At 39.5% G+C, this 59,123-nt stretch overlaps 1 protein-coding gene across 1 annotated transcript; it reads left to right on the plus strand.

The window, feature by feature from the left end:
• The first annotated feature begins 13,008 nt into the window (after positions 1 to 13,008).
• gna11b (guanine nucleotide binding protein (G protein), alpha 11b (Gq class)) lies at positions 13,009 to 58,390 on the plus strand. Its single transcript, XM_053486687.1, has 7 exons — positions 13,009 to 13,757; positions 46,276 to 46,460; positions 49,566 to 49,720; positions 52,934 to 53,062; positions 55,067 to 55,196; positions 57,061 to 57,214; positions 57,671 to 58,390. Exons 1-7 carry the CDS (start codon positions 13,622 to 13,624, stop codon positions 57,859 to 57,861), a joined length of 1,080 nt encoding a protein of 359 aa, XP_053342662.1. The 5' UTR covers positions 13,009 to 13,621; the 3' UTR covers positions 57,862 to 58,390.
• The last annotated feature ends 733 nt before the right edge of the window (positions 58,391 to 59,123 follow it).

Genomic DNA, 59,123 nt, shown 5'->3' on the forward strand with positions numbered 1-59,123 from the left:
TCCACTATTCTTTACAGATTTTCTCTAAATGTTTAAAATTTCTTGCCTGTTGCTTGGCAACTCGAAGTTACAGCTCTCTCTGTAAATTTTCTATTGGATTATGGTCTGAAGACTTGCTAGACCACTCCATGATCTTAATGTGCTTATTCTTGAGCCACTCCTTAGTTGCCTTGGCAGTATGTTTGGGGTCATTTTTATGCTGGAAGACCCATCCACAACCCATCTTCAGGAGGTTCTCGTCCAAAATTTTACAACACATGGCCTCATCCATTGGCCCCTCAGTGCAGCAAAGTCAATCTCTACCTTTAGCAGAGAAACAGCCCCAAAGCATAATGTTTCCACCTCCGTGCTTGACTGTAGGGACTGTGGTGTTCTTAGTGTCATAGTCAGCATTTTTCTTCCCCCCAAAAACAGCAAGTCGAGTTGATGACAAAGAGCTCAATTTTGGTCTCATCTGACCACAGCAGTTTATCCCAGTCTTTCTCTGTTCATTGGCAAACCTCAAACGGGTCTGTACATGTGTCAGGAGGAGAGGAAGCCTGGCTGCGCTGAAGGATTTCAACCCATGCAGGCGTATTGTGTTACCAATGGTTTATTTGGTGACTGTGCTCCCAACTGCCTTGAGATCATTCACAAGGGCCATTAATGGTTATTTTGTATTTCTTCCATTTGTAAATAATCGCTCCAGCAGTTCTCTCCTTCTCACCAGGCTTCTATCTGATGGTCTCGTAGCCCATTCCAGCCTTGTGCAGGTCCAAGATCTTGTTCCGAAATTGCTTTGACAGCTCTTTGGTCTTGCCGATGGTGGTGAGGTTTAAATGGAAGATAGAGATTCGGTGGTCAGGTGGCTTTTATACACATACCACATTGTTGTTAGGAGCTTCTCTTAAATTAATATGTGTAGCACAAGAGCACATAACCAGTCTGTGAGAGGCAGAATTATTGTTGGTTGGATTTTCCTCATTTAAATGCAACTTAATTCATAACATTTGTATCATGTGCTTTTTCTGGATTTTTGGTTGATATTCTGTCTTAATCCTTTAACATAAACCTATAATACATATTATAGACCCTTCATTTCTTTGTAAGTATTTATTGAATACTGTCTTGCTCTAGCATTGTAGTTTCCCCTCCCTGGAACTAAAAGGCACAAACCTATTCCAAAATACCATTGCCCCTGTGCATAAAGCAAGCTCCATAAAGACGTGGCTTTGGTGTAAAAGAACTCCTCCACAGAGCCCTGACCTCAGCTCTACTGAACACGTTTGGGATGAACAAGAACACTGACTGCACTCCAGGTCTTCTCACTCAACTTCAGTGCCTGACCTGACTAATGCTCTTGTGGCTGAATTCTCACAAATCTCTACACTTACAGTTTCAAAATAGCAAAGAAGGACTAAATTTGGAATGGAATGTTTAAAAAGCACATATCTGTGTGATGTTAAGGTTACTGACATATCATTGTATATCTTTTGCCTCTTAGCAGATTCTCTGTGGCTTCAGCCTAAACTAAAGGGACGAAATTCATGCCTTCAAGTTTGTATTATGCATTTTTTTTAGCTGATCTCTGTTATATTGTATTAATGAAGTCAGAGGAAACAAGAAAAACATGGTTCCTCATTATGCAGCATTGAAGCGAAGGTGCTCCAAAACATAAATAATTATCTGCCTCAAGCACTAGAAATGTCTGATGTGAAGGGAGATTTAATACCTACTGTATATGCACTTTCTCATTTCTCAAAAATTACTGAAACTCGATTCAGTGTTTATTCAACTATTTTAGTGTGGATTTAGATGTGCAAAGGTATAGAGCCACCTCTCATTTCTTTATATTTGGCATGGGGAGTGAGACAGTAGGTACAATGATTTATTGCAACATCTACAAACATGCCTATTAATACAATATACATAATACAAAGAGATTTCAATCAATCTAACATGCTTTACCTAGTCAGGACCTTTACAGATGTTTTCTGTCGAGATGATCCAACACTGCTTCAATAATGTTAAGGTCTGGGTTTTTCAGAGGCCAACCCATGATGGATGGTGTTCCGTTTTGTTTTTTGTTTTTTTCAAGGTATGCTTTGACTGCATGGGCAGTGTGTGGATGACTACATAAAACAATACAAGAAAGTCTTGCCCTTTGGAGGCAAAATATGAAAAACATGAGGGGTGCTCATGACGTGCTTCATGGCAGAGGCAGCCGAATTTCCATTCCTAAAGCCACTTGGTGTTTCATGCAGGTCGTTATGCTATGTATCCTTACAATCTTGGATGATGATGGAATCAAAATGACTCCATTATCATCCATCCACATTCAACATCAAACTTAACTGTCTTTAGCAACCTTTTCCCACACTTTAAGAGTTTGTTACCAGACCATACAGTACTTTTTTCTTTTTTTTTGTCTAAGGGACTATACTGTAGAACCTGGTTATGGTAGAATCTAGCAAACTCTATTAATCTATATGATAAGGTGAAAGAAATGACATGGAAATGGTGCACCACACACAAACACACTAACTTCTTCCTCTCTGTAGGTGCATGTTATTCACAAGTTCTGACGCGTGTCTTTAGTTACACAGTGTCACTGACGACATCAGACGTTTCGTTGATTTCTTTGTCTCTTGTTTATTTCCAACATCAAAAACAACGGTTGTTACAGTTTCTTGCATAAATCCACTGTAGTCACGACAAGTCGCTTGCTGTGTTCTGTAGCTTCGATAGATTACAGTTACAACAACTTATTTTACTGTATTCCTTTTAGCTTACTGTCTCACGTTATCACGGTCAAAAGCTTGTGTGCTCCACACCTTTCTGTATCCTTCCGTGTCTTAACAACAACTACAACTAACGTGCGTGATAGACATGGAACTGCATAACTGTGGGATGATGTCACAGAACAACACATGAAATGATGTCACAATACAAATTATGTGTATGATACTTAATGCTTAATGCTTAACTAATAAACTGAAATAAGATAAACATAACAACAAATCACAAGAATGAAATATGGCCCTTACATTTCCAGCCCCTAATTGACAGGCAGGAAGACTGACAATTACACACATTTTTTGTTTTGTTGTTTTTTTTTTTTTTACAATTGGGCCACAACATTTACTATTGGATTAAAATTTGAATTAACTTTCTTAACACTTTAGACATTTGTTAACGGTTTAACTTAAGGTATTCATATCGCTGCGTACCAAAATGAAAGGAAGATGACTACTTTATAAGGTAATTAACAGTCCATTTCACATATCAGGCACAGCTTATCGATGGGTCTTTCCAGGGTACTGGTTTTAGTTTTGACCAGTACACGTCTCACAAGTCCTTTTTTATCAGGGAACACTTTCGTGATCCGTCCGATGACCCATGAATTTCTTGGAGAAGACTCATCAATTATTAGAACTACGTCTCCAATCGAGAGGTTTTTTCTCACCTGAGACCATTTTTGGCGCTCCTGAAGCAAGGGCAAGTATTCACGCACCCATCGCTTCCAGAATAGGTCGGCAAGGTACTGAATTTGCTTCCACTTGCGACGTGCGTAAGTGTCCTCTTTTTTGAAAAGTCCAGGAGGCAAGTTTGGCTGTTTTTTCATCAGCAGCAGGTGGTTAGGTGTCAGGGGCTCCAGGTCTGTGGGATCGTCTGTAGCAGTGGTAAGGGGACGGTCATTTATTATAGCTTCCACTTCACACAGGAATGTGTGCAAGCTCTCATCGTTTAGTGTTTGTTCTTTTAGTACAGACCTCAAGATTTTTTTTACTGACCTTATCTGCCTTTCCCATATTCCACCGAAGTGAGACCCAGCAGGAGGATTAAATATCCATTGTATCCCCTTTCGCATGAGGACGCCTTCAATTTTTGACTGATTCCACTGTTGGATAGCTTTACGCAATTCAGTCTCAGCGCCTATGAAGTTTGTTCCATTATCACTTCTCATGACTGACACCTGGCCTCTTCTGCACATGAAGCGTCGAATAGCGTTTAAGCAGGAGTCTGTATCTAATGACTGCGCGACTTCAATATGCACGGCTCTTGTTGTCAGACAAGTAAACAATACGCCATATCTTTTAACATTACTTCTACCCCGTTTGACCTCGAAGGGTCCAAAATAGTCTACCCCTACGTTAGTGAACGGTGGGTGATCTGGTGTTATTCTATCGCGTGGCAGTTCTGACATTTTTTGTTCACTATTCTTCGCTCTGATCTTTCTACATGTCACACAACTGGACAGAAACTTTCTCACAAGGGAATTTGCTGTCGGAATCCAGTATTTCTGCCGCAATTTTGAAAGCATATAATTCCTTCCACAATGTCCGACCTGTTCGTGAGTGTTTCTTAAGATTAGGGTTGTAATGTGTGAGTCTTTGGGTATAATGACAGGGTGTTTTGCATGCTCAGGCATTGCAGACCTACCAAGACGTCCTCCAACTCTTAGCACTCCATCCTGCAGTACTGGATCTAGTTTGGAGAGACAACTGTTTCCTTTTACGGATGCATTACCCTTTTGTAACATGGAAATTTCGTCCTTGAATTTTTGGTTTTGAACAAACATAATGACTTCGTTTTCTGCCCTTGTTAAGTCCTTAATTGTTAGAGACTTATGGTTTTCTGTTATTGAGTTGTTTGCCTGTCCCTTTTTGTTCTCTGTTTAAGCATATCTTTAACGCAAAGAATCCAGGCAACGGATCTTTTTAATTTATACCAGTCAGAGTGATAGTTAATCAGTTTACTCACGGCATCTGTGCTCTCTGTAGTTTTTACGAGATTCGCTAAGGCTGAGTGTTTAATCTCAATGTCTTCCTCTTTCGTCGACAGATCGTGAATGTTTTCAGGCCATTTACTCTCTGGTGTTTTAAGAAAGGGGGGACCATGGATCCAATTGTTGTTTTTCATGAATTTTTCACAGGAAACTCCCCTGGAAGCAGCGTCGGCTGGGTTTTTCGAAGTGTTGACGTACCTCCACTGCTGTGGCTTGGTTGACTCTCGTATGATGGAGATTCTGTTAGCGACAAAGGTTTTGAAGCGAAGTTTTTCATTAACAATGTATCTCAAAACAGTTGTGCTGTCGGTCCAAAACACAGAGTCCAGCAGTTCTATTTCCAGTTGACCTTTCAACATTTTGTCGTTGTTTACGGCGACCACTGCCGCTGTCAATTCCATTCGGGGAATAGTAGTTTGTTTCAAGGGCGCTACGCGAGAATTCCCCATCATGAATGCACAGTGTGTAAATCCATCAGCATTTACTAACCTAATATATGAGACAACTCCATATCCCATTTCACTTGCATCTGAGAAGTGGTGAAGTTGTGCTGTATTTGTGACTCCAAAGTCAACTGGTTTTACGCATCTTGCTACACTAAACTCAGACAATTGATGCAACTCGTGTAGCCAGGCCCTCCATCGTTTTATAAATTGTTCGGGAATGTCATCGTCCCAAGCGAGTCTCTCTTTACATAACTGCTGCATTAAAATCTTAGCTGGCAGTATGACTGGTGCAAGGAAGCCTAAGGGGTCATAAATTGAACTAGTGACTGACAAGATTCCTCTTCTAGTCACAGGCCGCTCTTTTAAGCTAATCTTGAACTTGAGCGTGTCTGAATTAATACACCACAGCACCCCTAGAGCCCTCTCAACAGGGAGTACGTCTTAACTCAAATCTAAGTCCCTTATGTCTTTAATTCTCTCACCCTCAGGGATGGAAGCTAGCAATGTACGACTATTACTTGCCCACTTGGTGAGGTGAAACCCTCCACTTGCGCACAGTTTGGTGAGATTACTATATAGCGCAACTGCTTGACTATGACTAGAGACAGACTTCAAGCAGTCGTCTACATAAAAGTTTTTAAGTACTGTGTTGACTGCCTCGGCAGATGCATTGCTGCGGTTTTCTTCTGCTGTTTTCCTAAGGGCGAAGTTAGCTACACTTGGAGATGATTTTGCACCAAACAAATGAACAACCATTTTATACTCAACCAAGTCCTGACTCACGTCTCCGTTCGGCCACCACAGGAAACGCAACAAGTCTGTGTCCTTTTCCGGAACTCTGACCTGATAGTACATGGCTTCCACATCTGCCATCATGGCAACTTCTTCTTGTCTAAAGCGTGCGAGCACCCCAATGAGTGAGTTTGTCAGGTCGGGTCCCTGCAGGAGCTCGCTATTTAATGATATTCCCTGATAGCTGGCAGCACAGTCAAAGACTACCCTTAGCTTTTTCTTTTGAGGATGGTACACACCATGGTGAGGTATGTACCACACTTGCCCGTCTTGCCGACTAGGGTGGGGCGTGGGGACCTTGACTGCATGACCCTTTTCAAACATGTCGTTCATGAAGTTTAGATACTCTTTGTGAAAGGAGAGGTTATGCTTAAACTTCCGTTTGAGGTTCAGTGCGCGCTGCATGGCTGCGCTTCGGTTATTGGGCATTTTAATAGCTGCTTTCTTAAATGGGAGACCGATGTAGAAGTGATTATCGGTAAATTGCAGGGAGTTAGTTACAGAGTCTAAAAACTGATAGTCCTCTTGTGACAGCTCAGCTTTGTCATCACAGTTCCGTTCAGGAAAATCATGGTTGTACTGTTGTATCAGCATTTGTTCCACACTTTCGATGGAGACTCTGTTGACTGCAACGCTCACTTGCTCATTGTCACATGTGCCTTCCTCGACCGACTCTCGAAGAGGTCCATTTATGGTCCATCCAAGAGCAGTCTTTACTGCATATGGCCCATTGTGCCTGCTGTTAATTACTCGCCATGGTTCTAGGAGCCTGTGCTCTTTGTTACCTATGAGAATTTCAACTCCAGCATTAATGTAAGGCAGTTTTACTTCGCTGAGGTATGGCCACTTATCAATGTCGTGCTGTTGTGGAATATTTTCCACTGAGACTGGGATACTCTTTTGTGTGAACACTTTGGGGAGTTCAACAAAGGTGTTTTCTTCCAGACTGCTAACCTCTAGATCAGTAAGCACATAGCTTGTTTCTTCGCGTTCAGGGTGCTTAACATGATGTCAATTTTTTTACCTTGTACGTTTAATCGCCTTGCTAGTGACTCTGTACAAAATGTAGCAGAGCTACCTGGGTCCATAAAGGCGTATACTTTTACTGTCTTGTTGCCCTTTTTGGACTTTATTTTAACAGGTACTATGGAGAGAATACAGTCATCTCCAGCCCCGATACACGCACTCGTTTCGTGACTCGCTGTAACAGGCAATGTTTGAACTGGTTCGGTTTCGTCAGCCTTTGCGATCGCTTGAGCTGTGTCTTTTGCTGCAATGTGTAGCATGCGAGGATGTTTCTTTGAGCACAACTGACAGGTAATTTTCTTCGTGCAGTCTTTGCTTAAATGTCCTTTTACTAAACAGCCAAAGCAGAATCCATTCTTTTTTAGAAAGTCCAATTTGACCTTATATGTCTCATTGTTAAACTTGTGGCATTCGTCTAGGGTATGATCTTGCTCACAGGATGCACAAGGTTTAGTGAAGGCACTAATAACTAATGCACCACTACTCTTTACTGTGATTGAGTCTCTATGAACTTTACCAACCTGTTTTACGCCGGTCGCAAAGCTGCTGCCCCTCTTTTCTTCAGTTTTTTGCTTGAATCCTGGAGAGGATTTGCTGCTGTGTTTTTTACCACTAGTCGTTGTACCACTAGTCGAAACGTTCAGGTCTCCAAAGAGTGGGTTGGACATTACCTTTGCTTCTCGTTCTACGAATTTCATCAGCTGCACGAACTTAGCTCTTTCCTGATTGCGCTCCTCGTACTTATATACGTGGCTTCTCCATTTTTCACGCAATTTGTAGGGCAGTTTTGAGGCAACACCTCTCAAGTTGGTAGCATTGTCTAGCTCATCCATGTAATCGATGCTTGACATGGTATTGTAACATTCTACTAGGAACAGGGAGAAAGTTTTTAGCGACTTTCCGTCCTCTGACTTTATTTCCGGCCAGTTGAGTGCCTTTTGCATCAGCGTTGTAGCGATTATTTGTCTATTTCCGAAATTGTCATGTAACAGTTTCATAGCCTCTGCGTAGCCACAATGTTCTGGCATGAGCAGGCAGCTTCTCACTAGGTCCTTAGGCTGTCCTTCAGTATACTGCTCGAGATAGAACAGCCTATCATGATTGCTATCAGTGTTGGTTTCGATGGCATGTTTAAAGGCTCTTACGAAGGACGTGAACTTAAGAGGGTCACCATAGAATGGAGGAACGTTGCGCGGAGGTAAGGAATGTTGCCTCTGACTCTTTGCAAACGTTTCTGTAAGGTCTGCCTGAAGTGGCATCCTACCCTGAGGCTCCACTATGTCAGTGTTGTAAAGTGAGTGTCGTTACCTTGGGTGGGCCGTTCCATTAGGGTGCTTGACATTATGGGTTGGGCACTCACTGGCATGCTTAAGTGGGTTGCTCGGAGGCGTGATGGCAGCTCGAGGTATTCCGTTGCCGAACTGTGGTTGCAGTGGTCGTTTTGCTCTGGTTCCGGGGGGCGTGCACCACTCGTTTCGACGACCACGCTCCGTCTGGCAGGATGTTGTTTTTTGCGGTTCTGGTAAGAATTTAGTTCAGCATCGGCCATTGCAAGCGCCGTTTCCATTTCCAGCCTTTCCTTTTGTGCCTTTAATTGTGCTTGTCTAGCCTTTAGTCGTGCTTTCAATTGCTCTTCCTCAATCTTTAATTGTGCTTCCTCCAGCTCCAGCGCCTGCCGATCTCTCAAAGTTGCTGCTTTAGCCAGCAAGGCTGCTCTGTTGGCTTCTGCCTTTTTTAGTCGAGCTTCGGATGCTGCTGACGTTAAGGACCTCTTGGATGCCGCTGACGTTACGCTTCCTTGCCTTTGGGGGGCGGGCGTCTTACGCTCTGCCATTGACACACTGTCGTTTGGCGAAACTCCATCGTCAACTGTTTGAGACAACTTAAAGCGATTACTAGTGTCCGCGATCCACGACTCCACTCTTACCATGAATTCTGAGCAGCGCGTTAATCTAGGGTGAAACCGGTGGTGCTGATCGGTTTCACGCTCTTCATCCTTTACGCACGATCGCACTGTTACATTACTTTCAATAAAGTCATTTAGCAGCGCTTTATATTGGCGGCGCTTGGCTTTAACGTCATGCAAATTACAAGCATTGTCCATAAGCGCCTCCAGTTCATTGTATAATACAGTCAACTGACTCCACTTGCCTTCTCTGGCGCTCTTCAGTTCGTCGAGCACCATCACCTGCTCAGATTCGGCGATAGCGGCGTTGTCCTCGCCGTGTGACATGGTGAAGTTTAAGGCAGGCAAGTCCTCTTCTCGCTTTCGGTTTCGGTTGATGCGCGTTTTTGAAGTCGCACGCGCGCTCTTCACACTCTTAAATCACTTATCTTCATTTCTGTGGCGGAGCCAAGCTTTTGACTTTAATGTAGGTGCATGTTATTCACAAGTTCTGACGCGTGTCTTTAGTTACACAGTGTCACTGACGACATCAGACGTTTCGTTGATTTCTTTGTCTCTTGTTTATTTCCAACATCAAAAACAACGGTTGTTACAGTTTCTTGCATAAATCCACTGTAGTCACGACAAGTCGCTTGCTGTGTTCTGTAGCTTCGATAGATTACAGTTACAACAACTTATTTTACTGTATTCCTTTTAGCTTACTGTCTCACGTTATCACGGTCAAAAGCTTGTGTGCTCCACACCTTTCTGTATCCTTCCGTGTCTTAACAACAACTACAACTAACGTGCGTGATAGACATGGAACTGCATAACTGTGGGATGATGTCACAGAACAACACATGAAATGATGTCACAATACAAATTATGTGTATGATACTTAATGCTTAATGCTTAACTAATAAACTGAAATAAGATAAACATAACAACAAATCACAAGAATGAAATATGGCCCTTACACTCTCTATGTATGTCTCTGCATTATTTTTACAGTAAGGTTCATTATGGCTCCAGTTACAGTGCATCCGGAAAGTATTCACAGCGCATGTGCTTTCTTAATTCTTTTATTTTTCATAAATTTGCAAAAATCTTAAGTAAACTTTTGTGTTTTTGGGTGTTGTGTGTAGAATTCTGAGATAAAAATGAATTTAATCCATTTTAGAATAAGGCTGTGACATAACAAAATCTGAAAAAAAGTGATGTGCTCTGAATACTTTCCGGATGCACTGTATGTTTGGCTTCTTAATCATTAATGTTATTTCCCTAGTACTGAATTTAGGAAATTTGTAGTGTGTAAATTATTTTATAGGTTACTGGCTGAATTATGGAAATCAACACATTTTGGTTTTATTTCATTTGCGTGTTGTCTGATAAAATGACAAAATAAATTTTAAGTATCTTTCATTTTACTTCAGTGAAAAAAGAAGTCACTGATGACTACTTAAGGATTCGTCAATTTCTGTGTTAACTTTAAAAAGGTACAATGTGGAAAAGTAGTGGCACACTTAGATTTAGATGTTAACAGTTATGATAATGTGGCTTTTAAAAAGATAGATAGATGGATAGATAGATAGATAGATAGATAGATAGATAGATAGATAGATAGATAGATAGATAGATAGATAGATAGATAGATAGCCAATAATAGTCTGTGGCCACTAGATGTCAGCAAAGAGCTGTCGTTTTTGTCATGATTCAGTAGTAATATGAATGTCATGGCAATCTTGGGCTTGCAGTGGTTTCTGGGGCATGAACGTGGACAAAATAATTATAAAACATACATCCTTAAAACATACAATTTCCTATAATTAACACAGTATCAAAATTATACTTGAAGGGGTCAAGTACTTATGTTTGTGTGTATGCATATTTGGTTGAATACCCTATAGCAAGCTTAATCTTTAGTAGATATTTTTGACAGCCATCATGACACTTCTGGTAGAATTCTCTTTGGATATTTATCCACTTGAATTTACGAATTGATAATGTAAATTAAATAGGGTGATTTCCTGGCACAGACCCAACTTATTGTGTTTGGGGTTATGGTCCTGTTTTGTATACATTTCAGGCTTTGGAAGATGATAATTTAATGGTATGTTGAAGGATACTGAGGAATTCCTTTTGCTTTATAATTCCATTCAGAGTTCCACTGGCAGCAAACCAAATATACAGTATGATGCTACCAGCACCATGCTTAACAGCTAGTACAGTGTTCTTGAGGTTGAAGGCTTCACGTTTATTCCTCCAAACATTCCTCTAGTCAAAACATTTCTTTAGAACAGTTTTTCTTTGACCATATGGTCAGATGCGAATGTTTGGTGTCGATTTTGGAGCAGGGGCTTGTTTCTTGGATGGCAGCGTTTCAGTTTTGGCAATGTGAAACAATTTGGATGTACTTACAGACATTGGCAGAAAGTCTACAAATCCCATTATCTTTGATCTTGGCTTGAAAGACATTTTAGGCCTATTAGTACTATCATCATCATGGTTGTCTATACCACTTTATCCTGTATACAGGGTCCTGGAGCCTATCTCAGGGGACTTAGTTTACTTAGATTACTGATTATTAGAACTACATGACATTTTATTCTTAAATGTTTATACATAAATAATTTTTATTATCATGACTATTGCTATCACGCTTAGAAATATCTCTCAATTCTCTTAATATTTACATTTTAAGTTTTACAATTTTTAATTAAAGAAAATATTTTTGATCAGTTTATTATTTCATTTAATGTTTTTAAATGTCTGTATAACACCTTACTTCCTTATACTCAAGTTAGAGCAGCTATATCGCTCTTCTTTCCTCTCTGTCTTAAACAAATAATACTTAACATATTACAGAAAACAGAAAACACAATGTCGTCTGTCCTGAAGGCTCTGACTCCTTCCATAAATGTTAAATAAACATTTCTTTACATTACAAACTTTACCAAAAATGAGTTTACCATGTCAGTGATAATACATTTCCAATGTTCAGTAACCAGATCAATCAATCGATTAAACTGTTTTAAAGAGCAATTGAATTTTTTTTAAAATAATTACTAATGCAGGGGAGTCCCTAACAAAATAAATGTGTTTTAATTTAAACAATAAGACCAAATAAAATTAATACTTTTTAGTCTTAAATAAATAATGTAGGATGTACTTTACAGCAAAATTAATATAATAAAAATGGCATTAAAAAATAATACATTATTTAAAAAAATACATTATAAAAAAAATTTTTGGCCGAGGGTCGTGGGTTTGAGTCCCACCTTGGATCTGTGTGTGTATAATTTACATGCTCTTCATGTGCTTGGTGGGTTTCCTCCCACAGTCCAATGACATGCAGTTCAGGCTGCTGTTTTTGTGTGTGTGTACCCCACCTTGTGCCCTAAGTATCCTTGGATAGGCTCCAGATAAGCAGTATAAATGCTGAATGAATAAACAAATGCATGAAAAAAAGACTGTTAATTAAAGTACTTGTCAATGTAGGAAGTCATTTACTGCAAGATAAAATAAAATAAATATATATAATTAAGGCAGCAGGGTGGCATACTGGTTAACAATGTCGCCTTGCATGATGAGAGTTCGATTCCCACCTTGGATCTTTCTGCATGGAGTTTAAATGTTCATCCTGTGCTTGGTGGGTTTTCTCCCAAAATGAAAATACGTTTAGTTGAAAAAACAATGCAGCTAATGAAGCTGCAGGACTAACTGCAAAATAAAATAAAATACATTTTAGTTCAACTAATTACTAATACAGAGAGGCCTTTGCTGGAAAAAAAAATCAATAAAGTTTAATTGGTAATTTAATAAAATGACAATAATAGTAATGATTACTAATGATTATTAATATTATTAGATATTATTATTATTATTATTATTCAATTTAACATAATTACTAATGTAGACAATCATTTGCTTTCTGCAAAACAAAGTGAAAATACATTTTAGTTGGGGGAAAAAAACGTCCTAATGCAGCTGCAGAACTGGAAGGACCTGCGTGCGCGCGTGCACTCACTCCCAGTCATTTCGCGCATTAAAACGTCTTTAAACGTCTGCACGGTGAAAGTGGCGCGCGTGCCCAGTGTGGCCCTCTTTTTTTTTCAATGCGTTAATGCGCGCGCACGTTCTCCGTGTTTTTTTTTTCTTTTTCTTCTTCTTCTTCTTCTCCCTTTTTCCTGAGCGCTCGCGCCTGCAGGCTGGAGGAGTGTTCCCCGCGCGTGCGTGGCTCCGCTCCGCTCCGGGTACGGCACGGTGCTGCTTTAGGCAGCGGCAGCAGCGCTAAATCCTCAGGTCTACTCCTCCTTCTCGTCGTCGTCCTCTTCCTCTCCCTGTTTCTCCTCCTCCATCAACGCCTCCCCCCCCTCCTCCTCCTCTCCTTCCTTCCCCGGTTTTATTCCTCCGCGGTTTGAAGCCGAGGTCCGCAGCCGGGCGAGCGCACAGAGCTTTTCGGTAAGGGGACTTTACTCGAGAGCGAGGCCCCCCGGCCCCCTCCTCTTTCTTTTCCTCCTTTTCCTTCCCCCCCCTCCCTCCTTAGCTCCCTTTTTCCGTTTGGGCACTCGTTTATTATTTTTTTTATTTTTATTTATTTATTTTTATTTATATTCTACTTCGCCTGATCGTGCGATCGGATTTATTCGTTGGACTGGGGCGCTCGGGACAAGGAGGCCGCGGGCTGTGAGCGCAGGAGGGGGGATGACTTTAGAGTCTATGATGGCTTGCTGCCTGAGCGAAGAGGCGAAGGAGTCGAAACGGATCAACTCCGAAATCGACAAGCAGCTGCGCCGAGACAAGCGGGACGCCAGGCGGGAATTAAAGCTGCTTCTTCTAGGTAAGCCTCAACGTCTGTTTTATTATCTTTACTTAGTTCCTGCTCAACAATAAAAGTGAAAACGGCTCCCTGTGTCTGTGTGCGTGCACGCGCGCGCGCGCGGTTTGGATTTGGCGTGGGCTCGTAATCAGCCGCCCAACAGGTTAGACCGTGTCCAACGGTTCTTGCACGGCTAACGGCTTCAAATCAATGAACGCCAATCACCACCAAGTCATTTATTTATCTATGAAACCCTAATATGTTTATCGCTTCTGTATGAAATGAATGGCGCAGAAACGCTCTCTCTCTTTTTCTCTTCTATATAAATATATAACTCGCTCAACGTTTTTTTTTCTAAACGCGCCACTTTTATGTAGGTTAGTTAGCCTCCTAGCCGTCGTGCTAACCGATATAGATAGCCCAGCTAGCCTAGCCTCTGTGGCCCGACCTGAAACAGGTCCTGAGTGTTGTATAAGTGTTGTATAAGGAAAAAATATACCTCACACAATGAGTTTTCTACAAATATACAATTGGTTCCACGCGTTTGTCTTTAAAAAATACCTGTCTCCTACAAAATATTGATTGTTTGTATAGCTATGAGCTATCAGTGCTAGGATTCATCATATAGTTTGTTTCCATAACCAACACGCCTACTGTCAGTTTTTTGATAAATATGTCAAGTTTTAAGCAAACATGAACCTGCTAGGACTCGACACGAAACCTTTACCTGACTAGGCCTTGTGTGTTGCACAACAGTGAATCATAACACTTCAGAAACCATTAAAGGGTTGTGTTTTTCTAAAGGTTTGAAGTAATCACTTGTTGGTTTTTCGGCTGCTCCCGTCGAGGGGTCGCCACACCTGTTTTATCCGGGGTCGGGACCGCCACTGCCAGTGGCTGGGGTTTGGGAATTGGCTGGAAATTGAACCCGTGCCTTCTGTACCGCTGAGCCACCAATAGTCACTTTTGTAAATCCTTCTGGTTTAAGAGGTTATTGACGGATCTGAAGGTGAAAGTCTGCAGGTGACTTTGACCCCATATGAAGCTGTATTTGGATGGGACTGGTTTTACACAAGGTTGTGAGATAGTATATCGCTCATGTCTTGCTGGAAGGGTTATGCTATATTCTGTATTGCCCCTTTCACACATGCTGTCCTTTCCGTTAAACTGATTTCACGTGTCATTTAAAAATGTCGGCTCAGTGACTGATCTGATGTTCTGCAAAAGTTGCTAACGTTTTCAGGTCAAATTCATCACGGCACAAGTCTAAACTGCATGTGGTAAAGTTAGCAGATTGGCACCGAACAAGATGACGACGAATATTGAGATTTAACCAGCAGTCATAAGGAAAAGGAGTTTTAAACAATGCGTGAAAGTGTTAGACTGATTTTGGTGCTGATAAGATCAAATATTTATGACTTAGTGCTGATTATAATGTAGTAAGCTGCTCTGAAGGAACATTACTGTTGAAGTGCCGCTTTCATGCTCTAGGATTGGCTCGCATTTTACTTTCAGTGAAGATGTAACCAGTCATAGATGAGAGAGTTATTGTAACCAATTGTGATGCAGAAGGCGGGTTATTTACGTGCGTACATCCGTTGTCTCATAGCCATTGGTATGTCTAAATAAAGCTATAAGAGGAAAAAACGTAACGATGTCGTGTGTCTAACGTCTGATTTCAGTCAGAAAGCTAAACTGCATGTTGCTGTTCTCATTCAAATACAGCCTGCTAAAAACATAAAAACAGCTAATGCTGTGCAATTGCGAGAACTACATTTGTGCCTTGTTGTGTACACATTAATAGATATGTGAGGTACAGAGAAACATGATGCAAAACTATAAACATTACTGGTCAATGCATTATTTAATCAGTTTAATTGTTAAGAAATCATCCATAAATGTATGCATGTATATGTGCATGTCTAAAATCACATGTCGGAACAGGTTCCATTGTATACTGCAGGGAAAAAGTTTTTTTCCCCCCTCTTCAATGTAGAGATGATAAGCAATGATGTCTCTTGTCTTCTTCTGAAGCCAAAATGAAACCAGGTCAAGTTTCTAACATAAAAAAAAAAAAAAAACTTGGCAGAAAAACAATACTTACAGGGAAGTTAGGCAAGTTGCTAAAATTAAAGCACAGATTTAGCATACATAATGGACATGCTACAGTCATGTGACCCATTAATGAGCCATGTGCAGCATTATAACGACTGTTAGTGATTATTGTGTTTTTTATTGCACTCATTTAATAATCGTTTTACAATAAAGACATCCTGTGTATTTAAAATGCTATGAACTTCAAGCGTGAAGTAAATGCATATATATCTGCCAGTAATGACTCCAGGGGGAAACTTATCCCTATCACAACAGTTAGGATAATCTACATTACAATGCGAGTGAAGAGCACACAAGACAAGCCCTAAGATGCAGTTTATACAAATTCCGTTCTCTCTAAGTCTCAATCTTTGTAGGCATCCCTATCAGTGCATCACGTCGGATCCCTGACTCCCAAGATGGAGTAAGGTTTTTGGTCTTGGTCTTTTGGTGGTTGATCATTATGACTGGTTTCCAGATAATACACAATACAGGACACTGATATGAGTTTAAACTTATGCAAGATGCAATTATGCTAAACAACATGCATGAGAGCGGAAACAGGGTCTTTTGTAGTAACAGTTTTTGAATTGATAGTTTTTCAGTAGATGTAATTGAGTATTGTGATATATTTTTTTTAATCCTCAGCAAAACACCGACATTCATGGAGATGTAGTCAGAACTGGAAGGAATAACAGGAGGATTTTGTTTAAAGTAATAGTGAAAGCCTCAGTCAGGAACTGAAAACATGTTTTTCTGTGTTTAATTACCCTAAAATTTTAGCACATTAGAGTCTGATTGGAAATCATATAACGTGAAAACGTTTGCTGCGCGAAACACCCAAGCCACAGGCGACACCTATTCCAGGAACAACTCTTCCGCACGCTGTTATTGCTTAACATGAATTTGCGAATGTGTCTAATAAAGTCAGGTTTCAAACCCAGTCAGATTTATGTCAAATGAATGATTAAGTCCACCTCTCATGGGACTTTACACCATACTGTCACCAGCAAGCACCGAGCATCATGGAAGGCTTGTAAGAACTAGGCTACAGCTACACACAAGACAGTTTGAGGTCATCATTTCACTTCCACACCGTCTCCTAATCGGCAGGGTTTATTTTAAAACGACGGCTGTCTGTGGCCACACGCCGACGATAGCGCGGTGGGTGGAAGAACTAGGGATCCATTAGGAAGTCAGAATGTGAGCTTTATCAAACCACCATGGTTAGTTTTAAGATCCGGGTGTATGTTGTGTGACTTGGATAGTCTCAGAGCGATATCTGGCTCAGGCACATTCAGCATTCATTTCCTATTCATTTCCTCTCAGCACCACAGAACCGAGTGCATAAAAAGAGTGCTGATCAGTAGTTAAAAAAAAAGCAGAGCAAGTGAGAGAAGTTTGGGCGAGCAGTCGTATCTGGAGAGAAGTCACCATTAGGGGGTGTGATGTGGCAAAAATGACTGGAAAAACGACACTGTGTGATGATATTGTGATTAGGTGTATTAGTATTGTGATGAATTAGAATGGCCAGCTTTTTAGCAAAACTAACCTGTGTTTAATTAAATCGAACCTATAACTAAGTAATTATTCCAACGCATTTTTTAACATTGATATTATTCATCAGAGCGGCGCATAATCAGGGCTCTGGGGTTAAACCGCATTAGTTTGATGATTAATCTGTAGCGAAGTGAATTTAGTGTCACAAGCTGCATGAGTCACTACACAAGAAAAACAGTGACTCATGTCTGAATTAAATTCCCAGTAAAGCGTTTAGCCATCTCACCTGCCGAGTCGGAGTCGAGGCTGAGATGCTCAACCCGGATTTCTCACCAAGCTGCCTGTCGTAAAGGTCCTGAAACTTTTCGAAGTTATTAAAAAAAATTGATCAATTGTGAATCTTGATTCTTTTGTGTGATGATTCACGCATTGCTTCCAAACTGGTTAGGGAACTGATGCGCTCTGTGTTCTCACAACAACTCAACCTGCGCTTAGTGTCAAGTTGAGTTTTAAGACTTTGTGGGGCGTTAAAGTTTGGAAACCTTTGCCGTTTCTTTATAATCCTACAGGTGGTACACTTTGAACTATTTACACATTTTCATACTGTTTTCCACCTAAAGAACCTTGTGTAAAGTCTTGTTCTACTAGGCTAGGCCATGTTATAATGTGATGTTTATTTATTTAATTATTATTACTATTATTATTATTATTATTATTATTATTTATAATAATAATAATAACAATATTTTTATTCACTTTTTTCCCACAACCCTTTAAATCCTTAACATAACATATTATATTGGTTTAAATAAATTGTTATTGTTGAATAAATTGTTATTGTTTATTATGTATCTGCCATGAAATAGCCTGAGAAGCAAAAGGCAATAAATCCCAATACAATCATTCATCCTGTTTTATAGAAGTTCATTATTTGCTAAGTTTTTTTGGGAAAAATAGTTATGGCGGATAACAGAGATATGCGCTATAAGAGATATGCAAGATAAAACGTACAGAATTGCAATGTTGAATCGCATCAGCACCTAGTATCATAATAATAATGTACCGTGTGGTGATTGATCATTTGCGATTCGCATCCATAATGAATTATCCACATCCCCAGTCAGCTTTGTGAAACAGTTCTTTGCTCCGAGGGTGGTCAGTGATTTTGCATATTTGTCCCTAAATGTGTCGTACCACAGAGAAAATTGAACCAGTTGATATGCATTTGTCTAAAACCTTTTTGTCCCAAGTGACATTTAGTTGAGCAAAGCAGGTAGGTGTGTTAAATAGTGTGCTGTGAGAGTGTCGATAAATAAAGTCGTTCGCTAACAAAAGTCTCATTTTGTGTCAGAAATAAAAGACCCCTAAGTGTGTATGTCTGCAGAGGAACCACCAGATATGATATTGGGTGCTGATATTGATTTCTTTAGTTGTATTGCGATTTCGGTTCGATCCCAATTCGATATGTTATTCAGATTCCAAACATAATTAGCAAATTATTTACTGTGTAAACAATTTAGAGGATTATAGAAGAAATGGTGACATTTAACCACCTCAAATGCAAACATAAATTGAACGCTAATAAAAAAAAAAAATATATATATATATATATATATATGTGTATATTATTATTATTATTATTATTATTATTATTTTTATACTTATACCGATACATAACTGAATCGATCCAGTGGTTGCTTATGATTTTAGTGATCAACAATATGCGTTTCATCATTTATCCTATTAGCATCGAGCCATCCTTTTGACATTCTATGTTTAACCCCTGTGGCCACAAACCGATGGGAAGAACGACAGGAAGATGTATGTGAAGCATGGCTTAGTTCTTGATTGACGACTGCATCCCAGAGGGTCAAGATAAGAGCTGGTTTGCGGATATTTTGGGCTTAGCCGGAGTTCTAGCTGTGCCTGTCCAGTTGATTTGGGCAACTAAAGCATTTTGTGGCTTCTGTGCTAAATAGGGATTCTTCCATACCCAAGAGATATTGTTTAAACAGCATAGCATGAGCTTTGTGAACTAACAAAGATGCACGAGTACTTAAAAAAAGAAATTGTGTACACACACGCAGTGTTTGTTCTATAGGCTGGGCGTCAAACGCTTTCAACAAGCAGGCTGAACAAGCAGTGAAGAAGATTGTGTATAAACTCTTCTGCGCCGTGACACCTGCAAGGCTGAAGTCAAGTCTGACACTGTGGAATACCAGTTTAGCTCATTGTTGTATTAAAGCCCAGTACAGCTGGGAGAATAGTAACACAGAGGCATGCAGTCTAGGTGCTGCCTTGTTGCCTGCCATTCAAAATGAACGTCCAGGCTTTCACTTTCCATTTAGAGGCTGGAGAAATTGTATCCCTGTCATGTCCGATCTTCCAGATAAAAAAAAAAAAAAAAAAAAAAAAACTGCTGAAAAGCTCAACAGTTGGGAGGAGGGGGGTAAGTGAGTTTGGTCAGCGCCTCCCACTGCAAAGCCTTAAGACGCCCATCGTCGGCTGTGCAAACACATGTTTATAGACTTTGGACTTTTCATTAGGAGGCGCTGAAACGCTCGGGCGCCATTCGTGTCAGGCATGTTGTGTAGTTTAGTTTATTTATTTATTTATTTTTTCTTTCTTTTCAATGACTGTTAGCCAATCTGGAGCCTAATAAGAAAGAGAGTTTGGATTTGTTCAAGGTAATGCCGTTCCAGCTGCTTTAGGGATTATGCATGAAATTGATGAACGTCCCAAAAGGAAGAAATTGCATCGCTGTAACTGTTTTACAGCACCACCTGATGTTCAGCAATCAAGAGTTTATCACTAATTTGAAATAATCGCTGAAGGATTAGGTTATGCTGATCTTTGCTTCCTTATAGCTCACCACTATTCTCTTTAAATCTAAATCATAGCCTGGCCAAATGTTTGTGGACACCCATAAGCGGTTCCCTTTCAAAATTGTTGTACAGAGTTTGTGTAGAACGTCTTTTAAGATTGTCACGTTACAGTTTCCCTTTACTGGGACTACAGTGGTACAAGCTCTGATCGCAGCCCCACTGAACACCGGTCGGGATGAACTGGAACAGAACTTGGAAGCCTGGAACATTCCTGTCGTCAGTAATAGTTGAACGAGCACAAATTACAACAGCCGCTCTCAAAAATCTATCGAGATGCCTCGAGTCAAGGTTGTCCCCATTTTGTAAAAGGAAAACCAGGACCGTGTCCATGTTATTGCTTTTGGTTTGGGTATGGGCGAGGGGTGGGGAAATGGATGTGATGTTCACTTGTCCGCATACTTTTGGCCATGTAGTGCATGTAGTGTCGTACACATGGCCTAAATTTACATGGGGTGACATGATAGGCGATCATGGCGTCATACTTCATGTTGCACTGGAAGGCAGCTGGTTTAAAAAAACAACCTGTGATGAGCAGGGCATTCAAAATCCCTGGTAGCCCTTTGGGCAGGCTCTTCAGTTTTTAGTAGCCAGAAATAAATTCAAGTAGCCCAAATAAAAAAGAGATTATTTTTAATGTATAATATTGTAAAGGAAACAAAACATCCATAAAAGAAATGTGTTAAAACACAAATTACAGCAACTTTATAAAAATTTAAATCATCAACTCAAATATTTGGTTCTAATTGAACAGAAATTTCTATGAACTTGTAAGAACTGTGTAGAACATGAATCAGTCTGTGGCAGATTCTGAATCTGAAATTTCCACTGAAGTCACGGATGAGTAAATGGCTTTTGACGTTGATTTTTAAAGTTTGCTAAGGTTGCTAAATTTTTTTTGCAATTGGTGTTTGTTCTGGGAAAGATGCTGCAGACTGAGCACCAATGCATATCCTGTGATGCAAAGATTCATCATGGGTTCTGATGGGGTCTTTCCTAAAATTACTGGTCCCAGTAACAAAGGCGCTTGTCGAATCAGAAATTGAGGGAAACTTACGACACACCCGTCAGAATATTGTTATTTAGCTTGACATATTCCAGCTACAGAAATTCTTTTGTCCATGAAACCAAAAAGCTGCGCTTTCTTTTTCCCTTGTAGTCTGGTTTGTCATAACTTTTCTGCTTTGTGGTAGGCTTTTGTTTGGCTGCGCCTTCTTCACCCTGACCTGTCTTATTTGGCTAAGCAGAAATAAAATACCTGTGGAAATTTTTGCGCGCACATAATGGACAGTGATTTTTAAGGTTCTCTGCGCAATCAAGCTCTATCACATGTTTAAGCTTGCTGCGGGAGATTTCACTTGTCACGTTTGAATAGTAAGCTAATGAGTGATAAGACGATGTCAGAGGAATTGGTGCGCAATTAATCCATCACTGACCAATCAGTACTGCCGCTCTCTATACACAGTTCGCGCGTTCGCAAAGCGAAAGTAAAAAACGGGCCGGGCTGAGAGAGATTTTGGTAGCCCGACTGGAAGCCACAATAGCCCCGGGACGTCGGGCTAGCGATTTTGCGAGCCCTGATGAGAAACGAGTGGTATCATTTGGTTGTCATGACAACTTAACTAACTTTGAGCTTCATTAAAATAAGACCAATGGAGCGTGTCTTTTTTTTTTTTTTTTTTTTTTTTTTTTAAAGACAAACTTTTATTACTGTAAAAAGTGAACAAATCTACACTCGGAAGAGAAAAGTGTTAGGAAGGTTGCCAGATCTGTTACTTTCTTCGTAATGGACTTTTTGCTTTGTGTTTAAATTTAGTTTGTTTGAAGTTTTGGTTGGTAGCACTTATCGACATGGTCACGAGCATCAGAGATTTGGGAGATATCTGATGCTAAGTTATGATCTGTTTATACTAATTGTATCCTGACGTACTAGGGTAGGTAGAAAAACAATGTAGAGTTCAGGGAGGCAGATTTTAGTGTCTTTGGTCTGAAACATGAAGTGCCGCCACATAATATAAAACTAATAATAAATATTTTTCAGAACATATCATTTAATAGGTGATGTTTTCTTAAGAAGCACTTACAGATACGATCAAAGCCTGTAACAGCCAGTCACTTCTCCATAGCTGATGAAGTAGGATGGCATGCAAGACAAATATCAATAACAGAATATTAGGTGTAACATGAAATTTAAAACTTAGAGAAATTTTTTCTTCTCTTGGGTTTAAAAAAGGTAGGTGTCTACTGCCACCTGCTGTATCACAAGCGTACCCGAGACCGAATAGCTGAAATTATGGCGGGGTGAGAAAGGTGGGGAGGAATTGTTCCCGGACGCGGTACAAATCAACCGTCCCTAATGTGAAAACACCTTTAGTAACTTAATCACTCTTTTTATATCTGTGGTGGGCAGAAAAGCAGCTCAGCATGTACCGGTAATCATGCCTTGAGATGGATGAGCTAAAACAGCTGACAAGCTCATCAGTTTACTGTTCTGCATGTGTATATATCTGTACACGTTTAAAATATGGTTTATCAAGTCATAATTTGTGGGGGTGGGGAGTACATCAGGACAATCTGCTGTAGGTATATAACCCACGTCAGGTTCCAGGTACCAGCAGTTCTACCACCCGGTGTCAGGGTTTGGGTTTCCCGTGTCGGAGCACCATGCCGTGTTTTCTTCCTTACATACAGCAGTACACACACCTAATGCAAAGTAAATAATCTTCAAAAACCTCTAAGGATATTGGTTGCATCCCTTTTATTCTCTTTCCCTATAGTGTGTGTGTGCGCGCGCGTGCAGACACGTTTTTATTTCTCCTTGATGAAATGCTTCAAGGTGGCTGAGTGACCCGGGTTGCTCCCCATGTGGCTGTATAAATAGAACAGGTGCCACTCTTCAGCGTCACACAAAAAGACCTGCAGGGATAGATGGAGCAGTCTCTCTTTCTCTCTCTCTCTCTCTCTCTCTCTCTCTCGCTTGTTCGTGTTCTCCTTTTCTCATCTGCTTCTCTCATCTCATTTCGGTTTCTCCTGTCCTCTTTCTCACATGCCCTTCCTTACTCTGAGTTTTCGTCTCAGCCGCACTAAAGCTGCATTTCACTCTCAGACCAGGTCTAAGTCCATCTCCGCCCTGCCCCAGAATCTACGCCAGCCCATAAACCTCTCTATAAACTGACAGTAAGCATGTTGAAGTACAAACAATTCCATACTATACCGTAGAGATAGAAATCACCAGGTATCACCCAATACGATACATCATGATACCTAGATGTCGATTCAGTTTGTATCCCCATTCTATTAGTGTCACAATTTTATAAATATCCCAATTCAAAAATATATTTAAAGGTTTTGTTATAATTTTAAACAAACATGGCAAATAATTTGCTCTTGTCACACAAGATGCTCTGCTGCCTGCTAATGTGCGAATAGTTTGGAGTTTACGTTTAAAGATAACTACCAACACCCCAAACGTAAACATGCCAATTAAAAACTAATTATAATTTTAACAAAAAAAATTTTTTAGACACTATATACAGTAAAATGCCACACCAAAGAATCATATGTAACAGAATAGATCTCTACTAAGTTCACACAGGTCTCATTTTTATACACTGAGGAACTTGGAGGTTTGCATATCTTCAGGGAAAATAGTAATTATTATTGGTTATTATTTATTGTTAATGTTATTGATTATTATTAATATTCCAGAGCAAGTTATGTATTTGCTCATCACAAACATCACACTTTTTAAGTAGTGTTATGGCATGACATGGACAGAACTTTTTAGAAGAAGAAAAAAAAAAATATATATATATATAACGTAAAGCCGACTACACGTTATCCTTGACATAGTCCAGTTTGTAGGGCTGTTACACCATGCCCAACTATGCCACTTTCGTTTTTCCTCATATTGAGAATATTGGGGGGGGATGTATCTGGTTATCATCAGTTATTAATGATTAATCAATAACTGATCGTTAGTTCAGCACAAGTAATCACACAGAAATCAATATCACAGTATGAATCCGTTTTATTATCCAATTACGACATGGTGCAGTTTATTAGAGGTAGTCAGTACTTCATGAAGAGTTTTCTCCAAAGTATACTGAACATGACCTATGGACTCGGAGACTCGTGCTAAAGCCGTCCAATCAAATGCCTCGTCCATTCATAAGTGCATTGCTTGTTTTAAACTAGAAAACTGTGTGTGGTTTTGGTGACCAGGAAAGGTTAATTGGGTACATTTTGAATATTAATATAAATAATTAATATGACACGCCTAGAGGCAATGGAAAACATCGGAGAGACAAGAAAAGCACAGATGCTGTCGCATGTTACTAGACGAACGTCATGGTGGACATGTTGTGAAGAAGGGAAGTCAGGAAGTCGGCTTCATGTAACTACTTCTAGTGCCAGGCAGATACGGGGGAAAAATAAAATCTATAGCCACAAACCTTACAACAGTAAGGTTGCTATAAAATCTCGTTGTTGTTTTTTTGTCAAAATAGAAATTCAGACAAAAAATTAGTAATGTTTTTAAAGGTTCCATATATAACTATTCCTTTAAGTTAACAAAGCTGTCACCTTCAAAGTGTGTGTGTATTAATGTCCCTCAGATAATCAGATAATATATTTTTTTATAACTCATTGACTCCCTTTGTTTCACTCCTCTTCCAAATGTCCCATTTCAGTGTCTATGTAAATGAGCTACTGCTGAGCCACGCCCCTCCAGCGAAAGGGAGGATTAACTTCTTATATGAGGTCACATCGGTGGTATTTGGCTCATTTAAACCCGTCAATACAAAAATGGGAAAGGAACAAAAACCTTTTTTTTCCTGAGATCGTTTTGCAGATGATGTGTATTCTGACAATTATTATTTTTTTGGAACAGTGATCTGAAAAGCAGTAACCACAAATCTGACCAGTAATATCTCAGAAAAAGATACAGTATTATGATGTATTGCGGTATCGATAACATACCAGTTATTCAGCCTAGCTTTGTTGGAAACATTGGCTGATTGGAACGAAGATGATTCTTAAAGAATTGTACAATTTCAAGAAAGATTCAATAAGGCCAGTTTGGTATACACTAGTGTGAGCCACTGAATGTGACCAGTTGAAGCACATGTATTAACAATTAGATGGGAAAAGTGGTGTTGTAGTTGCTGAGTGTTTGCTTAAATCTACAAGTGCTCTTATTAATTTGTCGATTTTAATTTTTTTTATTTACAGCTCGCTCAATCGGCTAGTTGTCAATTTTACATGTTCTTCAGAAAGTTTGGGTTTGGATCTGCAGACATCCATCTTGCCAATGCCCCATTTTTTTGGGCAGCAAGCCAACATCATATAATAATAATAATGCAACGCAGAGCACCATGTTCCTGTGAAGAAAAATCTGAAATACTTAGGGTCGATGGATTACTTTTTTTTTTTTCCCTTCTATTTTTCTTTTTTAACTTCCAAAACACTTTTATATCCCAGACGTTTTATAATTCCCAGAAGTTATCGTACACTGCTCTTACATCATACCAGGTGGTGTCTCACGTCTGTCAACCACAGTTACGCAACCCGCTTTCACCACCAAAACTGAAAAGCTGGATGGACGAGTTTAAAAAAAGGCAGATGACTCTCAGCGCTGTAACCGCTCGGCTGGTTCGACACCACAACTTTTCTCCTGGCTCGGCTCGTCAGGTTTTTTTTTTTTTTTTTCTTTTTTCTTTTTTTTTGCTTCTTTAATATATATCCTTGACACATTTAGCGGTAGATTTTTTTTTTCTACAACAAAGTAGGCCATGAAGTTGCTGAGCATTAGGGGATTTCTTGCTTTGTTATTCATTTATTTATTTATTTATTTGTCGGGCTCCAGGAATGTCACTGTTTACTGTTTCCCTGGCTCGTATCCAACACCTGTCTCACCTGATCAACACCTCTATCTCATATACACACCCTTTTAAATAATACCTCATCTCACAGGGCAGCTCTGACTCTTACAGCTCGCTTACTTTAACACTTTTACCAGCGTGCCACAGTGCCGGTCTTTCTTATTCGCTCGTTATCCATCTGTACGTGCTTATCCTGGCAAATCATTTATTAGAATCTTTATTTACAGAATAAATAAGCTGTTTTAGCACAAGCAGTGTGTAAATGATTACAATGTTTTAGCGAAAGACCGACATATCATTCTTACGCAATGCGTTTATAGTTGTATTTAATGTTGCAGAACGACTATGAAACTAGTTAACCCTGTAATTTATACCGCAATGGCTATAAACACTTGTACTTGTTTACCTCTTGTGTGGTAGGAGAAAATCACGTGTTTGTTTATAATTGTGACAAATTCGAGTTAAAAATTGACTTATTAAATTTCTTTCTTTAAAATTCTACTTATAGAATCAAATATTTTTGCACAACTCATCACACTCTTTGTTCTCGACAGAGAAAACGTGAAGCCTCTTAACCTTTTTTTTTGGTTTTATTTTCAAATCCGAGTTTTAGTTTTCCCTGTTTACAGAGGGACGTCAAATTAACATGGCTGCACAAAGCATCAGAAATAAACAAAGTAAAACTTCTTTCCTTTAAGTGACTCGTGCTTTATATTAGAAATGGGGCAAAAATCGCCACACTGACTCAAAAAATTTAAATCAGAGTCGATCAGACAGTGACCAGAATCATCTGTTTTTCAGTTTGATTGGCCGTGACCGGTGATCAGCTGATCATCCTCAGATATAAACGGTTCTGTACCGAGCGCAGAAGCTTCCGAGTGGCGCAAAAAATCTGCCTTTTTCTCCCAACTTTGCGAGTGAATTAGTCTCAAACCCACTTATTACACTCTTACACCTCAAAACACTGCAAACGTCAAAGAGTCGTTAGAAGCCCTGTGAGCTTACGGCTGCTCAACACACACGCTCACTGTCAAGTTGCATTTAAGAGGCATTTGATGCAGTAAAACATCAGTTTCTTTGTAGTCCTACAGGTGGTACACTCTGAACTATTTACACGTCAAGTCAAGTAGGCTTTTATCTTTTTAACCATTTATGAAACAACGTTCCTCCAGGACTGAGGAACACCGCCACCAACATTTTCATCCCGTGTGGTGAGTTAATTATTTGTTATTTTGTTTTATAAGTTTGTTTAGAAATAATAATTTTGATTTGATTGAGATACATGCTGCTCAGAAACAATGTCGCCTTTTGTTGAATTTAATTTAAAGGTAAATGTTCAACTCTTGTATTTCAACTTTAAACGCTGTGCTTGGTTTTTAAGTGAGAAAACTAATGTTCTAAAGAACGGCCTGCATTCAATTATTTATTAAACTTGTGGGTTTAAAATTGTAACAAAATCGTAGAAATGCAATTTTAATCGAATCGGCACCGAGGTATTGTGATATCATATCGGGTGGTGACTAATTCCCGTCCCTAATGTGTATATATAAAAGTATTAGCTTTAATCAACATACGGATATATTTGCACTCCTTTTAAACGCACTGTACGAAACCTGTACACATTTCATGACTTTAATGGAGAGAACGAGTAACGATTGATGGGAATATACACATCGTTTCACCACTAATCAGAGCAATCTATTTGGGGAATCATACATGATAAAGAATGCAACTACATAAAACAATTTGTTTTTCCTCCTCACCTTAATCAGTGTAAATAATATATAGAGATTACAGACCAGAGACTGTAAAAAAGTTTTTTTTATTTATAAATTCTTTTGGTGTGTGATTTGGTAAATTTGAGTAGTAGTATTCGCCGTGAGTAGTATTTCCTGTACAACATTCTGTTGTGACTTTGCCAGCCAGCGTTTCTATCAGTCACTCATGGCGAGTGTTTGTTATCAGCTTGTTGATGCAGACAAATGGGAGCCATGTGCCCGCACTTGACAACTCATCGCTCTTTAACACCGCAGTCTTCTTAGACACTTACGCCATTAGCGAGGCGTCCAAAGTGATGCCTAGCGTCATTTATGCCATTAGCAAAGAGGTCCAAAGCGACGAATCAAATCCTTTCGAGCCTGTGAGGAGATGATGGACAGTTGTGAAAGGAGAACGTCTGCAACACTATAAAAGCGATCCATTAATAAGCTTTTTAGAGAGAGACGCGAGGACTTTAACGCGGCTGCGATCATGTGGAGTAAAGAAGGGTTCAGAAGAGGGTCAGTTAAGATGAGATCCCAGCTTTGGGTGGAAATCATGTTTGAGTTGATTTGATTCTTGTAATTAAAGGAATCGAGTCCTAGTCTGATTTTTAATCGAGATGGGCTTTCGAAATATTCCAAGAAATGAATGAGGTGAATCTGAATAAACTGCAAACACTCGCTGGACCTCAGGTTCACTGTCCTTGTGTGCATGGTCACAGTCGACTTTTAAGCTACAAGTTGAATTACGCAGGCTGTAGGTCTAGTGTTACGCTGTCTAGTGCTTCCCACCAGAAATTGAAGAGGTCTAGAATCTTCCCCCCCCTTTCGCCGCATAAAATGGCCAGAAAAAAGTAAAGTCTGGGTTCCATGTGTCCTCTGTTACCGCTGTGTCGACATGAAACTAAGTGAGTTTCGTCATCAGTGGCTCGTAACTGGTGTATGTAAATCTGTGGTTTAGATCTGATTTAACGGCCACAGGCAGATGATTGTGGTTAGGCCTCGATGCAAATGGCCTGTTGCTGATTTGCATGTGTTTGAGCGGCAGCTTACTAAAAAGGTACTTCACACTGGAAAGCATAACTGACTACACTCTAATGGGTCACTGTTTTCCCTGCTCTTGTTTAAGGTAGTCCTGGGATGTTTTTTTAATTTATAATGTCCAATGTCCTACCCAGTGTGTGTGCGTGTACATCAGTTGCCGAGTGGCACGTAGACAGCGCCATCCAACCATCCCAATATACTGTGTGTGTATGTATGGATAATATATATGTTTATGTATACACAGTACCAGACAAGTTATTTTAAGACACGGAAGTCAGGCTTTCTGGAATAGTTCTTGCAAGAACAGTAATGTCAAGTGCATTTGCAAAAACCCATCAAGCATCATGATGATGAAACTGTCTCACTGACGAAAACGTAGCTCTGCTGCAGAGGAGAAGTTAATTTAGAGTCACCAGCCTCAGAAATCACCAAATAACAGATTAGAGCCATTATGAAGGACTTACAGTAGCAGATGCAGCTCTATATCAACTCTTCAAAAAAGATATAATTCAAAAGATATAATATATGGTATATATATAATGTACTGTACATATATACCCACATGCTTTTAGTTGCAGTGGTAGCTTAGAGGGTCAAGGGTTAAGTTACTGATCAGAAGGTCAGAGGTTAGAGCCCCAGCTCCCCAGGTTGCCATTGTCGGGCCCTTGAGCAAGGCCCTTAACCCAGTCTGCTCCAGGGGTGCTGGATCATGGCTGACTCTGTGCTCTGACCCCAGCTTTCTACCTGGGATATGCGAAAAAAGAATTTCACTGTGCATATACAGTAATGTATGTGTGACAAAGGGTCCACTTGGCTTAACCTAAGAGTGAGTATATCAGTGTTTATTAATATAAGGTTGATACTTTATATAGTGTAATATGAAGTATAACACACTTAAAAAAAAAACAGGTTTTGTTTATTTCTGTTGCTGTAGGCCGCCATGTTGATTTTACTAAAGGCGTTTATTGTTATAAAAAGCATGCTTCCCATTTACTCTGTCGAGGGGAAATAAATAAAAAACAACAACAATTTTCTCTGTATTAAATAGTGCAAACAGTGTTTTTTAATGTGATTATCACATTTGCTGTTGTGCTGCTTTTCAAAGTCTGTCCTGATATAAATGAATGAATGAATGAATGAAAGAATGAATTAGGGCTGAAACGATTCCTCGAGTAATTTGATTATAAAAAATGATCGAGGCAAAATCTTCTCCCTTGAAGCTTCTTTTAATTCATTTTAAAAGCTTGCCTTAATTTTAAAAGCTTATGCACCTAATTCATCTCAGTCAACTTTAAGCCTATTGCTTGTATTGTGAATAATGACAATGTTTATTTTTGATAAAATGCCGTATGCACTTTAAACAATAAAAGTAGATTTTTCTTATATATTTCACATTGCTGTTTAATTCTGCAAAAGTAAATTTTATCTGATTATTTGATTAATCGATTAAATTTTTGGAAGTAATTTTTCGTAATATCGCAGTGTCCTAGTCCTAGCACCAAAATAAATAAATAAATAAATAAATAAAATAAAATGTCACTCTCAACCCAAAGTACACAGCATAGTTCAATTCCTGCAGTTTGGTCGATTTTGGGTTTCTTTTGGTTCAGACATGTTTTCACCGCGGCTTGAATCGCGCTCTGGTTTGCTTGGACGCGCACCGAGACTGTCTCTCAGGCCTGGGTTTATACTGGCTGAACTTTACACATAGAAAAGTGGGAAAGTTGTCCTGGAAAAGTAGAAAATGATCTGTTTATGCTCTCCCCAGCCAGTGGGTGTGGACGCGTCCCATTTGGTTGTTTTTCATGAGGTTACTAATGTTAAAAAAAATATATATAAATCATGTAATGTTTGCAGGACAGTAGGATTTGCCGGGTGTCTGTACTTGACATTCTTATGTTAGTGCATTTAGATGTTGGTCAGTACGAGGTCAAATCAGAGCCAAAATCTAAATCTTCTGAAATGTCAGTGTTTGTAATTTCACTGGTCAGAAATACAGCCGTGGAAAACTGAACAAATGTTTAGTAAGAGGGCACGGAAATTAAGACTCACCAGAGCAAGGACAAACAGAGCCTGTGTCTGCAGTTTTAGAAATAAATATTTTCAAATGTTTTCGGTCATATCCAGCTCGCTTTTTTTTTTTTTTTTTTTTTTTTATATAATAATCCAAATCAAGCAGGAATCTTTATGGACTTCTAATGATGTTTTGTCTAGGCGTCTGATTGGCCCCCTGTTGATTAGAGATGCTCGTAAAGGCGTTTTGTGTTTTATTGTGTGGACAGAATTGGGAAGGTGAAAGAAAGAAAATCATTACGGGTGACGAGATACGAATTCATCACTACTATCCTGAGAGTACACATCATCTGAAAAAGAAAAAGTTAAAAAGTCAACCATCAGCTAAAAAATTGTTGCTTACAGTTTTCTGTGATTCTCAAGGGGCAGGATTAAAACATTATTAGGAAAAAGCTTTAACAATCAACAGTGCTCTTACAGTGAAACCCTTATTGAAGAGCTGAAGCCTAAACTTTAGATTAAACTCTGAGGACTGCTGTCCAAGGGCGATGTGATCTTGCATGACACAATGCACATCTGTACACTTCTGTCAACACCCTAATTTTGAGGTTCAGTAGCATCCTCTCTACAGTCCTGATCTCGCTCCATCAGACTTTTATCTGTTTGGTTCCCTGCAAGTAGCCCTGCGAGGACGATTCACTTCTGATGAAGAAGTGAGGACAGCGGTGAAATCGTGGCTTACAGTTCAGCCAGTGTTTTAAAAAGCGAGGCGATTATGTCGAAAAAATTATGTATTTGTCTTTTTTAAAAGTTAATTGCACAATGCTCATCCAGCATTAAGATTCCTGCTCGGAACATCACAAACACCTCACACCTCTGTAGAGCTGCAGGGCCGGGAGCACTCTGTCGGTGCTGTGCCGTGATTTCCCTTTAATCAGTCTCCTATCTGTCATGTTACATAAGCCTTAAAAGCACCTCAGCTGGAAGAACATGGCACTAAATGAAAGATTAGCTAAATTTACAAATAACTCGTTGACATTTGACGTTCACGTCCCACATTTGCTTTTTTTTTTTTGTTTGTTTGTTTTTTTGTTTGTTTTTTCTTCCAAGAACATTTCCGGACTCCGTCTCTGCAGCTCAGTCAGTCGGCTCAGATATCTCGGTCACACGCGTTTGTTAAAAATGAGCTCAACCCCAGATGGGTTTAACTTTTACGAGCCTAGGCATCAGCAGCGGGAGAATCTTCAGGTCAGGCTGAAATAAACAAACAAATACTTGACCACTTAGAAGCCACAGGAAGTGTAATGACATCGTGTTTATGTCCAGCAAGAGCACGGCTATGTTGTTTCCTATGAACAGTCCACCCCCCCCCCCCCCATTTCCCTCCCCCTCTGTGCAGTAAGACACTAAATACTTCTATTTCAGCTGTACACAAGCTAAGGCTCGGGTTTGAAGGGGGTGGGGGTATTGTAGGCCTGTCACCATGGCAACAGCACAGGTTTTGAGCATCATCCGCCCACGTGGTGCTCAGTCTGTCTGCACATGCGTGTGTGTGTGTGTACATGTACGAACTGGCCTCTTTAAATCCACACACACACACACACACACACAGCTCATTGCCTGAGACTCCAGCAGCACATAAGGGACAGGAGTAACCTAGATTGGAGCGATTTTTCTGGCCCACGTTCTCTCGTCTCTCTCCGTATGGAGGCCATTCGCGCAGAGCCACAGCATGAGGCGCTGCATTATCCTACATTTCTGCAAGGGCTGCGCACCTCTCTCTCTCTCTCTCTCTCTCTCTCTCTCTCTTTCTTTTTGTTCTCCCAACTTGAACACGTTTTTTGTTTTTTTTCTCTCTTCATCTTGAAACGATCACTGTTCGTTTCGACACAGTTTGTTCACTTGTTAGCGTGTTACGCAGCACTCGGAACGATTAAAGGCAGAGATGGAAACTGGCGAGTGACTCACACGAGATGTAAAAACAACAGCGAAACTTTGAATTGTAAAAAATAAATAAAGAAATAAAATGCTCAAAGACAAACCTCGAGCTCGGGATGGAACCCGAGGCACCCCCGTGCTGTGAGGTGCGAAAGCTGCTCGCTATTTCTGTAGCTTTCTTCATGCCACAGATTACAATAGAGTTGTGATGGCAGGGAATGATGGTGAGGAAAGAAGAGCAGACATGCTGAAATGTTCTTTATAAAACAGTGCACAAGTATTCACTCCCCGCTCCAAACCTGGAACAGGAACGAATTTAACGAGGTTAAAGTTCATGAATTGACACACACATTTTAGAAAAAAAAGTGGAGACTCGGTTCAATGATTGATTTACCTTACTGTACCCAAAATCGTGTTTTTTTTTTTATTTTTTTTTTTTTTTATTATTTATATGATTTATAGATGCGTTTCATTTGTAGTGGAGAATTGTTGCAGTTCCTCTTTAATCCTACAGGTGGTGCACTCTAAACTATTCACACCTTGGCAGGCAGTGTGTGGTAGAAGCGCCATATTTTTCTTAGTTTGATTACATTTGTACCAAAATCCTAAATAATAATAATATTAATAATAATGGATTGGGGTATTTGAAAAATAATTGCTGATTCGCATCCCTTCGAAATATATCCACAATATGGAATATATAATATATAATATATAAAATCGCTACAGCTTAAAATCATTTGCAAATCAAAATTGTGGATGTTGTTTTTAAAGTTACAGTTTTATCTCTGATTGTGTGATCACATTTCCCTGCTTTTTGACCTTTTTTTTTATTTAATTTTTATATTAGCCAGGGATGAAGCAAGAAGAAAAGTTTTGGGTCGCTTGCAAATTTTTTTTTTTTTTTTTTTTTTTTAGTGAATTATTTTCTTCATTCTACAACAATACTAGGGATTTCAAAACTATTTAAATAACACGTATGGAATTAGGTAGTTATGTAACAACGGTACAGTAATAAAGATGTGATGTTTTGAAGGTAATAAGGTTCAAGTGGTTTAAACAGTGTAGTGTAGCCAGACCTGTACCTGCTGGTTCTGGTTCGACTGTTCCTGTACCTTTTCTTAGATGGACGGAGGACTGTTTGTGACTTGGGTGGGAGGAGTCTCTGGTGATGTCATCTCCTGTGGGGAAGGTGCTCAGTGGCTGGTAGTTTGGTGCTGAGCGTTTTCACCACCCTGTTCGCGGAGCTGCAATACCAGACAATGATAGTTTGTCAGGATGTAAGTAGAGATCCTCCTCTGGCCTGGCGTGTTGCTCAGGGCTGCAGCTCTCTGATGGGCGTGGCTCAGAAGCTGCTCGTTTAAATAGACACTGAAACAGCGCATTTGGAGAAGGAGTGAAATAAAGAAAGTTTGCAGTATTAAAAAAAAATGCAGTGCGTTCTGAGGTGTCCTTCAGATAAAGGATTAACAAATGCACTTCAGGCAGCGCCTCTGTTAATTTGTAAAAAAAAAAAAAAAAAAGAAGTAAAATATGGGACCTTTAATATAACAGGTGCATTACGGTAAACCTTGCAGTCAGTATTGATGTCGTAATCAATGTGTTGTTGTAATCAGTGTTATTGTATAATGTAAAATATTTAAAATAAGGTAAAAAAAAAAAAAAAAACTTATCAAATCATTTATGTGTTTTCATGTTTAAAATGAGGCGACATGTCAGACAAGTGCAGCAATTATCTCCTCGGGCTCACTTCTGGAGCTAAAATGAGTCATTTAATCTGGAGACGGCTTTGCTTAGGATCGGAGCCAACGCTGTTGACTTGATGTAGGAAAAATGGTTCCAAGTAACTCCACATCATGTACAGTACGGCTTGTATACCAAAAATGGGGAAAACAGAGTCTTTTAAATGCAAATGATGAACAACGGGCGTGTCGTCAGCGTGGTACTACATGTACACGGTCAACTAGTTTTCTCAGCACGTCTGTCTAACATCGCTGCCAATTCACAGTGTCTCCGTCAGAGCGTCTTTCTGGGAAACGTTTCGTGGTACAGAGGAAAAAAAAGAAAAAAAGAAGAGCCGCACTGCACCCGGCACGGACCGTAATAGATGGCCTCCTATTTCTGGGCCATTTTAAAAAATAGAAAGGAGAAATATTTAAGTGATGAATATCCTGCACTTCTGGTTGAGGATCAGGTCTTTATTAAGAGTTAGATCTAACAGAGAGGTGTGTGTGTGTGTGTCCTGTTTTACAAAGAAGGAACAGGAGGATGAAACGGCTTAAATTAAGTGTGTGTGTGTTTGGGGGGGGGGGTCGGGGGGTCATCTTGTGACAGGGTCACGCAAAATAAATTAGGCATTTAAATAATTCTCTTTATAATTTTTTTATTTTTTATTGTGTTTCTGTTAACGCACGAGGAGGGGAATAATGCAGATGTAAGACCGATAGATAAGGGCAAGGGGACATAAAGACACAAAGCAGACCTGAGATTAAACAAGAGGTTCAGCTTTTTGCCGTTATTTCCTGTTCGTGTGACTAAGCTGCGAACGAATGTAGGAATGTTTTTCGGGTTTGTGTGGATGGTCAGGCCAAACTGCAGCCTGAGATTTTGCACAGTTGAGTCTGGAGGAAGTGCATGACTCTCCTCCGTCTTCTTGCGGCGGCTCCCGTTAGGGGTCACCACAGCGGACCGTTTGTCTCTAACCAACAAAAAGTGCATGACAGTGTGTGTCCCATTTTAAAGAAAGTTTTGTTGTGTATGCATTACAGCTGCGAATCACAGATAGACTGTTAATTTGAGTCGATTTTTTTTTAGGGGGGCATTGTGATTAAAAAAAAATTAGATTCAGTGTGTATTGTCAGATTTGTCTCAAGCAGCGCCATTTTTGACATACTTTAAATTCCAATGTTTTATCGAAAGTTGATGGTCTTCCACTTCTCTACAGAAAGTTCATGGAGATGACCCCATTGGCAAAAGCAGTGTGCACAATAGAAAAGGTTGATAAAACCAACATTTGAGTAGTACATTTGTATAGAAGAGGAGTTATTCTACCAGTATGTGCAACTGGAACCACTTAGATTATAAAAAAATTAAAAATAAAAAGTTATGCCTACTTTTGTGTCACTTTACGTTGCAGCCCTCATATTGCAACTATATAATAGTATTTAGCGAAAACACTGAAATTGCTGTATAACCTAGAGGTATTGCTTGTTTTAATGTCACACACACAGGGATAAACTCCAGACTCCAGTCCACTAGGTGGTGGTAAAGTACCAACCACTGATGAACTCAATTGAAGAAGCAGCGGTGCTCTCCCAAAACATGAATATTTGCAGCTGTGGTATCATTTTTGTAATGAGGATTTCAATCATTTAATGTTTCTAAATAATAACTTTATTATATTTATTATAATGTATAAAATATGAACCGAACTTTGACCCAACAAATGAATCAGCAAAATATAAATTAAATTGCATACCTATATATCATATTCCATAGATACCAATGCTGGTATCAATATTGGTCTTATAACATTCTCATTTATTTTATAATAATTAACTACGTTATTAGTACACAGTTTAACTAAAGAAATTGACTCATGAAAGAAGTTTAAATGTTAACATGTTAACACTTGTGTGTTCCTTTAAAATAAGATGCCAATGACTGACAGCAATTGTGAAACAACTTGGAAAAGAAAAGCAATAAGTATTATAATTTCAAATTTAGTCACATGACTGGTTTGCGTTTGTGCACTCGTTTTCGTGGGAAAATATTACTATTGATTTAATAACTAATTGTATGGGGTTTTTTGTTTGTTTTTTGAGGTGGGTGGGATGGCTGGTAATGAATTACATTTTTAGATTAGATAGACTGGTATGAGTGGTGGCTAAGGTTAAAGTGGAGAAAACCGTTTTTTTTTTTTTTCCCCCTAATTTAAGGGAATCGAACTTCAATCTCCGGATGATAGGACGAGCACTTTACCACTGCGCCACTTGAACAAAAGCTGTTCCTTGATGCAGTGCGCTGTATAACTGGTGTTTCACAAAGGAACAAATAGTCTGAAGGCATTTTCACATTAGGGTCCCGGGATCGTTTCCACAAACACTTCAACTTAAAGCCCAATTAATTTTAATCAGTGAGAACACAATAGTTCCGGGCCACTAGAAAAGAGTTTCACCAGAGGTCACTGAAAAAGTCAAGTCAAGTAGGCTTTTATTGTCACTTCAACCATATACAGTTTAGTACACAGTGAAACAAAACGTTTCTCCAGGGCCAAGGTGCTACATACAACATAAATTAACAACATAAATGAACAAAACCTAACTAGCTAACTAAGAAACCTAATTATCTAGCTAGCTGAGACAAGATAGAAACGTCTCGAGAACGTTATAGGCCACACATCTAATGTGTAAGCAGTCGTACCCAAGAAGGAAAGCAGATCGCTGTTTAGATGCGACGTCATCAGCTCCGTCCGTCTCCTTCGACATCTGAGAATACCTCGAGCCCTTTTTGGATCGGATTAGTTTACTCCTGGGATGTCTGTCAGGGCTCCTTTCCCCGAAAAGCAGTTTTGACCGTCTCAAAACGAATGTGAATGTCCCAAAATGAAAATGTTGCATCTTTTTACTCATCATTTCCTGTGTTGGTTCTTAGTCATTTTGCAGTATTTTCCGATTTGATTGACACTAGCACTCGATCAATATTCTCATGCTGTAAGAGGTCGTCTGATGGATGTGTTTTATAAGCAATCCATCTAATTTATTAATGAAAAGTAAAACAGATTCTGCTGCTTTAATGCTGCAAAGCTCTTATCGTGCCACTGTGGGATTGAGACTTCAAGCACAAGTCTGTGTTTTTATTTATTTATTTTTTTTATTAAGTGTATTCAATAAAATGTCGACTATTTATTTATTTTTTTTCTTTAGAAATGACTCGAGGATGAACCGACATTAACGACGGTTCCTTTTAATCGCTCCCTCCAGTTCTCAGTGTTGGTTTTTCCCTTTTTTTTTTCCACCCACGTCTTGTCGCTCATTCATAAAACGACAGAGCCAGAAAGAAATCGAGTTCATGTTTAACGTCCTTCATAAAACAAACGAGAGAGGGGAGAAAGTGTTGCTATGACAACCAAACAGTTACCATTTCAAACAGCTCAATGCTTTTCTTTTGATAATATTTTTTTCCATTTATTTATTATTTTTTCTCAGCAAATATTTGTGATTGCAGTTTATTTTTCCTTTTTATTTTTCACTGTTCTGTTTTTCTGGCCTGTAGTTGCAGACAGATCTCCAGGGTTAGAAAGTTCTCCAGCACAGAGAGTGAGATCCAGTACACAGAAACCCTCGTGGTCTTCAGGGCTAGTTTTTGTCCGATTTTAAATTCAAGTGTACCAAGTATTGCACTTTGAAGTCTTCATCTTTACCAGCAAGTGATGTAAGGGTGGAACAAATCGACAAAGTTTCCAAGGTAAAAAAGTGTACTGTTATCCCCATCGTTCAGAGATCGTCTTTGCGCGGTGCATGATAAATAATTACTACGGAATTCGAATGTTGTGTGTAATTCAGTAAATAATGCTATAAATATGTTAAGAAAGATTATCTTCAGCATCCCATTGAACGATCAATAAAGTCTGGTGTTAGTAGCTGATGCTACTCGTCATGGTGATATTGCCAACAGCAAACACGCAGCTTCTTTCATTGACGTTGTTTCGCTACTGAAGGTCAGAAAATCCAAAGCAAATACGTAACTCTGTCACACCCAGAGTAAAAAAAAATACCTATTGTGGCACGACTGTATCGAATAGGAGTATTTTAACTTTACTGTAATATAGCATTTAAAATGAGCCTCAATTTCAATTTTCTACTTTCAGATTATGAAAATCTAGAAATTCTAGATGGGACTCTAAAGACTAGAAACCCAAAAACATTCACTCTGTTCATATTTTTCAGACAGTGTCTTGCGTTATGCTGAGTGTAAACTCATGGACAATAGAAATATTGTACATATACAGTACCATCAAAGGTTGGATTTGTTTTTTTCCCAACAGTACTGGATTTTTTAACACAATGAAATAATAATAACAGTCAGATGTTATTTTAAGACACGAAGGTCAGTCTTTCTTGAATAGCTCTTGCAAGAACAGTAATGTTTACATTAGCAAAACCCATCAAGCTGCATGATGAAACTGCCTCTCATGAAGACCATCTCAGGATAGTAAGACTAAAACTTTCCAGCCTCAGAAATCACCAGTTAACAAACAGCACCTCAGATTAGGAACGTTATGAAGTCTGTACAGATGCATCTCAATATCAACTGTTCATAGGAGATTATTGTATATTTTTGGACATTTTCAGCATCGTTTTTCAACATGGAAAGGAATCGAAATCCGGAAAAGCTGAAATTAGAAGTTTTGTCCAAATCAGAACCAGAAATTCATAATTCAGACGACACTGACACACAGTCACTGTTTGCCCACAGTACGGCCTCCTCGCAAGTCCAGACTTTGTGGAACAGTCTGGCAAGTTATCGTACAGTATGTGGCGTATCGTGTAGAATACCAGCAGCAGAATTTTCTGTACGGATTAGTTTTTTTTTTCTTTGCTTTGCTTGGGGTTGTCACTTTTGGCCTTCCAGATCTAGAGCGATCAGCAGCAGGACTATTTGTTCAGGAATTGCGTCGCACCAAGCTGAAGCATTTTTAAAGCCATCTCTCTGCTAAGCATTGTCTAAACAGCACATGATCGTGTGAAGACTAAATGCAAAATCAGAATTATAGTCGTTACTCTTGATGGCAAGTCGTCCACTGGACACAAATGCGCAAATTTTGTGCACATTTTTGTTTATTTATTTATTTTTGGCACACCTTAAAAAGTTGTCAGCTCGGTTATCCCTTTAAGGTACCATATATAAACTAACGCTCTGCTTTGCATGATGGGGAAATTTACCTTGCCTGTCTTCTTAATGTAACAAGACGCACAGGTTTTGGAACTGTACCTTATTATTATTATTATTATTATTATTATTATTAATTTTTTAATACTGCAATGTTTTTGTCTGCAAGAATGTTAGGGAATCTAGAAACAGTCAGTTTTTGAAGCTGTGTCCACTAACTTAAACAAATACAACGGACACATGAGCTTCAGAACTGGACCATGGAGCCAGGTCTGATGAATCACATTTTCTTTCAAGTCATGGGTGAGTTTGTGTGTCGCTTACCTGGAGAAGACGTGGCACCAGGATGTGCCCTGTATGAAGAAGGCAAACTTGCAGAGTCTGCGTGATGCCCTGAGCAGTGTTCTGCTGTGTCCTGCTATTCATGCGGGTGTTACTCTGACAAGTTACACCTACTTAAACATTGCCGCAGACCAAGTACACACCTTAAGGGCAACAATAGTCCTTAATGACAGCCGCACATTAGAACACGACGGTGTTGACTTGGTCTCTACATTCCCCAGGTCTCAGTCTTAGTGGGTATTTGTAAGTTTGTAAGTTCTTAATTGATCTGCTGCTGAAAGGGTCACATGGTAAAGTCATGTATGAGATCACTGAACTACAATTTATTTATTTATTTATTTATTTTAGCTTTCAGTTGAGAGGAGTACCAGACTCTACGTGAACTTGCCTGATAAAGTGAACAGCATGTGTGTTTAACTGGTTAGTTGCTGGACTGAGGATCCCGAAGATGTTGTTCTATGATTAAAATGCTTACTAGCTGTATTGAATCAAATCCTGCTTTCTCTTATCAACTGCAAACAAGCAAGCCTATACATTCCTGCAGTGTCTTTAGCGTTTGGTTCGAACTTTAGGTTCACCAGTTTTCTGGAGGAAGCTCATGGGTAGTTGCCTGCCCTGGCTCTCAGCATTCCCTCCTTGCTCTCCGCAGTCTTCATATTTCTGCCACCACAATGGAGTTGAAACGAAGCAATCAAGAGGTGATTGAAGTGTAGATTTTCAGATTTAATTCGAGATTCGACATTAAACAGTTTAGGAAGTAAAAATTTTTTCCTCTCATTTTCACATGAAATGTACATTTTTCACTTACAGCATTTGGTAGACACACTTATCCAAAGCGTCTCACTTTTTGAATGTATTATTTTTTCCTTTTTTTCTCTCTCTCGTTATATATCTGACCGGCAGTACAGTGGCTTTAGTGGTTTGCACTGTCGCCTTGCACCTTCAGGCTCTGGGTTCGATTCCAACGTCGTGTCTGTGTGAATGGAGTGCATGTTCTCCTAGTGCTTGGCGGGTTTCCTCTGGGTACTTCAGTTTCCTCCCTCAGTCCGAAGCCATGCAGATTATTCCAACTGGCGTTCCCAAATTGCCCGGAGTGTGTGAATGCGTGTCTAAATTTCGCCCAGAGACCTTTATGGTCGTAAAAAAAAATGGTAATCAATGCTGGCCATCACGGTCCCTAGGTGGACTACAAGGATTTCTGGATGGATGGATGGATGGATGGATGGAAGGATGGATGGATCTGACCAGTTGAGGGTTCAGGGTGTTGCTCAAGGGCCCAGCAGTGGCAAATTGGTAGTGCTGGTTTTATACCCGGGACCTTCCAATCAGTAGACCAATACCTTAACCACTGAGCTACCCCTGGCCCAAAATAATTAAACCAACGAACATTTTTAAAGATGTATGGATCATTTTTAATACTTGGATACAAATCCTTACAATTTGATAACTGCCCAAAATCTGGAATCCATTTACATCCGTAAGTGCAACCTAAGGTGGTCTAGTTTATAGCAATTTTGACCTCAAGTGATGTATAGTTGAGGCTGAGAAACTGTCGCACAGATACCAAGTCTCACACATACCCAGAGTGTGTGTGTGTGTGTATTTGTGCTTTTTTTTTTTTCCTCTCTTTAATAAAAGAAGACCGAAAATGAACAAAACTTCCAGCCCCTGTATGTGTGTGTGTTTTTTAAAGCCAAATACGGATACAGTTATCTCGATTCCTTTTACACCCTAAGTGTATACAGGTTAAGGTCAAGCAGTTTGGAGACCAGACTCATAACATGCCTGGTGATGTCATTCCTGTTTTCTCAAGAACCCGATCTTCGGTTCAGCAGCAGATTAGCAGCGTTAAATATTTGTCTTCCTTGTATCAGTATCACTTGATGCGCACGGCACACTGCACAGACAGCATCTTGTTGTTCCAAAGGCTTTCGTTTTGTTTTGGGGTTTTTTTTCTTCTCGTAAATCACTCTCGGGTTTCAGATGTCAGATTTTATTTCAGGGTCACATGACCTGTTTCTGGAAGATCAGGAAGAGTAGCGTTATGCAATCAGGGACAGGAGTGTGTACGGATGTATGTACGTGTGTGTGTGTGTGTGTGTGTGTGTGTGTGTGTGTGTGTGAGAGAGAGAGAGGGGGATTAAGTGCAGGTGATGGGAGAGGGACGAGTGATGGCAGGATGTGTTTTTTGATGTACGGAGAGATGAAATGTGCTTTCTGTGGTTGTGGTTTGCCTCCTGCGGATGTGGTGAATCTAAAGGTTGGGTTTTATTGGTCTCTCTCTCTTTCTCTCTCTCTCTTTCTCCTCCCGTGTGAGCTTGTGTATCCGTATTGTGTGGGCGACTGAAGGCCTGTGTGAAGTGCAAGAGAGATCAGAACGCATCAGTCTCTGTTGAACAGATTTTTCTACCGGCTGCTGTGTGATGTGGGACAGAAATCTTATGACGGTGTCCTTTTTTGTTTTTTCTATAATATATACTCAATATGAAGATTGTTAATCATTTCCACATGTTTATCTTTAAGCTGTAATTTAATAACCAGATATAAGTCGTACTTATATAAGATAGAAGACCTTTTCCCACTAATAAAACCGTAAAATCATAAATTTCACCTCCAGGTTATGTAATTATCACGAAATAAAAGCTGATGAGACGTCCTGCTGTTAAAGGAAAATGGTTAACGGCAGGTTGATGATGCAACCTTCAGGCGAAGCAGACTTACCGGGGCTTTCCCACATTTCCAAATATTTTGCTAGAGTCAGCCGAAATGTCTCGAGTTTCTTCTTCATTTCGCTATCGGTCGCGTGTCATGCCAACACTAAAGGAACCCGAGATCATTCATGTGTAAGGTCGCGTCTCAGCAGGAGTCGACGACTCTTTTTCCAATTTTTCCTAAGAACACAGCCATGAATGAAGAATGGTATAGACTTACCACTACTCCGAGAATACCCTTCTCCCAACCGTCTAAAGTTGGTGGAGCATAGTGGAGCACCTTGATGTGATGAGTTAACTGGCTCGGGATACAAAAAACATCGAAATGTTGGGTTTCATGTCCAGGAAACAACCCAGACCTTAATCCTATTGAGAACTTGTGGTCAATCCTCGAAAGGCGGGTGGACAAACAAAAACCCACAAATGCTGACAAATTCTACGCATTGATTGATGGCGCAGCACGTTCCTGCATAGTCAGGATGTGGCCCGGAAGCTGATTGGCAGCACGCCAGAGGTCTCGGAGAAAAACCGTGCAAGCCTTTGACTCTTATGAAATGCTTGTAATTGTAATTCAGTGTAAAATAGTAACATCTGACAAAAAGATCGAAAAACAATGAAGCAACAGACATTGTGTCATTCTTTAAAACTTTTGGCCACGTTTATTTATTTCAGAAAATACCTCATGCTAATTATCCGATTTATTATTATTATTATTATTATTATTATTAGGAAAATCCTAATTGCTGGCGTATTTTTTTTCTTATTATTACTTCTTCAGGCCTGAAATCTGTTCCTCGTTCTTCGACACGTTAGTCCTGTTCCAGACCACATGGCTCTGCTCAGTGTGCAGTTATTCAGGGGGGTTTTGTCTGTAAAGAGGTGCTTGAATTTATCTTAAGGACCTCTACACATTGCCATTAGCTCTTCAGCTCTTCTGTTCACACTCACACACACACACACTCATTTACAGCGGAACTAGTGTACCCCTGTTGCTTCTTTCCCTTCATGAATATTCTAGTGGAGTTTGATTTAAATATTGCGACAAGCTGCTCATTTTTATTTGAGAATCGAATTCAACATATTACATAAGAGAAACATCAACAGATGGTATTCAATTACTGGAAGTACTGTTTCAGCATTATTTTGTTTTATGCACTTTGTCTATGAATAGCTTGGAGCTGTTCAGGCAATAGATAAATAATAATAATAATAATAATAAAAACCTGTTAAATGGTCTCTCTGGTTACTTTATTTCAGCGGAAGGAGGCCACGCCGATACTAAAATGACACATTCGTGAATGAATGAATATTTTTCAGTTGATTTAGTCTATTGTACGAGTTCCAGTTATATGAGAAACAACCAGGTAATTCGACTTCCTGCGAATCACTTTAATCTGTAACAGCAGCTCTTTGTCTCCATTACGTGCCGCTTCCGTCTCTCTGGGAATGCCATCATACTTGTTTTGAAGAGTTCTTCCAGGAAAAAAAAAAATAGATTGAACACGGAGAGAATCACGGTCAGGTCGACTCCATTCAAATCACGGGTCGAGTTGTTTCCAGGAGTTAAATACTTCCTTTACTATTCTTAAAATAACCCATCCTAACATAGGGGTTAGATAAAGGAAGATGAAGGGAAAAAAAAAAACCACAAGTTTATGAATGATTAAAGCATTTAGCATAGAGTCAGAATGTCAGCTTTATGTTTGTTATATAAGAATACGTGAAATCTTTAATGATTTTCTTTTTTTAATATTGTTTCTGGTCTTTTGATTTGTGGCCGCCTTTCAAGAGGCTGCTTTTTTCCCCCCTTTATTTTATACATTTTTTTTAACCCTCTTTCCATTTTGCCCTAGTCTATCTCTCTAGATTCTGTAAATAGACGGAGTGACGAGTAATAAAAGAATAAAAGTCCATGTTTTTCCAGTCTTTGTCGATCCCCCTTAGGCTCTCTGAGGGAAAAGTCTAAAATCCGATGTGGTCTTGTGCCATTATAGCTCGAATTTTGACATACTGCGTCTTCTGAGATGCTTTTCAGCTCACCGTGGCTGTGAATTAGTGCTTATTGAGTGACAGAGCTCACCTGTCGGCACAAACCGGTGTGACTGTTATCTCATTAACATGTTTCTTGGGGTACGAGGCGACTTCATGCACATGTAATTTGTTCATTCCTAATAAAAAGTGAAGAACAAGCTTTAAAAAAAATACTAATAATATTATTATAATATTAATAATAAAAACTAATACATAATGTTAGGCATGCTTCAGTGAGTTATAGCTGTTTGGCTTTGTTTTTGTTTCATGTCATGTGACATTTGAACTCACAATAAGACTTCCTATTGAAAGCGAGTCCAGAATGATCTGCACTCTGTAGAATGAATTTTTAAATAACAAAATTCATAATTTTTTGACATGATCTCCTTGATTTTTCAATACACTTTTTCCATCCGTCAACAAGCTTTTGTATTCCCTCATTAAAAAATGTTTACAGCTGAGCTGCGAGCCACGAATGCACAGCCGTCTTCACTTCTTCATCAGAAGTGAATCTTCGTCCTCGCAGGGCTGATTACAGGAAGGCAAACAAGTAAAAATCCGATGCAGCGAGATCAGGACTATAGTGAAGATGCTTTAACAACCTAAAAAAAAAAAAAAACGTTTCGACAGTGTGGGCTGAAGTGCATGCAAGATCACAACGCCCTGGATATCAGTCCTCTGCGTTTAATCCGAATTTTAGGCTTCAGCTCTTCAATAAGCCTCTCACTGTAACGAGCACTGACGATTGTTGAACCTTTTACCTAATTATGTTTCAATTTCGGCCCTTGAGAATCCCAGAAAAACTGTAAGCATTAATTTTTGATGGTTTGATTGTTGACTTCTGCGGCGATCGAGAATGTTCCCGTCCATACTCTGAAGTCTACTCTCAGGATCGTAGAGATGAGTCCTGTGTATATACGACTAGGTTTCGTGCACGGTAATGATTCTCTTTAAAAAATTTTCACCTTCCTTGGAGTATTCCTCCCAATTTTGTTTGCAGATATCCAAACACTTGTAGTGCAGAGTGCAGTTCATTTTTGACACACCCTCGTAATGTCCATCAGGATCAATAATTTATCCATCTGTCAACATTTCTGTTGAGTTCTAGCTCATACAATATTAGGAAGTCCAGTTAAATAAGCCCTTTATATATAATTTGTCTTTTTATTTCAGGAAGTAGTTTGTTAAGAATGCAGACTACCTTTTTTCACGTGCTCTAATTAAGCGCTTGTTTCATTGATGGATCTGTGCACTGTTTTTAGATGAACTTATTGATTTAATTTCTTTCCCCTGGCAGCACGTACGTCTCCTCCCACCGTGTGAGCAACACAAAACGGATGACGTGCAAACGCAATATTGAGCGAGCCAGTAATCTAACACGATAACCATCACCGGAAACTGACCTCTTTAAACCCTGTCCTTTTTTTTTTCTTTTTTTTTTCCCTTTCTAGGTACGGGAGAGAGCGGCAAGAGCACATTCATCAAACAGATGCGCATCATCCATGGCACCGGATACACAGACGAAGACAAACGCGGTTTCACCAAGCTGGTCTACCAGAACATCTACACGTCTATGCAGTCCATGATCCGCGCCACAGAGACGCTGAAAATTGGCTACAAGTACGAGCAGAACAAGGTGAGGGGAGAGCCGGAGACGGAGCGGCACATGGTTCTGGAGTATGAGCTCTTATTCGAGGGAACCGTTTTTAATGTTGTGGATTTTTTTTTTCTTTTTTTGAGAAGTTAGCAGTGGTGTTTAAAAAAGATAAAAAGGTTTATAATTTCCTTCAACATTAATGCTTAATAGTCAGGTTTTTTTTTTTTATTGCCATGTTAATTCAGTGTGTAAGTAGTAACAGCAGACATGTGACGCAAAGTTTCAGAACGCAACACAGCTGTATGAGTCGTGTGAGAAAATCTCAACTTGGGCCAAACAAAGTATTGTACCTTTTAATGAAAGTATTTTTTTTATAGAAAATTTAAACAAGACTCATACATGCATGCATAAATAGATAGATGCATGTATTTATTTGTATATATATTTCTATCCATTTCCCCCCATAAGAAAACAGCCCAGGGATAGAAATAAATCGTAAGACAAATTATATAAATAAACAAATACACATCAAACAAAAGAATAATAAATAAATCATTATAATTTAAAAAAAAATCATTCATTACAGATCTCATTTATCTGCATCTATAATTTCCAAAATGGTTCATAAATGGTTGCCAGATATCATAAAATTCCAGAGTGGATTCTTATATGGAATAGTGCCAATTTCTATTTTTTAATGTTGTGTAATTTATAATTTTTTTACATTTTTATTATTATTATACTAATACTTTCTCTACTGGGGGGAGATCAATTTAATTGTAATTCACGACCCAGTTGTGTGGCGATTCATGTATCGCCACACTGACTCCAACATCGATTTGTAAAAAATAGGTTTTTCTTTTAATTATTTTTATATATATATATATTTTTTTTTTATAACAGAGATGAACCGGTTGATCAGCCAGTGACCAGAATTGGCTGGTTTTTCAGTTTGATTGGCCGGTGATCAACTGATCAGCCTTAGGAATAAATGATTCTGTACCAAGCCCAGGTGTTATTGAGTGGAGCAACAGAAACACATTTTTATGGCATTTTATATCATCAAACATCACACACATCAAAATCCTCCGATCTGCCTTTTTCTCCGAACTATATGAATGACCTAGTCTCACACCCACTCATTGCATGTCCTTACACAAAAGTTTGGCACGGAGGTATCGTGATATCGTATCGGCAGGTGACTAGTCCTCAGTATTCATGTGCGGTACATAAGAACATACTAGCATGTGTATAGTCACATGACTCCGCCCTGTCCCGTCCCACATGGGAACAACACGGAGGTGAACACTTTCATTAAAAAAAAATATATTATAATAGCTTTTATATTCAAGCATATTTGCTGTACAAACCTCGTCAGTCAACTAAGAGGTCAAAAACAACAAAACCAAAAATAATGGTTCATGAATCAAAACATCTCCCAGCATTCTCACAGGAGGTCAAACAGCATGGCATTAAACTGTGCACTGAAGCGTAAGTGAAGCAACATGATTATGAAAGAAGTTTAACATCATAAAAGTCAACTTGGAAAATAAATCTTGAATCTTATTAAAGAAAAAACAAGATTAATAAGGATTATGATTTGCATCGCTGGGCTAGAAATACAATTTTCTTATTTTATTTTATTTTTTTCATTATTATTACTATTAGTAGTATAATTTATTTTTTATTATTATTTTAGTCATAGTTTCTTGTTACCATTTCCTAGCTCTGATCCAAGTAAAAATTAAATGTAAAACTTTTTTACGCAGTGTTTTCTCTTATTAAATGAAAGGCTTAACATGTCTTGCTCAGTAGTTCACCATATGAGGATGTGGAATGCAGCAGCACCACATGGATATTATAACTTGCGTTTGGTTTCATTTTTTTATTATTTATTTATTTATTTATTTATTTATTCTTTAAAACATTTTTGGCCACACTTTTCTAGCCCTCTTGCCATCACATCCCTCACAGCACACAAAGCCGACGAGCGGAAAAGCAAAACCTGCATTTACCGTTATCCCTCTTGTGCATGCGTTGCGAGTGCAACCGAGACTCTTCAGAGCCGCCTGTTAGACACTTTGCTTCGCCGAAATGGAATGCCTCGGCCCCAGCGTTTTATATAATTAGGAATAGTTTTACACATAAGTAAAAAAAAATATCCGTGTAATATTAAACCAGAGCTGATACAAGCGAGCGATGGACAGTATGGTAAAAGTATAAATGCACTCAGGTGTATAGAAGGTAAAAACTACAGCAATACTAGAGTTATTGTGGTTAGGGTTTGTGTCATATTGTTACATCTTTATGTCCCTCTGGAATTGTTGAAGTTTCCCTACCATGGTACTGTAGTTATAGAGCACAGCATGTCCTGCACCAAGCACTCGCTAACAGTTAATATGATTTTACAATGCTTGGAGAGAGAGCAGCTTCTGCCAAGTCATTTTACAGACGGCCTGTTTTATTGTTCGCTCACAGCCTCTGTAATCCATTCAGAGCAGCACGTGTTGTTTTCCTCCTCGCTATACAGTCACAAATAGGACAATTAAAAAAAAAAAAATACTCAAGATGCTCACAGGAGAGCAGGAACTTTGCCTTTGGCCAAGTTCAAAAGAAATATGACCCGAATGTGATAAAAGTGTACACCTTCTCCTAACCTCCTGAGCGGTGTTTAACGGGTGCTGAGCGACCTCTTCCCAGCAAGACCTAAATGTACCTAATTGAATTCAGGCTTACAGTACATTGTCCTTAATAAACGAATAGTAAGTGAGATTACTGAGCAATTCATCTGCAAACAGGATTTTCATTAGCTTAGCACTCATTAGCTAAGTAGTTAATGTGGTTACAAGGCAATATTTCTTCAATCGACTGAAATCTTTCTGATTTAGAGACTCCAACTTAACTGTTTCCATGGCGAAGGATGACATGAGATGTGCAGTGTTTCCCCGCACATACCTCGTTCAAATATATAATATAATAACATACGGCTGTCCAAGTATATTTGCTCACTTGCCATCGATTAACTGCTTGCGGACAGGTTATGTGGACTGTGTATTTGTCAGACTCCCTAAACTTTCTCTGATCTTCTACCTGCATCGGTCACATGCTTACACTTCTTGTATTCGGGTTGTGATTCGACTGCAGGCCAACGCCATGCTGGTGAAGGAGGTGGACATCGAGAAGGTCTCAGCGTTCGATCAGCCCTACGTTAACGCCATTAAGATGCTGTGGTCGGATCCAGGCATCCAGGAGGCCTACGATCGCCGCAGAGAGTACCAGCTTTCGGATTCTACTAAATAGTAAGTAAGGCCCGATGTTCAAGGTCCTGTTATTGCGTCCATGTGGGCGGATGGGCGAGTGTGGGAGGCCTCCAGCATTAAAGCTATATCGCGTATGTCTATAATAATTCAATCTGTGTGTATTAATGAAAGAGAGACCGAAGGATAATCTAAGCGAGTTGTTTTTTGAGTGGGTTCTAAACTCTCTGAACTCCATGTAATTTTATGTAAAGGTTCAAAAACTCGGGAAAACAGCCTTGAGGCACATCATGGATTTAGCAATCCAGGATGTAAACGAGTTCAATGAATCCACGAGCTTACACCAGCAGTGATGCTCTGACAGCGTCCTGGGTCATAAACCCTTAACTTCACATCTCGTGAAACTGTGCAGGATAAAGAGCTGAGCATTGCAGAGGAATACGAAAGTCACCAAACAGCGCCCCCTGCCTGTGTAAGCACGTGTTGCATGCAAATGGCCCTTCAGAGATGCAACAAATGTTATTTACTGGAGGCCGACTTAAGCTTATTTCATCTGAAACCATGGATTGCAATATGTCTTTAAAGATAGTATGATGAATATAAATGGATTACACACTGGAGACCCCAGGTAAGTCATAGATAGATTTTTTTTTTTAAATACTCACCCATATTCCAGCCATATATATAATATAATTTACTGGAATATATTTATATATTTTTAAATGTTGAACCACAGCACGCTCAAACAATCCCATCCCTAAAGGTTATCAAAGTTTGGTCTGAGGCAGTTAGTGTTTCGTGAGAGCAATGTAAACAGTCTACAGGGCTACAGAAAAAGGTCAGTGGTTGTTCAACTTGAACGTCACTATTTTCCTATGAAAATCTGTGTAGCAGATGAAAAAAATGTGTCCGCAACAGGAGCTCCTCAGGTCTTATCCAGCTTCATGAGTACTCGTCTCCAGCCGGTGATGTTATCTGTGCAAACACGCAAGACAGATGCCACGGTTCTGTGTATTCATGAAATACATTAGGTTAGTCTGTTTTGCATGTTTGCAGTGATAACATCATGAGTTTGGCAGAAATGAATCTAAAGCCGGATTAGATCTGTGATCTACTGCTGTTTACGCATTTCGAAAAAGGAAAAAATTCAAACAAATCTAATTCCTTATACTCCCAGAACCACTCTGTCACTACATGAGTCTTTGAATAAAGACTTCATCAGAGTCTTTATTTAACTATCAGAGAAGAAAGTCCACCATCAGAGAAGAAAGTCCATAGATGTGATGACCTGGTCATGTAGTTAATCCAGGTCATCGTTTGACTTCATTCTGGTGCTGAGTCTAGACCTGAGCACCTGAAACGACCCCAGATCATAACGCTGCCTCTAGAGGCTTGTACAGTGGCTGCTATGCATGATGGGGTGAGAAGGGAAGCGCATGAAGCGATGCACCCGACACGCCCATCACGCTGAAATAAGATCCGTCTGAACTCGTTGGACCACATGACCTTTTTCCTTTGCTTTAAAGTCCAATCTTTATGATCCCTAACAAGCTGAAGCCTTTTCAAGTGTTTTTTTATGACCACACTGCAGTTTAGTCCTATTGTTTGTGTGGACATGTTCTTACTTTCACTTATAAACAAAGCCGTTATTTCTACTGTTGTTTTTATTTATTTATTTCGTGCAATGCAACTTCATCAGGTGCTTAGTTAATCTCTGATCAGTCATTTACTTTTTTTTCTTCTACAATGTTTTCATACATGTGCAGGTTTTAGTAAAGTGTTGGACATCTCTCAATTGTGTTGGACAATTTTAGTCATTTCAGCAATCTCCTTAGTTGTTGGTTCTTCTGAAACAGCTGAAACCACAACTTTTTTTTGGGGACCATTCATTTTACTTATCCACAAAATAAAAAAGAATAAACCTGGAAAACCAACGTGAATTGCATGACTCAGTGTTATAAAAGCAATGCAGTTTTGTATTAGAGTTTCATCCAGATGTTTTGTGTGTGTGTAAGCATGTGAATGTAGGCTTTGTCACATGTACACACACACACGCCCATCCTGCATCTACTTAAAGGTTATTGAATCCTGTGATTCACCTAAATCTACCCCATGAACAGAAGAACGTCCTCTCTCTCTCTCTCTCTCTCCCTGACACCAGCATCGGAGGCCTACTCGAACACCCTGACACCCACACACACTCGCATCTCAATGCTGCTGACAATCGTTAGTGCCCACACTGCTGTCTGGATCTGCTTGTAAAGATTGTCTGGTTTATAACCTCAGTAAGGTTATTGATTGAACGTCTTAAGCAGTTCCTCCCTGATTGTGTCATTACATCGTCAGTGAATTTTTACAGCAGTGCATCCCTGATTCTGCAGGGCTAAACAAAAATAGTTGTCTCGATTATTATGTGTGGTTTTTTTTTTTAAATCTATAGTTTAATGTCGGAATTGGAAGTGTAAACCTTAGGCTGTGGAATACATCCTTGTTTTATGATTTTTGAATAAGGGACAAGGATGTATTTGATGATACAAAGTGTTTTAGTCCATATGCGACTGGTTTAATATTCAACGATACCATTAAATTGGCTACGATACAATTTTGATTCATAATGCAGCGATTTTTTATTTAATACCACTGATTCGGCTACAGAACATTTTCCAATATCTTATAACTGATGCGTGAACAACTGTGCATGAGTTTTGGGTTAAGCCTACTGTTAATTCTTCAAAGAGCATTATTTTCTGTATCAGACTTGCAGTATGTGCAGATCAGCTTGCCAGGCAATTTGCATCTAGTCGTCTTCGCTTTTTCATTAATAATCAATTTGATTGTCGCCTTGTTTTGTTTCATCGGACAGTTCAAATACGGTATGCACCAAAATATACAGTACTGAAACTCGCGCATCTACAGCGAGGCTTTGCCCAACATTTATATTACGGATACCGCGGTAAATCAACACGCTAGTAGTGTGTATGTTAGTTTCTTTCAGGAGAAATAAACTCACAGATGATCAGGTGATATTGTTCCTCATTTCATTTCAGTACTGTAGATTTTGGCTCATGCTGTACTTCCATAGTTACGCCCCTACCTGTGACATAATATACTTTTAGATGCTGTGGCTCGGATTGTAGCTCATGAACGCTCTCACAACAGATGCCTTCAGCACTACAGACTTTTCTGCTTGTAAAGAAGTCGCAGATGATTGCTCGGTGAATGTTAACGACTCTGTTTCTCTCCGTTCCTGTCTAGCTATCTATCCGATCTGGACCGTATCGCTGACCCGCACTATCTGCCCACCCAGCAGGATGTGCTCAGGGTCCGAATCCCAACCACGGGCATCATCGAGTACCCGTTCGACTTGCAAAGCATCATTTTCAGGTAGAAGACACACACTTGACATGCTGATTTATTTATTTATTTTTATTCCAGATCGCTCTCGGCTTAGTGGGTGTCTGTGTGATTTAGTGACCTAAAAAGATCAAACCGAACCCCAACATCAATCAGCAGTTCTCCCTCCTGCAGCTTTATTGATTTTCTTTCTTTTTTTTTTTTTTCTTTACATCGAGCAGTGAAAACCTGCAAACCTTTTTCTCTTGTCTGGAGAGAGAAATATGGCCCCCGGGATTCACTTTTTTTTACTTTTTTTTTTGAAGGATAGAAGGCAGATGGATGTTGTGTTTCTGTTTGGAGGTCAGCATGAAAAGTGAAATGTTGATATATTCAAAATGCAAAAACCAAAAAAATATCGAGATTTCTATAAGGCCTCTGATATGAGGGCAATTAGATCTTTTCATTTTTAAACTTTGACCCGTCTTGAAGGTCATCTGTTCGTCTTCTCTTCCTGCTTCTCGGAAGTTTAGCAGCTCGTCCTACATTATGGAGTGTATGTGTGTGAGAGAGAGAGAGAGAGTTTGGAAGTAGGTCAGCGAGCCCCTGGCTGAAGGAAATGAGGACGGCCGATGTGAAGGAGCTTTATTTTAGGCAGGCGCTCCTAGAGGGCCTCATTTATCAAAGGCCCCTCTGTGGGCTGCTGGCTCGGGGCTGGAGCGGTGGAGCGGCGCGGGGGCGCTGTTCGGCCCGAAACCTGCGATAAAACCCTCAGCTCTCTCACTATCTGTTGATCTGTCTACATAGTTTTAGAGATCGCATTTGAAACTTATTGGATCCGAGAAGTGTAAATAAAACAGTGATTAAATCGTTTCTGCTTTAAAATGTCGAGGAAGGTCAAAAGGATGCTCAAACATGCGCGCAGACGGGTTGAGCCTTAAAACTGAGAGAATGAGAAAATGACGAGTCTCTCATCAGTACAGTAATAACATTTTAAATAATATCTTTAACATCATCTTTGTATGGAAATGATTGCTCAGAACCCACCGTCTTACCATTTGATTGTTAGAACATGTCATCAGGGAAGGGAAGAAAAAAAAATCATAGATGTAATGAGCTGGTCATTCAGTGCATTTCGGTCGTCATCTGACTTCTTTTTATTTCCACGTAACGTTGCTGAGTCTAGACCTGAGCAACTGAATCAATTCTAGATCATAAGCCTGCTTTAGAGGCTTGTACAGTGGCCAGTATGCATGCCTTCTTACACTGACACACCCATCTCTCTGGGACTCATCAGATCACATGACTTTTCTCTTTAAACTTGCTCTAAAGTCCTTGTCTCTTCTAAAACAGTAGCATATTCTCTGCTCTGCTGAAGCTTATTAATCACTGCACGAATTATCCAATGAAAGGCTTTTAAGTATATGCTTTGAATTAGTTTTTTGATTCCGTAAGTTTCACTGTGGATATATTGACTTGCGAGACTAACGGAGGTAAACTACAGAAAAATCACAGCTTTATTTTCTAGAGAAGTCTTTTTTAAAAGTTTTTTTTTTCTTTTTTGAACCAACCTTTTCATGTGTTTATTCCAGTTAGTGTTCCAGACAGATCGCTTTCTCTCAATTGCTATCAATTTACATTATTTAAGAACACACTGCACCGTAACCTTTGAAGGACTGACGAAAGGCGTCGACTGAATAATTCCTGAGTTTATTCTTTGTATTATTTCCCTCCTGTCCTGTTGGTGTTGTGCTGCCTGACATTCCTGCTCGTGTTTATGAATTTAACCCTCACAAAAGTTTAGAGATCGATTTGATTTAAAGTCGCCTTGAAAAATGTATCGAGTCTCAATTGAAATGTGAAATATTTAAAGCTAAACTGCCTATTTGTTAGTGATCTCTCCAGTTTATAATATTTACAGATTAAGTAATAGTAATGATTTTGTAGTAGTAATATGTTCATGTACTCTGCTTACGTAGATCATTTAACCTGTTGATTCAACACTCCTGAATCACTTTCCATCTCTCTCTCTGTCCGTCCTCTTCATTCCCTCAGAATGGTGGATGTGGGTGGGCAGAGGTCCGAGCGCAGGAAGTGGATCCATTGCTTCGAGAACGTCACGTCCATCATGTTCCTGGTGGCGCTGAGCGAGTACGATCAGGTCCTGGTGGAGTCCGACAACGAGGTGAGATGCACAGCTTTTCGTGTTTAGCTCAAGCTGTTTAAAAAAATAATTGTGTGGGTTTAAAGTTAAATACATTTGACCCAAACCCTTGTAGTATTAGGAGTTAAAGAGCAAATTACTGGAGAAACTGTGATGTGGGGGAACAATGAGCAAAACGCTGAAATTGAAAAACAGCTTCAACTCCTCTAGGAAGACTTTCCACGAGGATTAGGAGTGTTAATGGGCATTTGTTGGACGAGCTCACTGTCTGCTCTAATTCATCCCAAAGGCGTTCTATCGGGTTGAGGTCAGGTCAGAGGGTTGAGGAACAGTCTAGTCCTTCTACACCAAACTCGCTCACTCCTTGTTTTGAGCTCTGGTGCGCAGTCATGTTGGAACAGGAAGGAGCCGTCCCCAAACTGTTCCCACGAAGTTGGGAGCATGAAATTGTCCAAAATGTCTTGGTATGCTGAAGCTTTAAGAGTTCCTTCCACTGGAAGTAAGGGTCCTCACAACAGTTCCAACATGACGGCGCACCAGTGCACAATGGATGTTACTTAAATTCATATGCATGGGGAGGGCAGAGCGAGCGAATACTTCTGGCAATATAGTGGATATCTGAGGTAACCTGGGTGCTAGAGATTTGTTTCTTAGATTATTTAAAAAATGTGACGCATGGCGGTTTTTGCAAAGTGGTCCAAGAAAGTGGTCTTTCCTAAAAATCAGTCAAAACATTGCATGATTTCTTATCCGAAACTTGGCATGATTTCTCTCAAACTCGAGGTTTGACCAATCTTCTCCGTTTAAAGTGTACACACAGCAGGGGGCACTCAATGTGGCTCTCCATTTTGTTGTTGGAAAGTTTTATGGGGATGTGTGAGGACAAAGTTTGAGAGTTGAATCAGCGCACGTCCACTGCGGAAAAAAAGTCTCCAGTTTTGTTAGTAGAGATGAGGGGAAAAAAACTATTCAGTGATTTATCGTGATTATTTTTTGGGGCAGTTCATGTATCAGCACACGGTCTTCAAAATCCATTTATTTATTACATTTTTTTATTCATTTTTTTTTAATTCATTTATTTAAACTATTGACCTCGTGTGGTAGAAGCAAATTATTAACTGGAAAACCTGAACAAAATGTATATTTAATCAGGATATTAAAAAAAAAGAAAAGAAAAGAAACTTAATTGCAGTGTACATCAGATCAGCGCCTGGGTATATCTTATCAAGTGATCACGGGTGATTCCTGTCCCTTCCCATGGTTTTTAGTGCTGTCAGGATTTTTTTTTCCCACGTAAACATCTTTATCTGCTAATTTTCTTGTCCTCCCAAGAGGGGTAAAAAGACAGGCTGATAAAAAGGCGATTGTTTTATAGGTTTCTCGGTCAAAGAAAACAAGAACTGAATTGTCTCAGATGTTCCTGAACTTTAAGCATAAATAATTTATTGCTTATTTTCCTGTGGAACAGATTTTTATCCTGTGACGATATTTTGCTTGGTATATCGCAGAGCTCAAAAGTTTAGACGGTTAAGCCTGTGGGTTACTAGGTTACTGATCGGAAGGTTGGAGGTTCAAGCCCCAGCACCATCGAGCTGCCACTCTTGAGCAAGACCTTTAACCCCATCTGCTCCATGGGTGCTGTATCCTGGCTGCTGTAACAAATAATTGGCTCTTGTGTGTGTGCGCGGGTATATGTGTGTGTGAATGCGTAATCCGATTTATATACAGAGCTGCGTGTTGGCACAGGAAACACTCTGCTCAGATGTTGTAATGTACGTTAAGTGTTGATTATAGAGTTTTTTATACTTTTGTCAGTTATAACCCCATCAAGCTGTCAATCTTAATAGTTTTTTTGTTTGTTTTTGTTTGTTTTTTTTCCTGTCAGAACCGTATGGAGGAGAGTAAAGCGCTTTTCAGGACGATAATCACATACCCGTGGTTCCAAAACTCCTCGGTCATCCTCTTCCTCAACAAGAAGGACCTCCTGGAGGAGAAGATTTCCTACTCCCACCTGGTCGACTACTTCCCCGAGTTTGACGGTACGAAATTCTATTTATATGTGCACATGTTAAATAAGTTAAAATGTAGTAGATTTGTATATACCAGTTATATTACTTCACAGGGTGTTCCAAAACATTTGACATCATTTGAAATCTGAATATCTGAGTAACTACATGTTAATTTAATTATGCCTCACCGATGTTGAAAATGAAAAGATTCAGGGAAAAAAAAACCCTAAATTCTAACAAAATATTCGAACAGATAAGGATTTTATCACCACATAATCACTGAAAGAAAAAGTAAAACATGAAACTGTTTTATTATAGTTTTTACACATTAAAATTCGAGATCATCTGAGTCTAGACTACGGAATGATGTCATATTTGTTTGCGACGCCCTGTATTTATCATGAACAGACCACTACAGGTCGTTCATCCCTTGATCCTTCTTTTAACGATTCCCGCGTCCCCCCCCCCCCCCCCCCCCCGTTGCAGGTCCCCAGCGGGATGCGCAAGCAGCGAGGGAGTTCATCCTCAAGATGTTCGTGGATCTGAACCCCGACAGCGACAAGATCATCTACTCGCACTTCACCTGCGCCACGGACACAGAGAACATCCGCTTCGTCTTCGCCGCCGTCAAGGACACCATCCTGCAGCTCAACCTCAAAGAGTACAACCTGGTGTAGGCCACAATCGCCGGGGACTACTCACACACTTCAGCACAGAACAGACACACACATCTACACACGCCATACCACACACCCAGTTACCCATGGTTCACTTTGTTTTCCAGCTTCCTATTTTTTTTTCTTTTCCACTGTGTGAAGGTGTTCCAGACCTTTTCTGCTTTTACCCTGGCTGTCTCGCCAAAGCCCGTCCACTTTCTCTCGTCGGCAGCTCGTGTCCAAGCACTCACTCCCGTCCCCTCCCTTTTCTCCTTTCTTTCTTTCCCTCCCTTAAATTGGACCGATGAGTTTTTTTTTGTTTTTTTTTATTGAATGACGGGGCGGGGTTAAACACTCAGACTTTTCATTTTGAAAGTGTTTTTTTGTGAGTGTGTTTGTGTTTATATATACATACACACATACACACACAAGGGATGGAAGAACTTATCGGAACGGAAACTGGAATCAACACCCCTCACCTTCCTTTCTGCTTTACCAGTCAGTTTTATTCCGTCTGCCTGGATGGAGCGAGCGATTTCGTTTGTTTTTTTTTTTTGTTTTTTTTTCCCTTCTTCCTGCCACTGGGGGATTTTTCAAAAAGAAAGTCTCATCATATTCTCTTACACACATATATATATATATATATATATATAATATATACACACACACACACTTAGAGACACAAGGACAAGCGCTGTGGTGCTAGAAGTTCTGAACGACTCCATTACACGTTTTCAGAGGAGTCAAGGATCCAAAGGGTTTTCCAGCGGGTTCCACGGGTGGTGCGAGAGACGAGTCTTCATGACCTCGCATCGATGAATGTAAACCTTGTGAACATTGTAATTCGGGTGGGGTGGGACGGGGTGGGACAGGGTTAGAGGGAAGGGGTTGGGTCGCAAATCAATCAGTGTACATTGCTCAGATGATCGTTTAGAGACGTTTTAATGATAGGTTATTATTATAGCTACCGCCGTTAGGACATGAAGTATAACAGCGGCTCAATCAGAGATGGGTAAGAAATCGAACATTTTAAGGATCTATCAGTGTGTAGTACAGATATTGACTCAGTAGTTAACGTTTTTGCCAATTTTTCACACAGGTTAAGATGTTCCATTACTTCTTTCCCATGTTTGTTTTAAGGATTTTTACATAGAAACTGCTTGCGCCTTTTCTTGTTCAGTTTTTTTCCCCCCCTCCACTCTCCTTTAATTTTTTTCCAGATCAGTTGCTGATATTGTACTTTGCATGACTAGACTTTTTAAAAAAAAAAATTCTTCACAGAA

This window comes from Clarias gariepinus, chromosome 25 (genome assembly GCF_024256425.1).
Source record: "Clarias gariepinus isolate MV-2021 ecotype Netherlands chromosome 25, CGAR_prim_01v2, whole genome shotgun sequence".
Taxonomy (NCBI): Eukaryota; Metazoa; Chordata; class Actinopteri; order Siluriformes; family Clariidae; genus Clarias; species Clarias gariepinus.

Bases quoted from the DNA above. Each gene is read 5' to 3' on its own strand.
- gna11b (XM_053486687.1), top strand. From the start codon at position 13,622: ATGACTTTAGAGTCTATGATGGCTTGCTGCCTGAGCGAAGAGGCGAAG. The intron at 46,461-49,565 runs GTGAGGGGAGAG...ATTCGACTGCAG, and splicing joins ACAAGTACGAGCAGAACAAG to GCCAACGCCATGCTGGTGAA. The intron at 53,063-55,066 runs GTAGAAGACACA...TCATTCCCTCAG, and splicing joins TTGCAAAGCATCATTTTCAG to AATGGTGGATGTGGGTGGGC.